Below are 72,089 nucleotides of genomic sequence, written 5' to 3'. Positions count from 1 at the left end.
ATCAATAGCGACAATGATTTATTTGACTAAATTTGAGATCTCTCTGAAGTATCTATTAACCTAGAAGTCAGAGGTATTTCAAACAGAACAACGTATAATCTAGGAAAAAAAAAGGGGGAAAAAAAAAAAAGCTGGAAGGGACCTCTGGAGGTCTTGTAGTTCAACCTGCTGCTTCAAGTAGGGCAAACCTCAGTGCTAGATCAGGGAGCTCAAGGCTTGAGCTTTGGCAACATATTCCAATGCTCAATCACTGTCACAGTGAAGAGTTTTTTCTTACGTCCCTAGCTACCTGCTCAATAGCTCTCTGCAATTGAGGTAGCATGGACTTTCTGAGCAAAGATCTCAGGAAGAGGCCAAATACTCAGAGCAGCGTTCTTAAGGGTGAGCTACGCAAGATTCTGTTTTACATCTTTATGTTTTGGTCCAGATACTTGAATGTATTGGTCTTTTTTTTTCTAGGACCTTCAGGCACAGACAATATTTGCAATTGTCTCTTTCTTGACAAAAATGAAAATGCATAATAAAAAAACCACTCTAAATATATGGGCCTAATGTTCACTCAGATCATTTTGAGAGCTAGTAGCTTTTCTGTAAATAATATCATCTTTAGTGGAACAGATAAATGACAAGCCTAAAATTTCAGTCTCAAAGTGGTGTTCATACCTGCAAAGTCTGACCAGTAGCTCCAGTTACAAGAAACTATTTGACTAGGAGGTGATTGTGGTCCAAGAGAGCACTGTTTAAAAGCTTTCATTTCATAGAAAGAATCTACCAAGGCAGGAACAAAACTAAGATCAAAGCATAGGAGGTAAGGCTCTGCAGGAAACCCCATCATTCTGTCAGGCTAGCCAGACAACAAGCAAGGAGACCCTCGCAAGCATGTGGAATGGAGCTAGGTGTACAAGGCAGCATCACATATCAAAGCAGTCAAAGTATAATTTCCATATTACCAAGAAGAAAAACCCTCCAAAATGTAATGAAATCATTCTGGATTCAAAACCCTCACCCAAAAAGCAAAAATGTGCTATATAAGCCAAAAGGAGGACTCCAGTTGTTAGATGCTTTGTGAATATTTGTGATGTATGTGAAGAATGCTCCAAAACTAAGAAAAAACAATCCAGTTTCTGAAAGGGAAACATCCACTGACACAAAAACTTTGGAAGGAGCTAAGTGTCTCACTTGATATCAAAATGTACCGGCGTTACATGTGTCGTGAGTAGAAAGTGCAGCGAGTAAAAGGGAAGACAATATTCCAGACGGAAAACTGACTGCTGCTGACACGTGTGAGTCCTCCCAAACTGCAACCCAGCGCCTCCCTCAGAATTTAATTATTTTTTGTGTTGCATACTTAGAAAGAAACTGCGTATGTGGAGCAAAAACATATTCACATAATGTCACAGAGTAAGGGCATATATTCATCTCAAGCCACTAATATAACCACCCGCTATAGCCACATAACAAAAGCGTGGGTAAAGCAATGAATATGTAAACAGTTTAGAGCGTGCATATAGAAAGTCTTTACATAAATCATTAATGTGGTACAAGGTAAAAGACAGTCTCCACAGGAGATTTAATGTGACATCTGAGAACATAAAGAATTTGTGGTTGCTCCATTTCAAAACCCAGTATTCCAAACCTGTTGGACTTTTAGCTGTCTTCCAAACAGAAAAATATTTTGAAATGTCAGGATATTTTATAGAACTGCTCTAGGAAGCAATACTTAAATTTTTATACAGAGACTAGCTGTTTCTTCCTGTTTATGAGTTTTAAATATTCAGCTGTTTGTCAAACTACTGGGCTTACAACTGCATCTACTTTTTTTTTTTTTTAACCGCAGGGATATTTACTGCAGTAGGCTCCTAGAGCTGAATTTTTGTATAATCCTGGAAAGACTGAACATTAAACAGGGTCATAGGATAATTCAGCTTGGAAGGGACTCAAGGAGGACATTTAGTCCAAACTCTTGCTTAGAATAATTAGTGTACACATTTTCTTCTAAGTCTAAATATTAGTGAGAAAATTCAGATACTTCTGGTTTATATTTTTTCCAAACTCAACATTGTACTACACAAACAGTTCTGAAATAACAACAGTGAGTGGTAAACCCCCCCTGAGCTTACTTTTGTGTTAATACATTTAATATATGTAATACTTTTTGCGACAGTGAAACTTGAAATGATGAAAAGTTGGAAGTTTATCATTAATTTAAATACAATGAAGTAAACACACAGTGTGTAATCATAGGAGCTAGTTTTTTTCTGGGTAAACTGAAGTATAACTCCAGTGTTCTTAGAACATCAACAAAATCAGGAAATGATTGCAACTGGCATTTATAATAAGCACTAGATATGGTTGATGTATGAGATAATTATAATGCTTTGCAGGAAAATCTAATAAATCCCAGAACAGTTACTCTGTAAAATCTATTTTTATGGAAATAAGGGTATGAATATGTCATCTATTACAGCAAGAGGGCTATACAGAAAATTCCAACAGCCTCAATCAAAAGCAGTGTCCACTCCTGAAAGGTAATTGTTTCTGAAGTTTTGAGCACACAAAATAACAGGTGTTCCATTTTCAGAAACGAATGGTTTAATATTAAAATATTAAAATCTTCAGAATTTGCACAGCTTGATGAACTTCTACAAGAGACATGCACCTGTTTTGACACAGAGGTTAAAAGACTGAATTAATTGTGGTAGATGTAGTTTAATATTTTGGGAATCAATAATGTACAAAGAGTTCTAGTTTGAGTTAAACTTCTGATACATGTAGCATCCCAAGACCAGCTGAGGATTTGGATGCATATGGTTCTATTAGATATGAGTTTTAATGAGAAACACCCTAATTTTAATTCTACAGTTAAATTGAAAAATCCCTGTTATTGTTTTTAGAAGAGCTTAGTAAACTGGAGTTAATTCTGATTTACACAGCCCAAGGATGGAAAGCTCATTCTCAATCTTCCATTTACAATTCTTTAACTTCTATGGATATGAAAAACAAAAGACAGACTATCCCCTAGAGAGCTGACAGATGATCGCGAGAATAATCTGTCATTCCTAATCTTGGTTTTAAAGCATTTCTTGAATGCTTCAGGTCCTTTTTGCCTGGGAATGCTCTTGAAGTTTTCATCTCTAAAAGATGATAGAAAGCTATTAATATGACTTTATGCTTGTCTGAGTTCCCCAAGGGCAAGCTTTCAGTATTAGATATCTAAGATAGGCATCTATAATCCATTTTGCATCAACTAGGATGGCATTTGCACATTTGCAAGCTTTATAACTAGTAGGTAACTTGATGCAGATGCCTAATTTTAAGTACTGTAGCAAACGGTTCTGGAAAACATCCCAGTTCTCAAAAAGTCACATAAACACATGCTTAACCTTGGACATAATCTTCCTCTGAAAGCCATGCAACTAGTGAATTGCTCGCGTATTTTCTGGAGTCAGAGTTGATTTAGAAACTTAGAAGCAGATCATGTGAATTAGATAAATCTCAGTCTTGAGAACTGTCAATAATCTGCCATTTTAGCTACTAGTACTTCAGTCATAATTTTTTATCACTGATACGTTAGGACTTCTTAAAGTAGAGTGAAGATGAGTAGAAAATACCCAGCAAGAAAGAACACTAGCAGACAGAACAACTCCTTTGGCAATCTGCTTGCTGTTGTGTTAGTAGATGTGCCACTAGAAACCAGCTTCACCTACACTTTGAACTAATATTTCTGGTTGATCCCAGCTGCTCAGCTTACAACACATTTTCTTCCTCTTTAAAAATTTTTCAATTCAGCCCTTGCACTGAAAACATTTCTTATTCACTAGGTTGACTCAGGTGTCCTAGTCTCCTTAACATGATAGCAACTTTTTTGTCCTATCAAAGAAAGAAGTAGAAACATAAAACATAATGTGGAACTTAAATAAATCTTTGCATAAGATCTTCAGGTTTTGATTCAGAGAAGCTGACACACTCTCTTCACTCAGGTCTTGAAGGTATTAATTCCCTTTGAGTCAATTCTCTAAGCCTTTTGTTAGCGTTCCTCTTCTGTACCTGCTTCTTTGAGAAAAGCCATTTCCCCATAGAATAAGAAATTTCCAAATGAGAAGTGATATGAATCTTTGAGGAGCCAAGTGACTACCACATGAAAAGAAGATAATGGGATATATTTTATCTGGATTGAGAAGCATCTGCCAAGTACATCTCAGAGGAGCTGCCTGTTAAGAAGGGTTTAAAATAGATTGTTTACCCCATTAAATATCAGCAGAAACTCTACTTTTGCATTGATTTCCTCCATCTATATTCTCAGCTGGGAAAGCACAAAAAGATTTGAGAGAGAAAAAAGAAAATATTGTGGAGTGATGCAGCAACTGGAGAAAAAAATAGGCTTGTATTTGTAAGAGTATCACATTCTTTGCTCTCCTGTTTTTATACTCTCCTCGTATTTTTCCTACACAGTGTTTATAATTAAGGAGAAGGATTAGGGTCTAGACACAAAGCCTGTTGCTACTACTGGGAATTCTTTTCTCAACAGGGTTGAAATCCAGCCCATGAATATAGCTTTACCCAAGGAGGGAAATGAAGACCCAGACTGTGTTTGGGTTTTGGGTGGGGTTTTTAATTTCTTTGTTAGGGATCTTTTTAAATTTTTTTTTTTTTGGCTAACACCATAAATTCCCAGTTCCTGAAAAATTTGAACATCTATTAAGTTCCCAGATCAATTAAATTAGGCACATGCTTAACCATCTTGATAAACTGAGGCCTTAGTTGATAGTAGGAACTCCTGAGGGCATGTGAGAAGAAATTAAAGCTGGGGCATTCCAAAGAGCAAGATCCTGGTATGAGCATAATGTCTACATGGAAAATATTGATGAGAGCCTGGTAAAAGAAACTGGGTTTCTTACATTTTAATTTCTTCATTAGGTTTTTAATTTATTTCAATTCAAAGGGTTTAACTCTTTTTTTCTTCAAGAACCTTTTGAAAAGTTCATAGAGCCACTACAGAATTAAAACAGTTTGGTGGGTGCTATAGCATACATTATCTCAAAGATATTATTTTAGCATGAACAGCTTTTAAAACTTAATCACCTAACCAGCACGCATTCCTAATTGATCTCTCCCTCTAGGACTGCTACATTTTCTTGACCTTTTAATAACTGATGGCTTTAGAGAAAAGATTGTTCAGATAGCTTCTTAAAAGTCAGAAGAAGATCTGAGATGTATTTGCAGGATCTGAAGAAGACATCCCTAAAGCAAGTCGGGGCCTTGTGAAGTTCTGATTTTCTTGTTCTTCCCACATGCTGCAGGAACTCTTCCAGGGACAGAAGTTGGAGACTGGGGTGGGCTGAACGGGTCTGCGTTTGAGGAAGCTCATCTGGGAGATGTCAGTCACCTACTGCTCCCTCTATGTGTGAGCGTGGGTTATTTACTTTATTAAAGAGAAAATAAAGTCTGTGTCTATTTCAAGTTCAGGTATCTACGGCTGCTAAACACACACGCAGGAACAAGTAGACGGTAAAGTCTTTTACCATCCCTTTTACAAAGGGAGGTCTCTTGTCCTCCCTATCAAACTGTTAAGTTTCAGATCCTTTCTACAAAGGTTTGTAAATTATGGTTGTTTTTTCTTCAGTTTCTTCTTTTGGTTTTCTTGAATCAACTTCATTCTTTAAATAGCTTCATTCTCACACCCTGCATGTGTATTCTATATAATAGTTGGGTTTAACTCTAAATTTACACTGTATGGGTAATGCTTTTTTAAAAAAAATTATTTAAGACTTAGAAATGACTTTAGCAAAGTTGCTGTTGCTTCTGCCAGCAGTGATGTGGCCCCATGAGTGGAGGTTAGGGTTGGATAACATCTGCACTGCCTACTTTATTCTTGCTTACGTACCCAAGGAGAGCTGTCTCTTCTAGCAGCCAGTCATGCGTGTCATTGTAGTTCCAACTGGTTGAAGCCTCTTGCTTAGAGGGTTGTAGTATTGACAAGTTTGTGTCCTGCTGGGTGGCAGACAGAATTTTTCCACCTTTCTGAGAAATATGAGAGCTCATATTCTACACTTTACTGTTTGAACTTTATACTGATGTGATGCTACCATCTTCAGTAGCATTATCTTAATGTGAAAGCGAACTGACGTGATGAAAATCTGGGCTGTTTTCAACTAGGAAAAGATTTTCTGATGAGCTCAGTGATAGATCTGCTGCTTCACTTTTGAATGTTTGATCTGTCCCTTCTGTATGTTACATCTGCTTTCTGTGTTGCAGAAACCACAATTTGTTAATAATTGCACTTGTTTTTTGCCTGGCATATGTTTGGGTAAGTGCACGTGCCAGAAAAACTGTATGAAATATTCTTCTTTGTAACAAATGTAAACAAGTTTCAGAGGTGCGTAGTCTCTCTGATAGCAAATACCATTTTTTATAGTTGCAAGGCTGTGCATGTGATGTAGAAGCTCAGTACTCTTGAGGCGAAGACCTGTTTACCAGATCTTCCTCGGATGCCTGTTGTCCCAGATCTACCACTCTTGGCTGATCTCTGACAACTGATAAAAGCTGAGCGAACGAGCGTATGCTATCGGCTGAGCAGGCAACACTTTGTACTGCACTAATCTCCTGAAGCCTGGTGAGAAATTGTGTGAGTGAAGCAGTGAAGTGGCCTCAAAGAGATTTATTGATTTGTTTCCTATTGAACATAACAAACCCCCAAAGATTTTATTAGTAGTTTTAGCCAACGATTATAATAGAAAGGTGTTCATTGGTTTCAGATGGGTTTTGATTAGACACAGGAAAGATTGAATTAAAATATACAGAATATATATAAGCATATATATGTATAAGCATCCTGAGGATGTTGAATAATACAAATATAATTTCTTATAATTAAAAAAAAATCTAGAGAGTCACAGCACATCATATTTTGCAAACTGATTTTTTTTGTTATTTCTTTTTTTTAATGTTCCTATTATAAGCTAAAATGGATTTTACCTGGAACATAGAATAAAATGTTTAAGGATGGAGACATGTCCATTCTGTCCTGTTTGATAGTAGTTCATACTGCACAGCTTCCTATGTTTTATACTTCACTCTTAACTCCTTAAGCTTCCTATGACCACTGTCAGTGCATCCACTCTGAAAAGTGAGCTTAAAGAAATCCTATTTGCATAATGTTTATGTTCAATTTTGAAAATGTATCCTGGAGAGTGAATGGAAACATTATAGTCCAGAAAAGAAGATAAATATAAAACAGTATTATAAATGTTCATTGACCTCAAGAAGTCATCGCTTAAAGGACCATGTCAGTCAAGAGAAAAACTAACTAATGTTAATTATGTGCTTCCTCTTAGAAGATTGTGGGTTTGTTTGTTTAACTGTGATATTAGTACAATTTTGCACAAACTGGAGGTCAATAGTTATTCAGTTTGAACTAGAAGACAGATCTGTGGCAGAGTAATTTAACTGGAAAGAACTAAAGATATGAGAAGTCTTTCAAGCAAATGAAAGTTTGATAATGAAAGGTCATGGGCTTAGTATTGATTCATGAAAAAACCAAAACAAATTTTGCAATAGCTTAGAGCTGATGGTAAATGTTAATAATGAGCAGGGCCAATTTATTTCAACAACAACTAATAGGGGGGTGGGGGGGAAGAGGTTCAAAACCTTCCCTATCCACTGCAGAATTGGAAGGAATAACAGTTATATGCTTTGCTTCAGTTTGCTTGCCTGACAACTCAGTCACCAGCTTGGAATTGAAATCTATTATTGTGACTAATCTGAGCCAGAAGCAGCATTCAGAAGTTCAACAGTAACAACAAGCCCCAGTTTTACATTCCAGAAAATCTAAGCATCACGGAAGAAAGGCAGAAGTTACCCGTGGATGTATAGAAGGGATGACTGAAACCATTCTGAACTGTCAAACAGGCAAGCAAAAAGTCACTTAAGAGAAAGTAAACTCAGCTGCTTTAAAAATCACCAGAAAGTCAAGCAAAATCTAAGTAAAAGTGAAAGCTCACTAAGTAAGCATATAGCTACTGTTTGAAATGGCTTGTGGATAACACTGAATACAGAAACATAGGTTTACATTTCTAGCAAGGGGGCATATTGTCTTCATGGCATATAGAAATGCAGCAGTTAGTGCGCTTAGCTACTACCGGTGATGTTATTTGTCTAAAGTTTTAATTAATTCTGAAAACATATTGAAAATGCTAACAAACGTTTGATTGTAGGTTTTCCATTGTTTTCCTGCCTGCGCAAACACAGTGAGCAAACCTCTACCGCCGTGTGCCAGTTCGGTGCCGTCCAGCAAATTCATCCTGAATACATCTGCTGAGCCATAAGCAGAACATACAAGGTATGTTCAGATTCATTATTCTTCTCTTGGCTGTAGGCATACTGCACACAAGAACAAATTTAACTGCACTTTAAAGAAATGGTACTGGAATGAAATTGAACTGACTTCTTAAAATGATGTCCTGCCTAACCAGGAAACAGCTACACGTGCGCTCACACTTCTTCCATATATTTCCCATGAAGATTTCACATCGCTGTGACGCTAGCTGTACACAATGAATTTATTCCATGTTTGAAATACATTCACAACACTGTAGTCATTTATTTTGACAACATAGTCATCACAAAGCAACAGGGCGTGATGCTCCAAGTTCTTTGCTCCAAGGGCGCTGGGGATTGAATGTTTGACTTCCCCTCTGAAAATGAAGCCAAATAAAACACCCAAAAGGTGACAGTTTTATCAGCTTAAGTGAAGAAGCAGTTCTTGGAGTGCTGAGAACTTCATGAGATGTTGGAAACTGATGAATACATTAAGTCAATAAACTTACTTCATTATTAAACTGTTTGGTATACCCTTGCTTAAACACATTAAATATATTGATTTTTTCATACTTGAAAACCAGTTGGAAATACTATTCCATTTTTGTATCTCCACAAGTCACTTTTTCACTGAATTACGGAACACTTCAAGGTGATTTAGAGAAATCTGTAGTTGATTTGACTAACTACTTAAAAGTTGGTTGTCTAACTATCCCAAACCTTTTCAGGTTCCTGGAGAAGTTTAATAACTGCAAACCATCCTGCCTGTGACAAAAATAAGGTAAAATAGGGACAGCATTAGCCCTAGTCTGGCCTGATATTTGGCTCATCAGGCCAGTTAAACAGGAGCACAACACTTCTTTCCCCAGTATGCAGTCCATTGGTGTACATAATCACCTGGGATGGGGTTGGATTAAGAGATGTGATTCAAATTCAGACCCATGATGCAGAGAAAAATTCTAATCTCTTAGGGATGCACTAGATCTTTGGGGGATTTGCTCTATTGAGGAAAAACTGAGAGACCCCCATCCAAAAATCTTGCCCACTCAGGTCCCACCCAGGTTGTAAGTGGTTTGTCCATGAAACTCCCACAGAAATTCTTCTACTTTTACATGACTGCTTTCAGCCCCATTCAGTCTGCAAAGTTTCTGATAGTTCTCTTAAGAAAGAGGTAGATTCATCAATTATTTTGCTTGAAAAAAATCTGTTAAGTTGATGAGTGGCTTTCAAAAATGAAGTTCAATAACTGCACAAGTTTTAAAAGCCAAATTTTTCCAAACCCATGTGTATAAAAGGCCTTAGGCATTAAAGAAATGGCAATGGTTACACCAAAGCAGAGTTGTGTTTTCTCGTACATCAAATAGCATCACTAATTATTTCATTTGAAAAGTACTTTCTTTTGATGAGATTTTTCAGAACAAAAGTTTTCTTAAGTATAATAATTTGTATACATAATACATCTTAGGAGGAATGGCAGATCACAAACTGATGGAGGCAACTTAAGCTTCATCAACTCATTATGCAGGAACAGAGAGTGGGAGATGCTGAGATATGAAACGGAATGGGAAATTACACCAGAAGAACAGTGGCCTATATTTTGCTCTTTACAATACATAATTACTTTCTAGTACATCTGTGTATTGTGTGGTGTCCACTTTGATACTCCTCCTTCTATAAAGACACGAAATCTCATCTTCCTTCCATTGAAGTCCAGGGCAAAACTCCTGCTAGTTCAGTGGGGGCAGAACAGAGCCTGTGCTTCCCTCTTCCCCACGGAAAATGCACTGGGATTATTTGCCATATCCACAGTTCAAAAGCATTGTTCAGAAGGTAGACTATTCACGTTTTGTCAAATGAAAAGTTTTCAAGAGAGTTCAGTGATGAATTATATAACTGAGGAAACTGTCTATGGAAAGCTGATTTTGAATCACTGAAGCATTTTAATTCTTTTTTGAAGATGGCCAAATGTTCATGTCTTTGTGTGAATTTATTTTTAGCTCTGTTTTCTCTTCTGACCTGACTGACCACTGGTCTGGTTAAGATTTGCAGCATTTTTCATATCACAAAAAAAAAAATACTATGTCCCCTCAAATTTACATGGTGGTAATGAGGAAATGCTTATAGTGTTTTCAGATTTGTCACTAAGTTCTCGTGTGAAGTTTTGTGGAAATCTGTGCTCTGGTTTGCATCTTTCAAAACCAGACCTCCTTCATTTGACTATTTAAAATCAAATATCTGTGTGTATAATCTCTTTCCTCTGAAATTTATGTCCATCACAAACAGTCAGAGTTGGGTTGTGAGGAGAACAGTAAGTTGATTAGGTGTTACTGATTTAAGTACAAGTCATGTCATACATCAGCCCACTGAAAAAGAAAAAAGATGGAATTTCATCTAGAGTTAACAACTTCATTGATATCATATGTATTACTCTTACCCACTTCATTTTTTTTATTCAGAAGTTTCACATTTACATCTGATCTTTATACTTGATCAAATTCTTAACATCATAGACAGTAACATACACTTTAATGTGTAGATATGAACTGTCTCTCTTCCTTCAAACACTCTGTCTATGATCTTTTATGATTCGTCATCATTAAAAATATATTTTAGGGTTGCAGAGTAAATAATTTGCAAAGATAAAAAAAAAATAATTGCTTTCAGTAATCTTGCCTTTAATCAAAAAATCTATTTTAGTAGAAGTAGTGCTGATTAAATTCACTTAAAACGAAAGGCTAGATGCTCAAAGGAGCTTAATAGTGTTCACACAGAAACCACTCAAATATTGCAAGTAATAATTGGATAAAGAAACTTTATATGTTCTACACTTCTGAAAGGTCATTAAGAGATAAGTAATGCACAGGTAATAGGCAGAACCAGTTGACATATCACATCTTGACTCCTGAGGGGAATCAACACAAGGGGCCCTAGAAACAACAGGCTATTTAATTTGCATGACCACGGGACATAAATTCACAAAATGAGTAGGACAAATTCCCATCTCTGGGCTACCAAAGTAAAGCTGGAATATCTTAGCTGCCTGCAGAGGAACGGCTCTGAAGTGACAGCACAGGAATGAAGAAGAGATTTTTGGTTGGGTGCTGGGAGTTTTTAGGCATACTGAAGGGCTTAGGGAGAAAAGGCATCTGACAGAGGAAGGTGAAGAGGGTCTGGTCCTCGCTTTCACCGGCTCGTCCAACCATTGAGGGGTCAGGATCATCACCCCTGAAAGAGATTCCAGCAGGACCAGCGTCCTGTAAAACTGATTGTAACAAAAAGAAATACATGTATATGTAGCATGAAAATTTGGCTATCTATAGGTTAATGGAGTTTAGCTATTGGCCTCCATGAGAACAGATTACAAGCACTTTTTTTTTTCATGGTATCTACCTACCTCTTATTGATTGTGTCAGGGTAGTATGAGGAGAGCAAATGGGAAATTTCATCTCGTGAGCAGCACTGAAACAACCTGAACGGTGTGACCGCTCTGTATCCCCACGGGACAAACTGCACACTGGCTTTGGAGAAAGAGGACGTCGGGGAGCAGATCCAGAACTGCTCCAGGGATCCTCCCTCTCCTCAGCCCCACTCGGAAACAGAAGCAAACTTCAGCTGAGATAAAAACTATTTCCTTTCAGGTGTGTTTATACAATCTAAGCAGAAAACTGACTTCAAGATGTCTAGGATTGCAAATTATGCAGGGACCACAGTTAGTCTACACTGATGTAGAGGATCCCCCTTAGGGCTGGAGATTGTCCCGTCTCTCTGACCAGCTCTCAAGTCTCAAAGTTAGAGCTAGAAAAAGTCATATCCCAGTTTGTTTTAAATCTGGTCAGATGATAAAGGCAAGGAACGCCCGTTGCAGTGGGAAGAAGAGCCGCCATCGTACTCTGAGTGTACCTCAGCATCCTTGTTGGGATGTACTGTCAGACTGGGCAAGAACCAGCAGGGAAGTGGAACATAAAACAATCTCTGGCCCCGGGAACTGGGAATCTGTCAAGAGCAGCCTATGGACACTTTGCAGGAATGGCCACCTGGAAGCTGAGCACCTTAACTTGCAGCAGTGCCTGTGTCCTTAAGCATGTAAGTATTGTTAGTGCAGGTAGTGAACAGAAGTGTTATTGCAAATGGTAATTACATAGTCTGAAGTACACATAGATCTTCTTGTGTTCCTGCACTCTATCTCTGCTCACCAATAAATATGACTAACAACTACAGCAATAATAATAATTGGGGGAAAAAGAAAACCCACAGCACAACCTCTAAATGAAAAAATAACATATATTCTTTTATTTAGTCCTCTTAAACTCCAGTTGGAATGGCTGGCAGTAAATGAAGACAGAATAACACCCACAGTCCCTGTAGGAGATTGCTTCCCACACTGACATGTATGCTTGGGTACTCAGAAGAAATTATATGCAGTGAAAATACAACTTGTTGTGTCAAAAGAACCTGGTAATTTTAAATAAAAAAATTAAAACTGTTAAGAGCCAAGTTATACCCTAGACCAGTAAGTATAGTTCCTGTTGACATCTTATTCATCCTTAGCAGCAGGAACTTACAGTATTATGTTCCATAGCTGTGTTTCGCTAATGATTTTTATTAAAATGGTATTTGCAAAGAACTGCATATTTCATAACATGCAGTCTACCTAGGACTCTTACCAATGTACTGTATTCTACTTGTCTTAAGACTTGAAAAATTCTTTGGACATTTTCAAACATTTTACCTGGCTGTTTTCTTTAGAATTTGTTTCCCCGTGCCCCAAGTTTTACATGGGGTGACATGCATGGCAAGGACTGGGAACAGTGATGCTGGTCATGATGAAGAATCTCAGCAGCATTGGTTTTTTTCTTCCCTTTTACCCCCCCCTTTCTATTACGCATGGTGCAATTTTTGCCTACTGATCTCTGCCTCAGTGTTTGTACACTTCGACAAAACAAAGACTTTCAACTTGCGGGGTCTCAGGGGGTGAATCTGGAAATCATCCTAAATCCCTGCTGCGTAGTTTGGGGCTGGAAGATGCATGCTGCACATAGTGTTCCTTGGCACTTTCAATCTCCTCTTTTATGACAGCTGGGAAGGAGGAAAAAAAAAAAATTAAGTGAATGTGACAGTAAAGAGTGGAGAGGCACAGAACTGCAACACTCGAGAGGAGACTGGGAAGGACTGGGCTTTCCTGGTTCAGGCAGCTGTACCATGCTTTGGATTTCCATCCAAGACAGAAATTATAGATTTCAATAAGGAAAGAAGACACATAAGGCATTTGCAGAAGTAAAGACTGCCATGTTGTAACAGACCACTGTAGAGGATAATTCACGCAACGGTAAATTATCAGTGATATGTGAAGTTATTGGTCGCAAGTGATTTTTGGGCTCATTGGCTTTCCTCAATCTATAAATGAAAGTTGCTCATATAGAATTGCCTTTAGGAGGCAGATGCGAGATCTGTTCTTCATCTGGGTCTCATCCATGACGAATATGTGGTTATTGTCTGAAGTCCTACAGCAAGATAATAACTTTTTTTGAAAATGATGGTGCTACTAATTATGCCACTTTTGCACTGCAGTATCAGAGCCCACTGTCCATCTGTGTTGTGTGAGCTTTGACACAGTAAAAATAGCTGAAAACATTTCAAACATTGGTAGGTGGATTCTTATGCAGAAGTAAAAAGAGAAAATAGTTTCTAACTCCCTCCTTCAAAATTGAACACCTTTCAGTTTTTCATTTACTATCAAAGGCCTAAATTCTTTTATGAAACATTCATATTTTGCCAGATATATCTTAGTTTAACAAAAGTAGAAAGAAAAAATGTGCTTCCAGTAGGGTTTGGTTTAAGAGAAAAAGGATTTTTTTTTTTTTCATTTTTAATTCAGTTCCGTTGCTTTATTCTTTTTATTCCTTTTCCCTGCTAAGATTTATCTCATTAAAGAAATTAAAGACCTACCTTTCTTTTGATTATGATAAAGGAATAGAATATCTGAACAGTCAGATTATGGAAAAAAATAAGTTTGCTGATGTAAAGTTGTGTGATTCAGATCAGGTATTAGTTTGGTTTTTTTTTAATTTACTTCCTTTATGGCAACTATGTAGTCAGAAAATGATACAAAGTTTATAAACAGTAATCTAAATTTTAAAGTTTCATTTTGAATGAAAATCACAAATGTAGAAATCTCAGAAATAATCTGAAAGCAACTCACTAAATGTGGAAAGATACAAACAAGAAATGCCAATCTGCTCCCCGGGGGCTGATGACTTTTGTATAGCTCCATTGCAGTGTAAGACCTGCCCATGAAAGATTTCCTATGGTCAGAAAATACATATAGAAGTAATAGTGGATGAGAAGGGAAGATATGGAAATCGAAGGCCTTCTTTGCCTCTGATGGACATTCTGCAGTCTATAGTGGATATTTTCTCAGATGCATGGGGTAATTTAATATCACCCAGCAACCACAGAGCAAGAAACCCCTTGCCTGTACTTCTGCAAACCCTCGGTACTAAATTACTTCCCGTTGTGTTTTGCTCACGTAAGTTTTTTCTAAGATAACTGCTTGGGTTCATAAATGGCCTGATTTTCTTTTTTTTTCTTTTTTTCCCCAACTATCTTTATATGTGGGGTACATTGACTCTGAGAAACTGATTTCATTTTAAGTGAAGAAAAATTAGAAACTAGTTAGCTTCAGCCTGTTAACAGACAGCGTGAAGGGCTCAACCAGATGAAGGAAGAATGACTATCAATTCAAACCAGTAGGCACACATTTTCTTGATAATTAATAAAAGATCTTTTTCTAATGGAGCATCTGGCTTCTCCAAAGAAAAGTGTCAGATGAAGAAAGTGATGGAGAAGAGTGAGTGTGATCCTTGTCACTTCACCACACAGAGCAGGTGCTCAGGCACTGTCACGTTATTCTGGGTTTTTACTCCTACCAGCAGATTTTGTCAGGTGTTGTGTTGTGTATATTTGGGGTATTTCCCATCGTTCCTAGTCTTCTCCTCATGGCTAGAAGTATGTTTCTGGTAGGAACAGCTTGTAAGAAAGAAAGAGCAGCCTAAGAGCTCTTTAAAACGTCAATGGGTCTTCAAGATAACAGCCTGGGTGTCAGCAGAGCCGGCTCGTGACGGCGATTTTCACAGAGGAAAGGGGAAAAGGCCACTGCGCCTTCGTGACAGGTGTCACACATATCAGTGATGGCTAAATAGTGCTGTCTGATAACAGGAATGAGACAAGGCTTAGCAGATTACCTGCAATATCTTTATTTCCCATAGCTTTATGGCAGTTTTATTTTCGCAATGCAGGGACGGGTGTAACTCTGAAGGAGAGGAAAAAAAAAAAGTCAAGCCGATTTCCCATTTGCAGCTGAAAGCTAATCAACAGGCAGGCAGCAACAGCAGCGGCGTTTGTTAATATGAATCATGTGTTGGTGTGACACTGGGTTAAATTTATTGTAATGGAGTTAGAAATGTTTTACTGAACAGAATTTTAAAAATGTAATTGCATGACAGGAAACAAAGTTAATCGTGAGTGAAGCACCTCAAGAACCCTTTGCAGTTCCAAACGGAGAAACTAGATAGAAGAGGCTGTCAATTTGATCTTTATTACGATAAGGATTTATAATAGAACTAGCACTCCTGAGTGTTTCCTTGAGTTAGCCAGATTTTCCAATGCATTCAATACCAGGCTGATATAAAACTAGGTTCTGCAAAGAACTTTAAAATAAAATGTTGAAATGTCTTTTCAACAACAAAAAGGAGATGTTTTAGTGCATGCTTCCCTTTGTCCCCCCCAACAAATAGAGTACCTGTGTTTGTGGGACAGAGAAGTAGATTCAGCCCTTCCTTAATTTACAGAGAAATCCTGCTTTCCTTTTTCTTGCCGAGCAACATAACTCTGTTTGCATTTTCAGTATTATGGAGACTAGACGTCTTTAGTACACAATGAAGGACATAAAGCTATTTTGTGTGGGTGTCAGATATCTAGCAGATTTTGAGAAGTGCTGCTGCCTTAAGCCAGACTACCCGGTACTGCTCGGCTCCTGTGACCTGAACAGGCAAAACAGCATCTCATTATTTTCCCTTAATTGCTCAATTAAGTCTATAGTCACTTTGAACCTTCAGAGCAGCAGGAAGAAGCCAGAATGTAAAGCCAGACCTATACCTTGACACTGTGAAGTATGCAATACCTTTTCTTATCCAGCTAAGTCCTATTTACACGACTCAGTTCACTGCTTAGATATATTTGAAAGCTGCAAAACCGAGGTATTTTTTCAGTTCCATTCTTCCCAAACATGATAATCTTGTTTACATAAGCACCATTTGAATTCACAGACAAATAAACCTTGAAAGAAGATTCATAAGACTCTGTGTATGTTGCAAGTTCCAGTGATGCCAAACTCTAATGATAAAATTTGGAATAACATTAAATGTAGAATGAATGCTAGTATTCTAATGCAAATTTGAAGCTGATTAGCATTTCTAGTTTTAATAATATTAATAGCAACAATGTCAGATGAAATAAAGTGATATTGTTATCTGTGTTCTATGCAAAAGTTCCTTTTTTATTTTTTGATTGTAATTTTGTATAAATTCAGAATGTCTTCAGATTCCCCCTTAGCAGAACACTTGGTCAGATCCTTTCCTTACTCTTGCATTATTTTTCAGCACAATTTCTGAGCTAGTTTGAGAAAGTGTAATAGAACTACATAAATGCCTACACGGAAGAGATTGTGTATAAAAGCTGTATAAGTTAAAGGTAAGAATTTTATAATTAATTTCATTCTTGCTTTTTCTTAAACTTCTTGTTTGAAGTAAATGTTTCAAAGTGCTAAGGAGCAAGATGCATGATTTATCTATGTTTCTGATAGATTCAGTATGAGCTTTTAAGAGACAACATTTTTTACTAGTTAAGTGCAACTTTAAGACATCTGCAGTTTTATCACCTTTTATCACCTTTATCAATTTTCTCATTAGGCACCAAACTTTATAAGAATGAACTTGATTTCACATTCTGACATATGAAAATGATCAATGACTGACATGACTGCCTTAATGTATTAATTGTAAAATAAATATTCTAGGCTATTTATAGTTTTATTGCATTTAGGAAGAAATTCATCACTGCATGAAGCAACAGAAAAAGTCTGGGCTTCACCCTTTAGCTCTGAGTAACAAATTGTTTTAACTAGATTGCTAATAATTATGAGTCATGACATAAGCCTAAGAGTTTAATGTTACTATTTAATCACATGTGGACTGTATCCACTAACCACCATTATGACTCAGTTTATCAGTTTCATTATTTAACCTGCAAGGATAATACTAACCAAAAAGAGCAATGAAATACAATAGATAAATTCAGCTCATTTATGCTTTTTCCTATCTTCCAGCCCCCACTGAAACTGCACTTTTTAATAGCAAGAGTCTTCTACTTTCTTCAAAGACAAAAAATGTCTATGTTCAAAATACAGTCAGTCAATATTAGCCTAAATGGCTAAAACTACATAAGAGTAGCTTAGTTAAATATTCTAAATTAAATATATTTGGGAGTCTGGAAAATGGTAAAGGCAATAATCAGATTTATATTTGTATAAACGAAAAATGACAAAAAGTATTAAACAGTGTATATGTAAAACAAATGAAGTAATTAGTCAACTAGGTGAATGAGAGACGATAGGTAGTGGAGTACCTAGTAGGTAACCCACTGAGACAAAACTTTATTAATTCAAATTTCTAAGTATCTAAATTGCTTTGTTAAGCAGAATGGAAAATTAATTAAAAAATGAAAACAGTCACGACATTTAACTCTATTCAACCTGCAAATGAGGTGACTGAATCAGACATTCTGGGAAAAAAAAAGAAGAGGAAGAAGTTCAATACTAAACAGGCAAAAATGAAGTACAGAATTAATGGTTTTCAGCCTCTTGAGTACTTCCAGAGTGACACATCTCATCAGAGGTCCACCTTTAGTAGCTTGTCTTGGTCTCTATCTAATGGCTTAATCACAGAAAAAATAACCTCTTTTCTTAGTTTTCTGCTTCATTTACTGACCATCTTCAACAAGGAAGGGTTGTGAAAAAAAATTATCATAGAACTATAAATGTGAACATTCTGGGGAAAATTTTCAGAGCGGGAATAGTACATTTCTTCTTGAAATTAAAATTCTCCCTTCACCATAGGCCCATAAGCACTTTTGTCTTAGTTTTAACAGGGTCTCTGATTTTCTTTCTTCTGCTGTCTTAAAATACTTCATGTATTTAATGCAGACTGTCTAAATAGAGAGTCTTTAAGATAAAAGGCTTCCAGAGTTACTGAAGAATGTTTGTGTGGCAGACTGTTAATTCACATATAACCAGAATTTTATATACTTTTATATATATATATGTAAATATATAGATATAATTTATTATATTATAAAATATATGCTTGTTATAAAATATTTAGCTTCTATTGTATCCAATGTTGCATTATATTCTGTTTACTATAATGTAAAATTATAACATATTTTATTTATATAAAAAACATAGTATATAATACTAAACATACAATGAAATTGGACTATCTATATGAACAGTTCCCACGTCCCGAATCATAGTTGCAGTGCTGCTTCCCACGTTCTGGGAAGGCATGGGAGTCCTTTTATCCCCTATAGTCCATGCTGAAGCCAAAGAAGGGTGAGACATGATCCTCGCTGTACCTATGGAAGTATCTATTTCCTTTTATCTCCTGATACTTAACACGGACAATTGGCTTATAGATGCAGTTTCTGGTACATCAGGCTGCTCCCAGCTGTTTTCCTTCTCAGGACTGGTCTTTGGCATCCAACCACACTGAACTCTAATTCTAGGAATGGACTGTCCCAAACTGGGTTTGAACCACTTTATTTAATTCTAGGAAGGAAAGAAAAGCTGTTCTGGAAAGCCAAATTGCCTGGGAAGGCAGTTCTGAGTACCTCAAAAAATTCCAGAGTAGGGAGATCAAGATTACTTTACAATCTCAGTGTTAAGCACATACTTTTGTGTGAGGCTGATGGGAAACACTAATGGTCTAATCTTGCTCCCTTGTTCACTCTCACTACTATTCTGAGAAGTCAACCCATTACAGCCAGTAGGACTATTCTACATGAGCAAATAAATACTTACTGGGAGTAAGTAGGACAGAAAAGGCCCTTAGTGGCTGTGCTAAGAAACCTATTTAAAAAGTAGTTAGCGAGGGGCAAGGAGGAGTGTGCCAGAAAAATCCCATACTTCTAGCTAGAAATGTGCCAGACCCTGGGCTCAAAGGGCTGGAAATACTCTCATCACGCATACTTAAAAAAACATCCTGCATTTTTCACGAAACCTTAATTTATTTATAACTAAGCTCAAGACTAGATTCTCTTTCCCCGAGTTTGTTTTACCATACAGTCATATGCAGGTATAGAAACAACAATTATGGGGTAAATATTGAAACATGTTGGGTTTAGTTACTTATTAAGAATATTTTATATGTTTGTATTTAATGGTGTTCTTTTAGAAGAAATAACTGAGAGAAAATGGAGTAACACTGCCATGTGTGCTTGATGAAGTAGGCAGTGGAAATGAAAATAATTTGAGAAAACCATATATAAGATCAGAACTTTTTTTTTTGTTCAAAAGTTACAAATAAACAAACAGGAGGAGGTACTGAAAAGATATTTCACGTGTATGTATTTCGATGCCTTTGAGTTTGACCAGTGAGGGCGAGTGTGGGTTTTAGGGGTTTTTGAGTTGTTTTTTTTTTTAAATTGGACTAGCTTTTGATCCCAAGCCATGTCTGTGAATAATCAGAGACAATAATAGCTTCCATCATACGAGTGACATTAACCTAGTTTTCCTCTGGGAATAAGGAAAGCAACCATTTAAGCCTTAGTGGAAATGGCTGGGCATTACACTCTTTTTCAGAAAGCTGCTTCTACGCTGCACTCACGCCAGCCTCGCCTCCTGAAAAAAGGAGAATGGGACCTACTAGAGAAAAAGTGCTTCTGCTCTATGTATTTTGTGAGCTCCCTGGTGCTCCTTAGCGTTTTGTAGATTAAAACCCAGAAGGCATATAGATTGTGTTTATAATTGAGCGGCATGTTATATATCATTAATAAATAGAGGGTATTTATTTCACTGTGCCATGTATTTTTGTCATATAACATACACATGAGATATATGGTTAGAAACCTTTCTTTACATCCTGCCTAAAACAGCAGCACTGCACCTGATAGAAATTCTTAGCTGGTGGAAAACAGTACCAGAAAGTGAGATTTCCTCCAAATACCCTGAATACTGTTCCTTGAGATTGTCAACATATTTAGAAACTACTCCAACCCTCAAGAAGTTTTGGTTCAGAAGGATTTTTTTTCTGAACTTAAAACCACAGGATAGAGTCTATTTTTTTTTGAAAACAAGCCTTATTTCTTTAGAGGTGTTGTTGGGTTTCCTAAAGAGGTACTAAGTCCTATTAAGCTTAATATTGATAGATAGTTTTCTAGGAATTCAATATCAAGCTGACCGTTCAAAGTCTGAGAGGAAAAACCAGGTAACATCGTACATCCTTTTGGTCACGGGGAAACCTTCTGGGAAAGTCTGAGAAATGAAAAACCATTGATCCTATTTCTCTGTGATTAATAGGTCAGTGAAGAGCTGCAGTTTTGAGCTGCATTTCTGACCATTCGGGCAATCTTTTTCATTGAAGATGAACATTTAGCCACAGGCTGAAGTTTCACTGTACTTTTTCTGATGTTAGCCTGTCGACAAGCGGTTTATTTTTAAGTCACTGTGATCAATTCCACTTTAATGACAATGACAGCTAATTCTGATCTCATTTTTGCAACTGCATTTGCATTTGCATTTGCTAGGAAATGCAATTGCATTTCTTTCAGTGACCTGCCAGGAAAAATACATAACTGCTGTAGCACTTGCAAACGGTCCACAACGAATAATTCTCTCGGTGAGTTCAGAGTCTGTTTCTTAACATGGAATCATCATGAGTAGATTACAATTTCCTTGAATGTATTCATGATTAGACTGAACTCTGGTGAGCTGTTTTCCTTTGTGGATTAACTGTCAGCAATTAACTGCATGCCTGATTCTTGATATTTAGCGTTTGAGGTGTGTTAATTTGTGGTGATAGGCTTTTACTGAATGCTGCTTTTTCCACATGTCTCCAAAGGGATTGGTTGGAAGACAGCATGGAGAAAAGTTTATTAAACAAATATGGGACTTTCTGAACAAGGAAGATGTTTTTTTTCAGAAGAACATATTTCCCTCTTAACTAGAGCAGAACTAGATATCTGTTATGCAAAATAAAGAAGATTGTTTTCTATTAGAAACAAGGCCATGTTGACTGAATGCTGAGGAGCCATCAGGGCAAATAATCTGCCAGGAACTGCAGACACGCAAGGACAGGTACACTTCAGCTGGACAGACTTAATCTCAGGCAACAAAAGATGGTGGTATCTTACTTCTGCTTATGCAAAACATTTTAAACATGACATAAATTAACACAAATAACTGAAATGTCTGTAAACTAAGGTGGGCTGCACTTCCATACCCATTTTTTTTCTTATCAAAGCCAGCACTGGCTCTGACTTTAATGAGAATTAACTCAATCCTCACACTAACATTTCCATTACTGTTTTAGAAAAGCAAAAGTAAAGTTCTGCTGTCACAATATTTACTTTATACTAGTGTGTTTATGTTTAAATCATGCATCTTCCTTTGCATCTCCTTCTATGGTCAAGCTTTCTTCAATCCTAACAGAAATAGTTATTAGAGTCATTACGTTATGTTTTATTTACAGTACTAACATTTTGAAATTGTGTGCCAAAAATAATTTGGTCTTATCTTTCACTTGGGATTCAGCTGAATTCTCTTCAACCCATATCCTGCTGAGTTCTATCCTGATAATACAGCTTATGTTTATCAGATACTATGACATGAATGTTGCCTTTTAAAAAGCATGCTGCTGTTGTCTATATAATTTCTTTTCATTCGCTGAAGATCACATGTATTTTCCTTCGTCTCTGTAAACTACTTCCTCTGGTTCTACTCTGTTATTACTTTCCTTGTGTGTGAAAAACTCAGTCAAATTGCTGAAACATTTCAGAAACAGAAAAACTGGGGAGCAAGAGAGTCACAGTTTCTGAAGTGCCAGCTCCATTGCAGAACAGTCGTGATCTCTGTCATGATCTGCTCCACAATTTTGCTGCGTGGGTGTGTGTGATTTTTTTTTTTCCCTTTGTGTTCCCTGACTCACAGAGCATTTGATAAAGTGTGTGGAGAAAGAAAAGCGAGGGCGCAGACTAGCCATTAAAGCTGTACTCGTACTGCGATGAAATGCAAGTTCTTTCATAAGAAATATGTCCCGAGCAAAGCAGAAGGGTCAAGACCCAGCCATCCACAAAACCCCATGCCTGTACGTCGGATTGTGAAAATCTCTTTGTGAGAAATGTGTTGTGGGCAGCGGCCAGCAGTGCTGGGGGGTCCACGGGGAGAACGCTGTGTTTAACATCCTCTGGCAGATATATCACCTCTTTTCTTAGCTCTTTCTTACCTCATTTAAACAATTTATATTATGGCTTATCATACTCCAATAGCAGCATAATGATGCGATTATGTGAGATGGACCACTACCAGTACGATTTGTTTGCCTGAAGAAACGTCAAACTCCCAGAAAATGCAATACAATAATCTAATACTGTAATATAAGGATAATATATAAGAGTGTATAATAAATAATACATGATTCTGTATAAAAATCATGTAAGGTGGGTTTTTTTGCTAAATCTACCACTTTAAAAATATATACTTATAATATTATTTTATATATATATATATCTACAAAGAGGAAGAAAATACAGAGGAATTTCATTAAAACTAAAAAGCCAAAAGAAAAAGTATGTAAGAATTAAGCTCTATTATCCTGATTTAAGAAAAAAAGATAGGATGGAATATTTATAAATTCTTTCTGGGCTCTAGATAACGGAGTTATTCTGCACAGAATAAGGGCTAAATGGAGAAAAGTGAAATGAGATGGAAGACAGTTTAATTGAATATATGTCTGTCAAAATACTTCCTCAAAAGATTGATGAAAAATGACTGGCTAAACCTCTTAATTAATCAATTCTGTAACAAAAAATAGTGTGTCAGGCACAATTTCCGTTTTTATAGTACTTGATGGGTTTGCTTTAATTGTAAATTTATTACCAAAATACACCTGAAAGGTAGATGAACTGGAAATAATCCCTGTATAGCAAACTAGAGGTTATGACTAAAGTACCTCTAATGAACTTCTCTCTTTCTTGGGTATGTACAATACCCATCGAAGCAATGAGAGTCACAGGAGGAAAATATAATCCACAAAATACCTTCAGGTTGTATTAGCAGTATGCAGTGGATCAAACAGATTCTTGAAGAAAATTCATCGCCTTTGATGGAGTTACACCATAGACAAGTTCAGTTCAGTGTATTTAATTTCCACTGCGAGTATTGAACCAGGGAAGGGTGTTTAAGCTCATAATTGGCACACCAATGTATGGAAAAGAAGTAAATATGCTATTAATTAGGAGCTAAATATTGACACACAGAGAGATTAAATTATATCAAAAAATTAAATGTAACTTGTTTAATGCACTATTAAGTGTCCAAATATTGTGTATATGGAATTGTAATTACATGCTTGGATTCTGAACTAATTATATGGCAATAGAAAATAAGATTTCTCCAAATGCTTGGGACTGACCTGTCTTCACCCTGACAGAAGTCAATGACAAAATAGAATTAACCAGCATTGTGTTTTGTCCCAACAATTACAACTCGTCACAAGGCAATGTTGCGTTGTTGCTTACATCTACGAACATGGGCTTTCCATTAGGATATGTGCTGCTGTATAAAGCTGTCACATTAAGAAAATCCTTAATTTACTTTTAAGTGTTGTACTTCATTACAGGAGAAAGCAGTGTCACTGAGCCTTATCTGCTATGGATTTAGCATTTGTCTTTTGCTTACTTTATGTCAGGCATGCAATATCAAATTCTTGGCAACAAAAGCACAACAAATTCGGTAAGAGTGACTTTTTATAGCACATACAGATGTTCCTCAAAATGTAAGCGCAGGAAAAGAAACCTCTGAGAAAGGTAGAAAGGCAGACTGTAATTTTTCACACAAGATTCAGACCTTCACAAGAAGTGACATTAGAATTTGTAGCACCATAAGGGCTTTAGAAATGCTCAGAAGCTTTGGTAGCACAGAAAACAGAAGGGAATATGAATTATTAGTGCATATCATTGGTTATCCTGTTTCACATCATGCTTCCAGAATTCTTCCTACTTCAGAGACATCAGCTCTAACAGAATGTATTGATTTCAATCCCTATCTCAGTTCGATAAGATTCATTAAAAGCTAGAAAATGGGCAGGCTGGTTGCCTTAGAACCAAGAGATGGAAATAAGTTAATACCTGTGGATATAAGTGGGAGAAAGAACAGTTTTTAAATGAAAATACTTTAATATATAGAAAAACAATTATATAGTTTTTGACATGTGGCTTATTTTTTTGTGTTTTTTTTTTTTGGGGGGGGGGTTGGTTGGTTGGGGTTTTTTTGTTGTTTTTGTTGTTGTTTTTTTTCCCTTGGGAACATTACTGAGATACTTTAAAGGATTTTTTCACAGGAGGTAAAGGGTCTCGTACTTTGGCTCTTGTTCAGGTTATATTCTATTCACAGTAGCTGAAAAGGTATGCCATTAGGGCATAAATATGTATAGGTTGTTAGTATAATCACATTAATAGCTTAAGTTCTGCCCATGTAGCTGAGGTAACAAAAAACCTTGTAATTTAAATATGTTTTCATAGTGGTAACTGTTATATTGGATATCAAAGTAATACTATGTTAAAAACCTATATATAGGCGATTATCATACTCACTCACAGGTCTGTGTAAATATATGTGTTGAAATACCTTTAATAACTACTTTAAAATACCTCTACTTACAGATGATGATTATGCATGTAAAATAAATAAATATGCACGCATGCATGTGAAGATGAAAATAATTAGGATAAATAAAATAACTTACACAACAAGGGTAGACATAAGATTATGGCTGGTCCATTAAAGTCTATGAATATCTGCCCATTGACTTCAATTAGCTTTGAATTAGGCACTTAAACAGCAGGAAGCAAATGGAATATTCTATTTGATTATCCTGGTCAATGAGCAATGAATGCATAAAAATAACCATCCGCAGGCCTCTCTAAACTAAGCTAAAGAACGGCAACTTTTCATTATGTTATTCTTACTTATTTTTTTTCAGCCCAAAGCATTCTGGGTGTTTCAGAGGTAAAGAAGAACCAACTTCTGTGTCTACAACGAATCGAGGCGCAGTTTCAAGGTTGCAGAAGAACGGGGGTCCACAAGAACACATTCAGGTGATTGAAAATTTACTTTAAGGGGGTATTTTTTGATGGTATCGAACCACTTTTCACTACAAAACCCAGCAGATGTGCTATATGCTCACGAACACGGCCAGCAGCCAGTTCAAAGGGAAAGGGAGACGTAGTGACTTTAAGCCAAACCCTGCAGGGTGTCACCGGCACCTTCTGCAGTGGTCGACTGAAATGGTGGGCGAGTGACCACAGTGCTGCGGATGAGAGGAGACCCAAACAAAACCCGGGACAAATAACGTTTAATGGGCTGAGATAGACAGCGTTTGGGTAATGAATGTATCAATTTCCCAAACTTACTAAAAGTAGGTCAGTGGTTAATTGGGGAATTCAGAGGCCTGCCAAGTCTTGCAGTCCTGCCGTGAATCTCTTCCACTCTCTCCAGTGCCAACCACAGCCAGGGTGGTATCTCATACAGTTTCCTTGACCGGCCACTTTGTCGTGTTCAGGGCCAGTGGCCGATGCCAAGAGGTTAATTCACCCAGATGCCTCCCTCCCGCTGCTGCCCAGAACAGCCGTCCACAATAAAACAGGAGCCTTCAGGCTGATGGAGAGGACCTTCCTCTGTCCTCTGGGCTTCTTATTCTGTGTTTCTTCTCAGACTAATTCATTGCTTATTTCTCTGCCTCTTACCCTCCTCTGAAGTGGTTTTGTATTTATCCCTAACTTTACCAAGCAGTTTGGACGTCTCTGGATCTGAAAAATATGACCAATTACTTTGTGCCAATTGCTGTAGGTCTCTAGCAGGAGGGAAGATATTAATTACTGCAAGCAAACCATATTTTTTGGCCTTTCTTAATCCAAACCACACAATTTTGGTCTTGGTTGAGAGATATATGGTTCTGATGCCAGCTGGAAGGAGCAATATTGGAGGACCTCTCTGTTTTACACTGCTGAATATATCAGAAATGGCAAGCACTCCCAAGGAACATTTAAAACTAAATAAAATAGAAAAGAACCTTGGCTATCAGTCACAAAAAAATCAGTGTTATATCTAATTTCACCAAAGGGAAAGTGTACAAAACAGGGATTGAAATGCAAAAGAAACACGCTTACTAAAATTGAAGATATCGTACACTATTTTGACACAGTTGCAAGAACAAATGAGACACAGCATCTTGCTACATCTGAAATATTAATTACAAAACACTGGGAATGGGAAACTTTTAAATTAGATTATGCCTTAAAGACTGTAGTATAGGAAACTACAAGATAATAAGTTTGGGTTTTTATTAGTACTATTTTTTATTCTTGAGGTAACAAGTACATTGAAAATAAAAAGTGAATACAAAGTCAGATGGCTGCTGGGGTAGAGGAGCCAAAAAACTCTTCAAAAGCTTAGAACTATAAAACTAGCGGTCTACCTTTGGGAGACAGCGTCAACGGAAGGGGAGCAAGCAGGAGTTGTGACGGGCTGTGATTAACCCGAGCGTTAACGATTGGGATTCTCCAGCTGCAGAAGTTGGAGGGGTTTTGAATCTTGCTGGTTTCAGCTATGGTGGCCTGAGCAGCTATGCAGAGTAAGAGAACCTCTAAGCAGAGAATGTGCAGGGGAATAAAGTGTAGTGTCAGCTTAGAACCAGGCCATCAAGATGAAGAATAGTGACTAACATCCAGACCTGAACTAACACCTGCGGTATTTGAGGAAGGATGGGCCAGCTGGAGTAAAATATCATTGATGTATTTTAGAATAAGAGTTTGCATATTGATTAAACCCCATAATTTAGATTGCCTCAGGTTTGCTCTAAGCTCTTATACTGATACCTGGCAGCCTCTTAACTGTGGATGGAGGAAAATTACTTGTACTGTCAATAGCTGTTTACCTATGTGAAAATAATTAGCAATCAGAGTGTACTCCACTGCCTTGCGTGCAGGGAGTCTCATTAACTTTCTCCTTTGGATTTATACATCTACTAACAAATAAACGGAAAGCCATCCCATGTCCTCCATCATGGGAATGTGTCTGTCTTTATTTTGGAAAGGCAAATACCAGTTCAAACAAGGACACGCTTTATGTCAGAGATTTGTCATTGTAGCTTTTCAGTGCATCGTACCATTATGCTGCCTTGGTCAACACAGAGCATTATTCAACACGTTACACTGAGTGATGCACTGCAATGACAAAGTGTTAATCTCCATTAAAAATGTAAAAGACATACAGCTATTTTCATCTGGGGAAGCTGCTGCTGATTCATCTGCGGCCCTTCCCAGCTGAGGCAAAGTGGCAGCCGTATCTCCCAAGCTATTACAAATTACCAGAGAACCATCTTTCAGTTCAACTCCCAGCAGCAGAAGCTGGAAAGTAAAATTGCTTCCTAAAAAGATGAAGTCCAGTGCTCTTTTTTGCTACTTAATATATTACTAAAATGAAGTAGCATGACTTTCCTATTATCTGCAGATGATTGTCAGAGGTTTAAGTACGCTGGCCACCATTACCATCTCAGACGTTATTTTACTCTGAAAATACTTCAACGTGCTTACACCTTTCTGCGGTGGGAGGCTTCCAACTAATTCTGTAGTAGTTTGTGCTCATCTGCTTGGGGGTTTGGGGAAGGCAGTGTCCTGCAGAGAGCAGAGCCAGGGTTACAAATGGGCGTTGAATGCTGAGAATAAGAAAATGTCATCTGTGGCAACGATCATCTACCTTCGCGCTACCTCTTAGGAAGATATAGAAGGAAGAGGTGCCCCTAGTAACATAATTTAAACAAAGCTTTATTTTGGACGGCCATGGAGACCAGGCATAGCCTGTTAATGATGTCACGTAGTGCTGCAAAGGCATCACAAGCTGGTAGGCTTAGGTGGGTTGCAAAGAAATGTTGGTTTCATCTGCCCCCAAAGTGTTGATTTCATTGCCTGGCACCTTTTCCCTCACACGGTTACTGAAACTTTTCTGATGACGTTGAATTCATACTCATATAGCCTTCCATAATGGCACTTTTCACTGAGAAATTGAATCCACTCTTTATATATTAATCTTAATAATGGCAACATGAATAAAAGGAAGAGAGGGAAGAGGATGATGAGAGAAAGCTCAAGGAGGATGGTGTAGGTGCTCATGACTAGACTCATAGAGCAACGTCTACATCTTTTATTGTTTGTTTTTAAGAAAGATGCAATTTGACTTTAGAAATGCAGACTCTTCTCATGCTTTTACGTTGGGCACGGCACATTAAACATGGTGACCACAGCCAGATCACAAGATCCATGCCAAGTTGGGAACTGTAGGGTAAGGCAAAAAAAGTAGCGGCTAAACCAGGTAGCCTGAAGGTACCTAGTCCACGAGGAATTATGGATTCCCTGACACAAAAAAAGCCAAGACCATGGACAAATATAGAAAAAGGGAGGGTAAAAATCAAGTCTGGAAACAAAAAAAAAACCCATAGAAAATAAAAATGGAAAAGGTTTTATTATCCTAATTGGGGAAGCTTATGAGAAAAGATGAAAAAAGTTACCATGAGTAATGTCTGAAAACCACATAAATTGGTAAAAATGTGTGATGGATGACACCAATTATATTGAACAGATACCATTTTCTTAATCAGAAACAGAAGAAACAAAGCAAAACAGTGAATTTATGTTACAGATCTGAGCACTCAGACATTCTCATGGAGTTATAAATAGGCTGTTTAAATAGGGTACTTTGTGGGACACGTAATTCCAGCTGACATGAGGAATTGTTGAAAAGCGAGAGGAAACCTGTCTGTGCTGCTTGTTAGAGTAACAGCTTATGACTGCATGCAGAAAGAATTCTCCTAAAGATCCAGTCTCCTGTTACAAAGAGCACAAGAATGGATTTTTTACTATGATGGGGAGTGCTATAGGTGATTACAAATAATGGTAAGCAAATATTAATCCACTGTCACAGTAAATTTAAGTGTAAAGAATCTGAGTATGAAATAATACCTAATGCAGATGAAGCATGGTAAATATTTTTTCAAACATAATTTTAAGAAGTATGCAAAAATAAATAAAAAAAATCCCCAAGAGCATCCTAATTTTTTTTTATAAAGCTTGTCCTTAAAAATCATAGAAATCGTGTATTTTAACTTCCTCTCATGAGAAGATAAAGATCCTGTTCTGGGCTGTGCCAGCACTGAACTGAGCGAATACTCCATGACTCCGTTAGCACAATGAAAAGCCAAACTAATAATTAGTTCGGGCATAATACTAGCATAGCTATGTGATTTGTGGTTGGCTTGATGCATGGGCTGAGTCCTGTGAGAATACACCATACATCTAAATACAACATATAAACATTCCCAGGGACAACTAGCGCTTTGTACCATTGTTTAATACGTTAGTGAAGGTGTAACATCCTTCAGCACCTACAACTTATATTTATAGTTAGATATCTGGATTTTACACCCCTTTACAGAAATGAAATGCATGTCACCTCCTTCCTAAATTTTGTCAGAGTTTACACGCTGCCTAGCAATGCAGCTTGCAGGTGCTGCTGTAATATACAAATTGAATAAATAGGAGAATAATGGTATTAAGAATCAAAGACTTTTACTTTTGATTCACATAATATTTTAATTGTAATTGTTTTTCTATGCAAATGCTACTGCTGGGAAGACAGTTGTGGGAAAGCCCAGAAAAATCTATGTTATAATTTTAACTCTATATGCACTCTCAGCCATGAAAGTAATAAATGAATGTATTTTATTTATAAACTAATAACTATATGTGTACTTCTGCATACATTTCTAAAAATTTCAGGAAAATGCAAAAGTTACTATTATTTAGAAATGTGGAAGAGCAAACACAGGAGTTTTGCCTCAGGGACAAGGAAAGCTGAGATTGTAAACTAGAATTGATGCCCTGGTGCTTAGCAAGCTGGCTGGTACATCAGCTCTGGGATCAGCTGTGGGACCAGGTGTGCTCGTCACTGCGGAGACTACAGAAGTGGGCTGTGGGACACTCATCAAGAGATTTGGTGGAGCTGATCAGGCAGATGCCCTGGAGAAAAGCTGGAGGATGAGGGTAAGAAAATGTTGCTGAGGGCTGGGGTAAGGTTAGAGCATCCTCTGCTCTGAGGGCTTAGAATATGGGGTTAAAGTTTGATGCTGAGAGAAAGGGCTATGAGGGAAGGCATGGCTTCTTCTTATGGCTCTGAAAAGTTACTAGTGAATGAAAACATCATTTCACTTCTTTCTTCAAGGCCTCTGCTTCATATCTTTTCATACCTATTACAAAGCCTGCTTCAAACTTCTGTTTTCTTTCTCTGTAACAATTATAAGCAGTCTGTATGACTAAGCTGATCCTTCTATTTTACTTTACCGTGTCATTAATTTTCAGGGAAAGGGAAACCAGAAACCAACAAATAAGTTCTTAATAATAATAATAAGCTTGACCTTATGAGGAGTGGAGTTTTTAAGATGAAGTCAGCTGAATTATCTGACCGAGTTATGAGTGGGCAGAGTTACAAGTGGGTATAACTTATCAGAGTTTAACCAGCACTTGATACATCCCATGAAAATTTACTGGACCATGTAAGCTAAATTAGCACAGGGCTAACCTGTCTCCTGAAAACAGGCTAAATATAAGCAGCAGGTAGCATTGGATCTTGTGCTGGGAGATGTCACGTGAGGCACAGCAGGCTTGAATTTAAACTAGCGCATCTCATCCCTCTTCTAGGAGTAAATGTCAGCTTGTTGAATTTCTAGCCTGATATTAAACTAAAGAACTCCTGCCCCAAACCAGGGACTTAATATAAGAGAGCCAGGGAGATCAGACATAGGGGAATAAACCACAAAATTACACCCTTCTGATATAAACAATTTACAACACACTCTGAACGGGCGGTAGAAACCTGAGGAAGAATAGTGCTGGAAGTGTGTCTCAGAGAAACTTAATCTGCAGTGCAAAGTGGTTTAAAAAAATAATCCCAATACTACCCCCACAGCCCTTGTTTACAAAGGACAATAGAGCAGCGAACAGAGAGAAAAACATTTTCTCTCTAGACCATCAGCCTCAGCTGCATCTTGATCTGGTGGCATTTTCTCAGTGTAACAAGATAAAAAAGGAGTTGTTCTGAGAGTGTCCAGAGAACGCAGAGTTCAGAAGAAAAGAGAGCTTGAATAGCCTCTCAGAAAAGATGAAAGAAGATAAGCTGCTTCCTCTGCTTTTCTTCTTTGTATACAAGTCCAGAGATAAGGTGGAAACCCAGATTCCTGGCACTGACCATGCCCAACCCTTGCCCAGTTATGTACCACCTCCCCCAGCTGCCAAATAAAAGCAAGCAAGTCACCTTTGTGCTTCTCTTTTTAACTACATTAATTGCCAATTGCGCGTGTGATCATGTATAGGAAGTGCTTGAAGGAGAAAAGAAATAGAAGAGATTTTATGGGTCTTTCCCAACTATACACTCGGTCTTTTCTAACTGCTGAAAGCCACTTTTATTTTCCTTATGGACAAGGTTGGTCCCGACTGTAATGACAGCAAGAGAAATAGAAGCAGCTTATAAAAACTCTTGGAAAGTTGCTTGCTGATTCATGTGACAACAACTGGTGTCTGAAATGGAGCTAATTAATATTCTCATTATGATAATAATCTTCAACATTTCCCTTTATTTTTCCAGGCTCTTTTCCTTAGCTATCTGTCTCTGAGATAAGAAAATTATTATCAGTGTATCAGCCCAGATACATTTCAGGGGAAGAATGGCAAGAATTAATTCTAGTCTATCTGAGGAGAGTACAATTAGGAAGCCTTCATGATGAGACTAAATCTCCAGATTATTGAATCAGATATCCTCAATTCAGACTGCTCTGAAAACCTAATACTCCATTCACTTTCCAAAATGCACTTAGAAATAATCCCCACTGTAAGGGGGAGGGGAAGCTACCTGTAAATGGTCTGAGATAAAGCAATCATTTCATAATCGTAGAAGCTTGTTTACAAAGTTAAAGCTAAAATATATTTTATTGCCTTTTTGTAAATATTAATTTTATTGGTACAGTGCAATACTTCTGACATCTTATTTAAAAATTGGTATCTTTGGGAAGTTATCTTTGACCCCTCATTTTTCACACTTATTGTGTGCTGCTTGGACCTATGATCAACACAATAATAGCTCTGAGAGAATAATTATAATAGATGATGCTGCCTGATTTTGTTTCACTGGAAACTCATCTGGGTAGCATTATCCAAGCTTTGACACATCAATGGCTTGTCATCTATTTTGCAAAGAATTCAGGGGGAAGAAAAAAAAAAAGGCAACTTCAGATTTGATTAATGCTTTCCACAAATATAAATGAATGTTACTCTGACTTCCAACTTGTCTTTGATTCTCCAGAACTGAAAGAATTTTGTGTTCCCTGTCTTCTGGAGATCATGAATGTAATGAATACAAAGCATTAAAACATCCTGTTATCCAAAATTTAGGAAGGAGGTGGGGGGGGAAAGAAATAAACAAAATCCCCCCCAGGCAGACTTTTCACCTGTGTCAAAGAATGGGAGTGCAACTTAAAAGGAGGTAGGCATATCTTGGTGTCCTTTTCCTCCCTAGTCACTTTTTAACTTACCTCTGGAAAAAATGGTCATCGAATAATTCCATCTATGGTGCTTGGAGTGGTCTCTAGGACCTTTTGAACACAAGGTCTTAATTTCTGGAGCCATGCTTAATAGATAACTCTAAACCTGATGGTTTCGTAGGCTTGAAATTAACCTGGGAGCAACAGAAAGAGTTGACGCTCTTAGCAGATGAGTGATTATATTCACTTTGCATAGATTTGCTTGAAGTCTAATCCTCTGAACTGAAGTTGGAGCATTTCAGTAAGATCTGTCAGATGAGGGCTTGCTGGAATAAGATAACATCAGAGCTATCTGAAAATCTGCCGAAAGAAGTCCCAAGCCTGATGTATATTAAAAGAAAAACAACCCCCCCCTTCTTTTGACTTAATAGACTCCGCTGAAAACACATCACTGTACCACAGCCTTTCTCTTCTCCAAGTGTCAGCCAACTTTGTGGTTCACGTTTCTTATGTTGTTTCATGCTTTACGTCCTCTTTTTTAGCTTCAAGTTCCAGATTCAGGCAACCCCCAAAACACAACAAGCAGCTCACGAGGCAGGTGAGCTCTACTGGCCTTCCTCTGCTGGTTCCACTAAAGCTGAAATATTTTTCTGGCTTTCAAGCAACAAACCAGCAAACGCACTCATTAGTTTCTGGTGAAATTATCAGCTCCAAAGCAGGCAGGTAAAAGAAGGCATTCACACAGCAAAGGTTATGGCAAAACTTTCATATGTGCTTTCCACACTTTATGTCTGGAGGCGCAATTAAAGTTTTAGTGTTACAAGACTGTCTAGCCTATCTTCATCTTTACAATTGGGATGTCCTTTCAATTAATCTCTTTGCCTGTTAAAACCTTCAAGTTCATACCAGAATTTAAAATGTTTCAAGGCATAAATAACCTTTTCTGCAACTGACAAGCTACAGAAAAATTGCTAGAATGGCACTTTTATGTAACCTAGTGCAGAATTTATATCTGTAATCAAATATGCCCATATAAAGTTTACTTTCATTTCCCAACCCAAATTCCTAGTGTTTGGGTTACTTTAGCTGAAAAAGTTACCTCTTAAACTATGTAAACAAGAGAATTCTCCTTAAATAATGGGATGTAGAGACTTTCTGATGATGCTATACTGCATGACAAAGATTTTTCTATCATTTCATGAAACTGGTCACTGTTTTGCAGTTCAAGGAAGAAAATGTATGAACCAGGTACTCAAGAGGAGTGGAAGAAAGCTTTATTGCAAACTGACTAGTTTTTAATGGCATGAGCTTTTAATTATCTTTCTTTTTTTTTCTGTGTTTTTTTTAGTGAAAGATTTGCATGAAATGAACTTCAGGAATTTATTTTTTTAACCTATATAGGTTAAATCTAGTACTAATTTTAGCTCTAATCTACCAATAATCTTAACAATACATGTATTTAAAAATAAAATTGTTAAAATAATGTGCAAACACTTAAAAAGTTATATAAATGTATTAACTGTAGGATTTTCAAGAAAAAGGGGCAGAGGGAGTGGCTGGACAAGCTCACATAGCCTGTTAAGTCCAAATACAAATCTCACACTTTATCTTGGGTAAATGCTGCTTAAGGCAAATGTATCATCCAAAGTGAAACTCCCTAGGGTATGACCCAATGATTAGATCATTAAGGATGTCACTAACTAGCTGGGTTTGCTCCTGCCTGGAATAACCACCCACCTAGATCTGCTTTGTGGTGTAGGTGGGAAAACTGCCAGGATGCTCAGTGGTAAGAAAGTAATGAATGGGGAATAGAAGTGCTACATGTACAATCAACCTAATCCACAGGGAATAGAAAGAATAGAGAAAAGAAGAAAAGAAAAAAAGAACAAAAAACAAAACCAAACAACTTCTGAGATGCTTTGAAACAGAATAATGAAGTTGTTAGATGACAAATTTCCTGGAGATGTTTCTGTACAATTGAGTCATAGCCTTCTACTCTGAACATGACTTTAATTCTTTAAATTTACTGAGAATGCACACTGGTCTAAGGAGTTATTTATATCCTTGGTAAAAGGAATTCCTTTTCTCTTTTTATTCTATGGATTATTTATCTGCTGTCTAATAATTGATCAAAGCTGGAAACTACTGGTGTTGATGGCAAATAGTCTAGTTTTTAAGACTTTTTTTAATGCCTATTTTTAATTCAACATTCTCAAAGAAATTTAAAATCTAATTCTTCTGGGCCTGTATCAGGTAAAACACCCTATACTCTTCTTTACCCTATAATCTTTCTTTTTGCTTCCTCCCTGATATACACCTTACCCCCAAGGGTAACTTGAACATACTTTTATCTATTTTTATCAAACTGGTCCATGGCTGAGCACTCTGACCACAATATTTGATTCTAGATAAAATTAACTTTAAGTCAAGTACTCGGAATAGCAATTTTCCCAATATTACTTATAGTAGTTGGTAGAAGCTTTGTGCAGTAACAGGTGACTATTGTAAGTGACATGTGGTGACTATTAGGAAAAAAACAAAAAACTATTTTGAGATATTTTTTTCTTTGTGGGCTGGCTTTCCCCCAGGCATTTGTATGATGAAACCTGTTCTCTGAGAAAAACTTATGATAAAACTGAATTTGTCCAAAAAGCCTGGTTACAACTGAGCATTTGTGGAACTTTCATGGTGTACAGTCTAGCTAAGAAACTCACTAAATACAAAAAGATTTAACCCAGAATGAATTTAAGCTCATAAGAACAGAACAAAATATGTTTTGACAGTTAGTGCATAGTTTATCCCAGAAAGAGGGCAGATCCTAAGATCCCTAGCTATACAATTAAAACAAGTGGAAAAGATCTGCCTCCATTCTTCATACCTCAGCACATGCACTTATATGGCCATGGAAAAAAGAAATTAAATTCAAATTCTGTAACCAGCCAATAAATCTTGCATTAGCCCGGTGGGAACTGCGACTCTGTTGAGACCTCAGTGAGCCAGAAAGAAAAAGCTTTAACGTTTTCCATCATTTCCTAACCCACTTATCTTCCAACCCTCTCTGAGTGTTTCAAAGCCCTTGAGACAACATCAAGAACTTCTCCTGGTTTAGAGAATCATATTCATCCAATCGAGGAAGAGAAATTACATGAATGCAATTCTGTGATTAATCACAGCTGACCAGCAAAGATCCCATGCAGATCCAGAGTGCTGAACACTGTGATGATCAACAAGCAAAACACATTGGAGGGAGCAAATATCACAGAAGCCCAAAAAACAAATTTAAAGGACTCCAGATCTGCTCATGAATATTTCATGAACTGAAGATGAAACTAAGTTTGACAAATTATTATTTTTCCTTTTCTGATAATAAGCATTTTCATTTTCCTGAGATTTTTATCCCTGAACTGTAATAAAGTATTTCTTTATTAAGAAATTTTGGGGAATTAATTCATTCATAATACATGAGGAAGGGAAATAATTACTTGCCTTTGAGTTTGAAAAATAATTTCTGATTTCTTTTAGTAGACAATTCCTTAAAAATACCTCTCCATGTCACTGTATCCCTGTGTGGAAATGAAATCTAATTATTACATTGTTGTAAATACATGATTATAGTGTTGAAGAGAAACATCCTAGACTTCTGTATTTTAAAAAATTTCTTTTAAATATACCTGATTTCAGTGTTGTCTTCTGTGCTGCTCGGAGTTCACAGAGCAGTGCTAAGATCTCGCTCTGTTCCTACTTATTGAAACATGTTAAATTAAGTACTGCTGCCCTTTTTGACCTTAACAGTTTACAAATATTTGAATTCTGTCAGGATTGATCTCTGCCGAAAACATGTTTGTTGAGAAATTGATGACAGGTTAGTGATGTAACAGTCCTTATATATAAATTAGTTTTCAGAAATTCCTGTTTCCTGAGCCTAACGGGAGCCAGAATACTCTGGACCTGGTAAGCCATGGATGGTGGCGTTCCATTGCCCTGTCACCCAAGGTTGCACTGCAATTCTTTTTCTACTTTCTGTAACCTCCTCCTGATTCCCTAACCCCCGAGGGGGGAAACCCTTTCCACGTGTCCTTGTTCCATGCTGTTCTCCCCAAGCCAAGGCTTTTCCTGGTGAACGTAGAAGAGCGTTCCTATTGCACTCGCAGGCTGTAACGCAGCAGAGTCCGTGGCAGCAAATATTGTTCTTGCTGCATATATGCAATTTAAGGTATTCCTTCCCCTCCTTTCTTCTGCAAACTCTACCAATTGCATGTTTTTCTTTTCAAATCTCAAGGTGTGGGGTTTTTTTTTTCTGCTGCTTTTATTATGGAGACAATCTTCCTTTCTTTCCTTCCCCCCAAAAAACCCCAAAAGGGAATATTGGCTCCACCTGGCTATCTGTAACTTGAGAGGAAAGTAAGTTAAAACTGGTCTGTGAGGCGTATGCTTCCACCAACGGACTTGTTCACGCTGTCACAGAAAAGATTACAGAGCAATGATTTGTGTAAAGAGAGAAATACCTTCTACAGTGCTGCTTATGAGTGTCTTAAAACAAAAGGTATACACTTGAGGGCAATGAATAGTTGTTTTCATCTCAATTTTGTTTTATGCTGTTCTTTGATCTAACATGAAAATCATTACAATTTATGAGATAAGGCAGCAGACAAGACCCCGGGGAGTTCTTCGTTATGTAACGCTACATCCAATTCATTATTTTGTGACTCTCTTCCTCAAATAGCTTTCTGAAAGATCAAGTTAGTCAAAGCTACCATGGGTTTTTAGCTTTGCTAAAATCTACCGTATTACATGCTCAGTGAATTTCCACAGCTTTTGTTCGAGTCACTGACAGCACCTGTCATTTGCCTTTTTATGTCTTGAAAGCTGCTGGTGGCAGCATAATCAAAGATGCTGAGTAAAAATATATATCCCAGAGCAGTGGCCCATAAAAGAAGGCTGCTTATATTTTAGCATAGACTGTATGTGTAATAACCTGTAGGTTTGTGGTTTGTTTTTTTTCTCTTGTATGTATCCACACTTTATTGCACAATCAGGTATCTGGGCGAATTAGTAACAAAGGTGTGCTGTTAAGAAACTAAAACTTTATCATTTCTTTTTATAGAAAGGAGGGAAAAATGTTTCCTTCACCAGTTGAGTATTATAGACAAAACAAATGAGTCAACCCTCTCTTTTAAGATGCTAGCAAAATGCTAATGTTCAAGGGCTTATTACTTAGATCTAAGTTCTCAATAGTTATAAAAGTGCCAAGATTAAGGGCCCAGTGTTTCCACTACAGCAGAAAAATGCAGATCTCCCATCTACTTACATTTTAATGGAGGAAAACCATTTTTTCCCCTCTGCCCCATAAAGAAAAACAAGTAGCATTATTTTTTGATTTTTCAAAGGAGAAAGCTTGATATTTCATTCCTAAACTTTTACTTTTATTATATAGTTTATCTTTGTATAATGAAACAGTCACAGAATAGAGACATCTGCAGATGATAAGAGACTTCTATTTCATTCATTCTCGCTTCAACCATGGCAAAATTATCCAGTACAGCGCTCACAGCGCATGACCTGCAAAAGATGGGGCAGGCGGGGTGGTCCTCTCCTGCCCGTCCGTCCCGCAGATGTGGAGAACAGCAAAGCAGAGGCAACTTGTGCCTATGCCCACACTAAAAGGGGGAACGGCTCGTTCCTTCAGAGGGCAGATAATAACATTATCTTCAAGATTTCCTACAGAGTTACGCTCTCTGTACATCTATGAGTAGCACCTTTTGCAGGCTGGTATGGAGTAAGTCTTGCTGATGTGTATGGGGAGTACCTTGCACACCTGGGGAAGCACTGGAGGAAAACTGGAAAATTTTAGTAAAGTATAGAGTTGTGCCTTACCTACTGGTTGCCTTTTAAAAGAAATGCATGCCTTTGGAGGGGAAATATTCAGTGAATGCAATGGAAATGCTGAAGTTAATGATTTGACACATTCTGTGTGGTCGTGAGCAAGAAATGCTGTAGTTGTTAGAGCCAAAAAAGCATGTTATTTTCTGTAGTAACCCTATTAAGTCACCTGTCGTACATGGATTGTATCACAGACTACTTTAGATTTCTTTTAGCTGAAAGCAAGTAATACACTTTTAAGAAATGAATCTGTGATAATATAATAGCTTTGTGTACTGAAGCCAAGACCATGCGGTTTTCTGTACGTCTTCTGTGAACAGCAGCATCTTAATTAAATGTCGTGTACTCTGAGACTATGAATGCGGTTTTTCCACTCTCAGTTGTCACTACATCTTTGGACAGGAATAATCTTTGTTTTTATAACCAAAGTAGATTTTCTGAGCAGAATTTGCTAGCAGATTCATTCCTTCCATTCAAAGGTTTATTTTTATTCTTATGACTTGCCAGATGTAATTAGGAGAGATGCGCATGCTAAACCCCTGCAGAATTCAGTGAGAATAGTTTCCTCTTCTGTGGCTTTCATAACTCACCCAATCAAATTCCGTAATAGGGCTATAATTTTGTTGTGTTCTCCTTCAAGACTTGAAATGTATTACAGTCTGTGTTTTAATTACATACTACAAGCTTTTTTAATTCAGCTGCATTAAAAGGTGTGAATGGAGGACAGCCCTCATCCTCAGGACATTAGAAGAAGAAGCTGCCACCTCCTAGTAGCAGTAACATCATATGCTTTGAGTCAATACACTACTACGTGTGTCTGAAACCCAATCTGGATTTCCACCCACTGAGGTACTGTATGTTTTATTTATGGGCTTATTTGCTTGGCTGTTTCAGGGAAAGGGGAAAAGAAAAAAAAAAAGAAAAAGAAAAGAAAAAAAAAAAAAAGTAGTATCCAGGGAATTCCTACACTCTGTCATTTGGGAAACATAGTACTTCAGGGATGCAGAGCTTAATAATCTTAATGGGGTCTAAAGCAGTATTTTCCAGTCTATACCAACATGTTTTGATCCATGGGAGAACAGGTAACTTCACAGAAAATTCATAATTTGCATTATTTTTTCCTATAGGTTTTGAGAGGCTTAAAAATTCCTTTTAAAGCCTGTCCCATCAAAGTCTAGCTTACTGGGCGGGGGAGGGGGGGAAATGTCTGCACATCTCAATGACATTCTTGGAGATGTTAATTTTTGCCGCTTTATGCAGCAGTTAGAATTTGTGAATCCTTTGCAACATTCATAAGGGACCATAGAATATTTCTAGGAAAAAAAAAAAGGGAAGAAAAAGTAGGTTAGACTTGAAAGTTGTATGGTATTCACAAAGGCTCTGAAAGATGCAAGCACCTGCATATTTCTAAACTGGCAAGAGATATAAGGTTTTGTCCTGTTTAACAGAACTAGTTGAAAAATAACTTAGCTTACACTAAAGCTGAGTAAAAATGAGTAAGGATGAAAACGCTTTAAAAAAGTTCATCAGTGTCTCATTAAAAACAAAACTAACAATATCCTTTATTCATAATCTCCTTAGACCTTTACTTTTTTTTGGTTAGTGTTAGTTTTTAATGATTATATTTTCTGTAAAAGGTGCATGTAGGAATCTCAATAGGATAAGCTATGCTTATAAGGACCATTTCCAGGTTTTTGTTGTTGTTGGGTTTGTTTCCTTTTCCTGAGGATATAGAAAGAAGCAAAGAGAAAGAGGAAAAAATCTGATTTTTTTAAAATTAAGAAACATAGGACTATTCAAATTTTTCTGCGCCTTGCTGTTCTTATTTCATGGCAAATACTTTCAAAGATAAACAGTAGGATCACAGCATTGGTTAGGATTATCAGAAAAGCTTAAAGTTAGCCTAATTCTTCTTTTGACATAGTGAAAGGCTTATCAGTGGTGATGTTAGGAAAAATTATCGTAGGAGGGCTGAGAGATTTTGAAAAATGCAACTCACTGCATGTTAATGAATACATTATTTTCTGTGCCAAATTCAAGTAATTTACCTCATCTAATATAGGAATATTTAATTTGAAAACAAAATCACGTGACAACTTTTTAAATGTCATTGGTTTAACAGTTGCTATCAAGATGATGTAGGTGGAGGGAAAACCAAGGGAAAAGAAATGAAAAGTGTGCATTTAAAAAAAAAAAAATTGAGTTCATTGTTATCCCTACATTTCTGTTTTGGAGGTAGGAACCCTCTATGGAGAAGGGTTGAATATGACTAAGAATGAAAAAAGTTGGTGAAGTTAATACAAAATAATTTTGATGGTTCTACTCGAAAAATGTCAGTGTCTTTAAACGTTCCTATTTATAAGTCTGGAATACTGTTGAGCTGGAGGTCCTCATTCAAATATGCAATGAAAGCATGCTGGAGGTGGTTTTTTTCTTTCACCTAAAAGTGAGCGTGGCTTCCATGTGCTCTCTGCTGAGGTGCACATGTTTTCCAACATCTACTTCTGAGGAGTGAGAAGAAACACAAATTTGCCCCGAGATAGTTTTTATGTCTTCAGAACAGTGAATAATTGATGAAAAACCTATTCTCAACTCACATCGGGAGTACAACTGTTTGAAGGGTAGAAACTCTTAGGTTTAAAACACTGGTCATATAAATGCAGAGAGACAGAGAATTAAATTAATAGCTACGAGTCCCCCTGTAAAGGGCAGGGTAGCCTGCAGGAAACAGACTGACAGCCAGCCTCAGATTTCCCGTGCCGAAAAGCAGTCCTGACCCGGTGCAAGGCATGAGACAGATGTGAACGTCTGGATTAGGGACGGCAACGTGCTGCCAAGACTTCTTTTCTATGAGGAGGAATTCTCTCATCAGCCTTTGCAACTTGGTTGCAGATATTTCTTTGAATGACTAAGCACTCCCTTAGATTACAGACTCCTTATTTAATCAAGTAATGCTCAAGTCAAAATTAACCCTAGAATAGGTCTCAGGACCCTATGATTCTCTTCTTGCTGCTGTTCAATTTAGAAATAGCAGTGCTCTATTCCAGGTTCATTTCATTCTTCTTTTATTCTGTTGCAGTGGTGAAGATAAATCAGTCCTACTGAAGCACGTGTGGTTTATATACAAGGGATTATAAACCAAGTCTGAGAGGGAGAAAGTAAAATGTCATCCCTACAACTGCCAGGACGAGGACCGTGGCTCGAGGAAAGGGGCACTCGGATTGCCAGGGCTGGCTGAGAGTCCACGCTGGTACTTTCTTTTCAAGCAGAATGAAAAGGGCAAATGATATCCCCTTGCAAGGAGAGACTACAGTTATTGCCACTGTTTGGTGGAAGCTTCTATGTATTGATCAGTATTGCCAGGTGCCTACACCAGGTAGCAAGTACTCTTCTTGATAGAGTAATCCTTTCCTTCCACCGTATGTTCCCCTGGGGGGGTGGGGTGGGAGAATCTTTAAAACATAATGCTTAAAAATAAGATCTTCACTCCTTAATTTGGCAGTTTGCAAAACATGGCATTTCTGAGAATCTGGCACACCAATTGTCAGAGCATCTCTATCAACACAAGAATGGAAAACAAACTCCCTGGCAGCAGCATGCACAGCTGTGTGTGCCCACTCCCTCCCGCTTCTTCCTACCATGTAGTGCTTTTTTTAGTCTAAACTGTTTGTGTGATTAGAGGGGGTGTGTGATGTGACATTAGAAATGTCTTATAAAAAAAGAAAAGACCTTTAAATGCAGTTAATGCTTCTGCAAAATAATTCTTCACAAACTTGGCAGTTGCTGATTTTTTTAAATTTTTTTTTCTAAGCAACCCGCCATCTGGAAATAACATACAATAATGTGCTACATAGGCATGGGTAGAAAGGCTAATACCAGTTAACGTGTCTCTTCTGTGCTTCTTGTCAGTCTCTCCTTGGTTGCAGCTGGGATAGCATGCAGAACTTGCAGGTAATTTTTTTTTTATTGCGGACAGCCTACCATGAAACGTATCTTGTGTTCTAGGTAATAGGGAGAGTCTGCCTATTAGCATAGGAAGATATTTCATTTTTTTTAAAAATATTTTTTAATAGCACTGTTTAGGAAGCTCAGACCCACCTGCTGGGAGCAGGGTTAAATTCAGAAAAACATCAGTAAATGCAGAAGATAAGCTGTAACAGAGCTGAATGCGCCTTGTCCTGCTCATGTGAGACAGAACATTTCCAGCAGGGAAAGACTCAAGGCATAGAATAAAACAATTTCATCCACTCTGTCCTGGGTAGTGATGGGGATACAATTTCAGCTACTGCCATCTCATTCCTAGTGCTGTGTGTGAAGGACAAAGGAATGAAATGTTTAAAAAATAGTTGTTTCTGCATGATAAATTATTAAGCCTTGATCTTTCTACAGAAGAACTCCAAGGAGTCTAAACAAGCCCCTGGGACGGGTCCAGTCAGCCTCAGCCTGCGATCATCCACGATGGAAAACAGAGTGAGGGCAGGGGATTGTATGGCTTTTCTTTACGAGCAAAGCTAGAAACACAAAATTCACCGGCAGGGATTGGAGATACCTATCTGGTAGACTATAGTTTTGCCTTTGTTGGTTTTATGCTCTAAAAATGATTCCTCTTCTTGCTCGACTTCTTTTTTTTTCCCTGCTCTACTTCATCTGAGACTTCTGCCTGTGCATTTAATGATCTTACCTTTTAAAAGGCATCAGGAACTTTTAAAATGTTCGTCAGGACATAAAGCTGCCTGCCTTTGGGATTTGGCTGGATTGATTCTTCTCCTGGGTTTGGCCCACGCTTTCTGTCAGTCTTCTGCTATGCTGTCACCAGCGAGCTTGCACGTCCTGCCTTTTATTTTTAAAATTCGGTGTTTAAAAGAGAGGTGAGCTGTAGGGGGGCTGCCCATCATAACCCTTGGTAGGCAGAAAAACCGGAGCCTTGGTTCATTTGCTTGGGTGGCCGTCGAATAACGGAGCGAGCATTCGGCATCTTGGTCTGCGTTTGAGCTGCAGGACTTTAGGTAGGAGCAGCAGGTTGAAGAATTATGTCGAAAACCAGCAAATGCCTTCCAGGGGCCAGACAGCAAGGGATCTGTAAATGGCACCAGGTTATTGCTCACACCAGGGCTGAGTTTTTTTGCTTTAAGCAATTCTACTTTGCCAAGGGGGCTGCTCACAGCCTGGCCCCCCCCAGAGGGATTTTAATGCCACTCAGCCCCGTTTTTGAGTGTCTGGAGAAGAACAATAAATATCGTGACTGTACCACCGGCATGTTAATCTTCTTTTATTGTTCTTGCAAATTGTGGTCAGTTTGCAGAGGGTCTCAGCTACTGAATGAGAAGGTTTTATTCTGCTTAACAATTTATCCATTCTCAGAGTGGGTTCACCTGGGCTTCTAAGAATATCATTACTGTGTTGCAGGTCTTTAAAAGAGAATAAATTAAAAGAAACACAACTGAAATAAGATTAGGTTGCTTATGGCTGCACAAGCAGTTTATATACATTCCAATGCTAATTATAATATTTCTTTTAATGTCATGTATTTGCATATCTTTTGGTGTAGTATACAGCTTGCAAATTCTTAGCAGGCATTTGGAAACTATTATACATTATTACTTCTTTAAAATCACAACACTTAAATCAGGTCACCCAGCTGTTTAGTATCTGATAACAAGATTAGAGGGATTGATTGTACTCTCTGTAAGACTGCAAATACCTATTAATCTAGGAGACTTTGGAAGTTAATCAAAATGATATTTTTCTTCTGAGAAAGATATATAAACAGTTGAAAATACATTCCTAATTTGCAATGGGTATTTTAGGCTCGAAGGTACATTGTTCTTTTTGAATACTAATCTTTTTAGTTCTTACTGTAATTATTATAACTTTGCATAGTAGATAGTTAATACTCCAAGTTTCTGCTATTTAGTATGTTGGAACTGTCCACGTTTTCATTAATTCCATCAATCAAACTTAACTCTCCTCCACCTCTAAGAAGTAATTATAATTATTTTTATGACCATATATATGCTAATGAAAGAACTATTTCATGACATTTTAATTAATTCTCAGAATGCTTATGGACTCAACACTGACATTGTCTCAGAACGACTACTGCAAAGAAAAAACAGTCAAATTATAAAGTTATGGCTAATTGGAATAAAGCAGGCAAACACAATCAGAGCCATCTTATTTTGGTAATTCATTTAGCTTCAAATTCTCCTTTGTGTAATTATAGACTCAAATGTTTTGCTTTCAAGGTAGCTTAAATCTACATTCTTTTTTTGGAAACTTTGACACATGGGTGCTTTAAAATAATTACTTTTCTACATCTTTTCTCTCCTTTTTCATTTGTTTGTTTCTTAAATTTGTTGGTGCAATCTGGCTCCCATCCCCTCCCTTCACTGCAAGAAAACAAGTGAGGAAGATCTGAAAATGGCAAACCACTTACCTAAATGGAAACAATATGTATTCAGTGTTACAACTGTGATTTTCAAAGGTGTCTTACGCCATTTCATTGCCGAGAGCAGAAATTGCCAAAGTAATTTAGGAGCATGCTGTACGTCAATAAACATGTGTTTGAAAATGAATTGGATATTTTTGAAAATAAAATGAGTGGCAGAAAATCTTCCAAATTTTTGATTTGGCTTTAAAATTCTGCCTTGTTTAATTTCTGAAAATGTCAGCCATAGGCATACATTAAAACAAATGTTTGATATTTTAGACTTGACCATCTGGTAATATGGGAGTAATTTATGATGGTGTTGTACAAGGTGATTTCTTGAAGAACTGGGCTTTCAGAGAACTGCAGAGAGGTGTTAGGGGAGGGCACACCATGATACTTGCAGATCAGTGGCTGGATAGAAATGCCTATACAGAAATTAGTGAATAGGCTGCACTTTTTAATCACTTTTTAATTGACCTCCCAAGTGGACTGATTGGACCACCCTGGTAAGTATCTCAAAACCTCCGTGTCCCTCCCTTTGATCACACCATGTGATGGCAATGGACCTGGTGACCTGACCCAGGTTAGGTTCAAACTCTTCGGATCTTTTTCCTTTTCCACCTAGGCCTGACCTCCCATTTTCTGCTCTGAATTCCTGCAGTCTCCCTCTGACACAGAGGTGGCTAAGGCAGCAGAGAAATTTCTGCCGTAAGCCCAGGGAAACTTCAGAGAGTACAGGGATTTGACAAATATTTGCTTTATAATGGCAAACAAGGTTGAACATTAAAGATATGAAATATGTGCCAGTATTGGCACAGGCAGTTTTAAAGTGAAGAATCTTGCAGAACTAACAATGTCATTTTTCCTTCTACTCATCATTAGCAATTCCTTTGTCAGCGTATGTTGCGTTTGTTGGCCCTTTCCTGTCAAAACGGCGTTAAGGGCAAATGCATCGAGTTCAGCCATTTCAGGAGTGCTGTAGTTCTTGCTCTTAGGCATGAGAAACACCTAAAAAACATCACAAATTGTTATGGTTTGGAGGAGCCTAGGAGAAATTCATAAACCTATGCGGGGCTTTGCAGATGCTTATTCCCGCAGGGCAGTAGCGGGGGTCGGATTCTGTTTTTGCGGTGGTGGTACACATGGCAGACCCCGTCGGGGACGGGGACTTCGTGATGGTGCTGGGGTTGGGTCCCCAACGCACAAGTCTCGTTCCTTTCCGCGCGAGTGTCGGCGTGTTCAAGCAGCTTTGTCGCACCTTTTCGGCACGGGTCACCCCTTCTGCGATTGCTTTGACAGAAATAAAAAATCTCGTCGTTCCGACTGTCTCGGAGCCGGTGACTGCCAGGCCAAAGGACATACAGTAGCAGCTTTATAGGATGAAACATCTTTATATCTCTAGGAGACTCAGATTTGATGTGCTTGTTTGCTTTGCTCATGTGTGTAATATGAGGTTTACATGAGCTATTTTTGGTGTCGCCTCAATACGAGGAATATCAAGAGCTTTGCTTGTTTTCCTGAGGATGACAGGCAGAAGTGCTGCGGGTTGGAGCACTGCTTGGTTGCTTATGTCTTTCCCTTTCCTGCTTAAATTAATTTCTACTTCCCCCCGCCTACACAGAATTTTTAACGGAAAGCAGCCGTAGAGCTTTTTCTATGTGCAGCTTCTTGGGTCAATGAGAGGATATGAGCGTCTCTTTGGAAATGCTGCTCACTTCTCTGAAGAGTGAAATGAGTTTTGTGGTGCTGGATCTTGATCTTGGGTTTTTGTCAGTAATTATTTCTAACCTAATGAAATTCCTATAGGGATAGTTCTTTTAGAAGTCCTAAAGTCTGTGCCCAAATACATACCGTTATACCATATCCTAGGTCTTTCTCTGAGGTAGACAATATATGTTGCTTCAGCTAAATTCTGAAAAAAGTAAAATAAATAAAAATTTATTGGTGGAAGTTTACACATTCTATGCACCAGAACTTATGTTTTTGAATTTAGCCATGTTAAAGTATTGAGGCACTAATAAGGTATATTTATTTTTTGTGCTTTTTATGTACTTCCTAACTTTTCTAAAATTATCTCCAAAAGCATGTAAGAAACGCAGTTGGAAAGCAATTGGTTTTGAACCAGATATGTTAAAGAAGGAGTAGCAGATATGAATTTTTTTTTTTTTTTTTTTTGGTTCAGGGCTTTGGGAAGTATTGTGGACTTTCAAATTAGACTGTAGAAGAGTGTCCAGGGCTGTTCTATGTCAGCTTCACCATAGGACCTGGATGAAGATCTCTTGTACACATGCCTCTGCTCTCCTTTCCTGCTGAGGCTGCGGACACAGAACAAGTTTTCTTTGATCCTGACGGCTTAAAGCCATCCAAAACGTGAGGTGAAGGGTGCTGGAAGTCTTTCACGGTGTATGGATCATCCAGGGATTTGTCTTGGTGGCACCACAAAGAAAAGCAGTGTCAGCAGGGTAGTTTAGCTATGCTGCCCCTAACCAAACTATCTTAAATGGTAATATCAATAATAATTTCATCTGGTTTGTACAGTGGCTTGTTTTGGTCTTTACTTTCTACTCCTAAAACTTTTCCTTTTTGTTTTCCAAGGACGATTAATCCTGTGAAGTTGAATATTTTTCTTTTTGAATCACAGTGGGTATAAACACTGTTTTTTCTCTAGTTCTCAATAGCTGCTGCTTTTATTAAAAAGAAAAAAAAAAACTTTTTTTTTTTATTGACTGATACTTGAGTTTTTTATGATGGGAGTAGAGAAAAAAAATCAACAGCAGTTTTTCAGGTGAACATTTTGCGTGGGACTACCTTTCATCACAGTTTGTGTTTAAGCAGAAGACAAATTTCCAGTGGTTTGATCCAGAGCTGTGTCAAAACTGCTCAGCACCGTGAGCTCCCCGTCAGACGCAGAGGCCGGATGAGTACTATTTAAGTATGGGAAGGGGAAGTTGGGGGAAAAGAAGTGTTCTGAGAAGTAGGTTTTGCTGTATCTCTGTTGCAGGGATAATAGATTCGTGACTGTTGCACCTCCTCCTAAACCCTGTATCTTGTCCACCTTCACGTCCTGCCTGCCCTCTCTGGGACAGTGGCACGGTGATTCTGGCGATGCAGCGCAGACATCTGGAAATTTTGACATCAGGTAAGAAACGAATGGTCATACACAACAGTTGTGTATAAATAACATCACAAGCAACCTGTGTTCCTTTTTTAACCATACGGAACTAAAATATGTTATATTTGAAATGCATTCTTTTCTGGAAAATCTGTGGTATTAAAAACCAAAGTGAATGTTTTAATGGAAGGAAACAAATTACTTCTAATGTGTTATATGAACTTCTGCTTCCTGAAAACTGAATTGCATATAGATGTGATTGAGACTTTGAAAAAAGATGGTGATATACAGATAGATGATATTTAATGGCTTCAAATGGAAAATAAGTTTATACCTTGGAGAATTATGTAAATTTCTGCCTGAATTTTATACCGCTGTGTAGTATACAAAGCAGTGTATGTAAAACCAGTTTGAAAACCTATTAGCAAATACAAAGGTTAAACAGGTATAATAAATAATATTAATGTGATAGGAGAGTAATTGATGCCAAAACTGCAGGGATATGTGCATGGTATTATAATTAAATTTCTGAGAATTGCAATGCAGGTAGCAAATGCTGTCATTGGACTCAGCATGCTACAGAAAGCTGCTAAGATTCATACACATACACAACTGTTTATAATTAGAAAAATCTGCCCATCTAAAACTAATTGTGTGTTCAAAAGTTTGGGCAGTAAGCGTGTAAGTAAATTGGTATTTTTCTGTCATATTTTGATTCCTGAGGCTGTTAAATGGTAAAACTGAAGTGTTGCTCTACAAGGTGTCTCACAGCTTAATTTCCTTTGACCCGGCCCTCACTGTGCTGTGCTGTTCTGGAGATGGGGTTTTAAGCTTAAGTTAAGTTTCGTGTTCTAGTGGAAGCACTTATAGGTATATGTATCTATACATCCCTTCACCCTTCATCACCCACCCCATCCCACGGTTTTACAACAGTAATCCCATGCAAGAGATTAAGTCAAATTAATAATTGTTTCCAGAGCTGAATTTTAGGGTGGAATGAAGTTACTCTTGATTTCATTCCTGTGACCTGATCCTGCAGTCCCAATGCATGATGCAACATTTATGTTTGAACTTGTGCCAGGCCTCATTACTAAAATGTTTTTGTTTCTGCCTGCCTTCTCCTTTTCCCCGAAACATTGCAGGGAAAAAAGAAAACATTTTTTGTGACCATATTTTCTAGGTAGCTGCTTCTGTGTTGTTTTCCCCCTTTTAATAAAGGAAAAACTTTGTCACTGAAATTATTTCAAGAGGGAGGGACTGTTTATATTCAGAAGGCAAGCTTTTTAAAAATAGCTTTTCTTGGCTGCTTATAAATCTTTATCATCACTAAACCCCAGCAATCAAATAAGAACAGTTAAAACAGTTCAAGAAAAAAAATTGGCTCTCCAGCAACCTCAGTAGCTTTAATGATCTGGTAAAAGACCAAACAAATAGACATAATTATCATAAAAAAGCCATTACATAGCTCATCCCATCTGAATTGTTTATGGGATAAAAATTAAAGTACTTAAAATCATCAGAGGTTTCCTTTGCTTTCAGATACTATCCTTTCCCACTGAGCTCATTGCAGCCATTAAGACTCTTACCCTGAGAAGGCCTCGGATAATGAAATCCATACTTCTCTCTTACTAGAGCAAAGTGGTTTAGTTCACTGATTTACTGTCTCCGCTTCAGTACCTGATGACACCAATACTTGAGAGCACATATCTGAGTTGTAGGTGTACATCTGTCCATCTCCAGCTATTCCTCATCATCACGCCTGAGTCTCTGAAAGTCTGCGGTAATAAAGTAGTTTGGACTTTATATGGGAATAACGTAGTCTCTGGCACTTCCCCGTTTTCAACGTAAAAGATAGGTGAAAAAAAACCACTTTATGAATTTTTGGGCTTTGATAATGTCATCTTTGTTTTATTTCAGCTTCATCTGTTTCAGAGGACTAAATTAGGTCTGGATTTTTCAGTTGGGCATGGCGATCTGGGTTAAAGGAGGCGTCACAGTTATGAGGGTCACTGATGCATGAAGACCTCTTCAAACAAGACCAAAGTCATTGGGCTGTAGGTCTGTGCTACCGTCTGGATCCCACCCTATGGCTCATGGGGCAGGCAAGGTACGTGTACGCCCACTGCAAAGGGCTCGGCTTGTCCACTAGCAAGTGTTACTGGGACACGTTTCTTTCAATTCAACGGTCTACTTGAAGTAAGGTTTTGCTGTTGCAATCTGTGCCCCAACGTGGAGCGTAGTTAAGGCTTTTCCCCTAACTGTGCCCTGTAAGTATTTCTGTACTACTGATAAGGAGCAAAATGCCTCTTAAAATATCTACTTGTGCACTAGCATACTTCTACCCGTTTTTCCTTTCTCCAGTACTTGCATGTTAAGTATGTACCAAACTGTATTTGTAGGGCAGAGGTGACTTACAGTGACTAGATATTTTTTCTTTTTTAATCGTTTTGGCAAATGTTTTAAGGTTTGTTTCTTTTGTTTGTGTTTTGGGTGTTGGGTTTTTTTATATCAACCTTTGGCAAGCCTCTAAAGCAAAGAACTTTGTACTTGATCTTTATTCATGATGCATGTACACTGTCACAGACAGATGCTTTCACATAGTTTTAAGGACAGGTTTCTTTCTGCTAGAGTGATTGATTTGCCCTATAAATCAGTTCCCACATAAAATTCACAAGGAACAAGTGATAGGTCATGAAGCAATGAACTGATGTTGAGAATTTGCTTCCTTGCTTGCATTTCTCACCCCTCTGATTCCAGTTTTAACCATTCTCATGCCCACCCCTCTAAAGACTGCACTTCATTTTAATCTCTAAGTGTACTTGGACTAGAGGTGAATGAGCTTAACAAACCAAAGGGACAATGAAGGCCAGGCAATCCTTGTACGCTTGAAGGGCCTGGTGCTTTTTATTGCCCCTGGGTGGAACCCTAGTATAAATAAAAGTACCGTACTGTGTGTATTCTGGCTGCAGTCTTTATGCAGAATTTATTGTGAAGAAAACCCTAGGCAGATGCACTAATGAAGTAACATTTGCTGCTACTAAATTTAGGAAAAAAAAAATCAACAATTGCTGCATTACATCAGTGAATTAAAGACAGACTACTCAAAAATATGAACTGCTCCTGTAAGTAAGAATATATGGCATGTATATTGGTTTAATGTATATAAAAAGATATAAGTAAATAGAATATGCCATTGTCAGGTTTTTTTAGCACAAATAGATGGACTCAGTTTACCTGGGATCATACACACCTGCCCAAGGACACTGATACCTACTGGTTCAAAGACTTTGTAGAATATTACAGCTGTGAGGAAGCTGTAACTTCCTCTATGCCGTTTTGTAGGAAACACTGAATCTTGGAGAGCTGATGGAGAGAAACCTTAATTTTGATAATGATGTCAACTAATGGTTGTAAAACACAGAGAAATTATTGTTTCACATAAGAAAATGGAAACTGCTTTTGATAGTCTGGTAAAAACACATTATCTTCTTGGTGGGATTAAATGTTCCTTTTTCTTAATGATGTATTTGTTAGAAATGAGTTTGAAATTTGCCACAAACAACCGTAATTTGATAGCCTGAGACATGGGCACCTAACCTGTTGTAAAACCGAGGACTGGGCTGTTGTCTCACACAGGCGAGATGCACTGCCAGGTTTCCACCTTCCAGCACCCAGCTGTCTGCTGCTTTCATTGCTACTGATGATGGTGCAGGGATGATGGGTTTTGAGGGTCCGTCTTCTCTTTCTCTGTCCCTCTTCCTTTGTGTGTCTCCTGTCCTGAGAAGTTTTGCATCCTTTCCTCTTATTTAAGTCTAAAAAGTGCAGAAGAATGAGGAAAGGGTATCTGGGGGAGGAGACACAAGGAACGAAGGTGCTGGATTATTATTAGCAAAAGACCTGCAGAGAGAACTCCTGTTAGAGGATGATCGGTGAGATTATGAACAGACATCGCATGACAAATCAGTTGAAGGCTGAGAGCAATGAATCAAAAGATCTTTCATATCTCACAAGGATGGCACCAACTCCCAGGCACGCATAAGCAGATTTTCCTTTTTTCAGTCTTGCCAAAAGGCTGGTTGGGAACAGGTTTCTTGTTCCACCAGGTGCTGTGCAAATGGATAATCTCTCCACTGAAGAATCTGCAGTATAGACAGACAAGATAATATCTGATGGTTTCCAGATCACAAGTGGCAGAAAATTTTGCTGCCATGGTTCGAGGGACTGCAGTTTGTCAGATTCTTTGGGTGAATTGAGCAGGGTGTTAGCTAGACAGAAGCAAAAAGGTAAGAAAGGGCACAAACAGTGTGACAGGGTGAGAGAAGAGGGAGAAAAGGCGTTAGATAAGGTGAGGATGTATTTTCTTGCTTCTGGTAGAATGGCTTTTAGAATAAGTATGAGGGGAAATAGGGAGCTGAGAGAGATACCCATGTAATCTGTTACCATCACAGTAATGTAAAAGTGGGTTGGCAGCAGTAGCCATAGATACCTGGAAGAAGAGGAGATATATTTTACTGAAACTTGGTGAAAACAGAAGAGAAAGGAACAGTAACATTAGAAAACTGACATTTTACTTTGATATTTGTGAATCTACCCACATCAATGCATTTTATCATTAGATCCTTATCTCACATGTGAGTTTCACTACCTTGACAAGCACAATTTAAGATTTTTTTCTTGTTTCTTTGTTTTAAAGAGTTTCAGCTGTAAGACCAGATGCTACTTTGAGTTCAAACTTTAAGTGACTTCTTGTTTTGGCTTTCACAGTGGGGAGCTGAAAAGAACTGGGAGGACGAAGTGCTGCAAATCGAGATGGAAAGCATCTACCACAGCAGATCTTTAGCCTCTCTGAATTGATTACAAAGCGTATGTTGGTTTTTTTTGTTTGATTAAGTGTGGGGACAAGTTATTAACTTCAATTCTTCTTCTGTGATTCACTCCAATAATAATGCCATGTGTTGTATTATTATGTAGGATACACTTCTATACATATCCTGTAAATACATGGAACAGACATGCTTGAACAGGTAGAAAATGGAAAAGGTTGAATGAAGAAACAGGCACAGAAAATTTAGGAATTAAATTGGGCCACTTACATCAGGTTTGGTACATCAGGTTTGGTTCTAGGAGGAGTTGCATAGCATAGTCATGAAGTACAAAACTACAGAAGACCTCTTAAATGCAGGCATACTAGACAAATCTAAAACAATTCATTTTTTTCCTCTCCTTCCTTTTTAAAAGAAGAAACCAAAAGACCTCATTTTGGTAAAAATGTTTTATCTGTGGTCTGAAATAGTTTGCTCTGTTAGTCTTCAAGGTTGTTCACAGAGCAAAATAATTTCTTTGAGCTCAAGTTGGAATTTAGTGGTGCACTTGATCTATAGGAGGTGAGAATTTTGTGTTAGCTGAGATTTATGTGCATTTGTATTTATCTTTGGCTTTGTTTCTTAGTTGTGTGAGATATACCTAAAGTGCCAGGTCAGAAAACTTCTAATTGCCTCACAGAACCAAAAAATTAGGTTATAACCACCATTATCCTCTGCAGATCAGTGAAGGAATAGGAAAAAGGAAGAATGGACGTGAGAGGTTTGAACTGGTATAAAGATAAAATCAAAACAATGTCAAGTAGTCCCTTAAAACATGAACTGTGGTCCTGGACTTTGGGCAAATATCCTAGAAGATAAGAGCACTGTAACTCACTCTTAGGTGAGTTATGCTGATGTGCTTAGCTGAGCATCTGGCTGATAACATTTTGTATCAGCCAAACCATGATTTTCTTGAAGTTAAGGGAGTTTTGCAATAATGTTCTATGGGGTTGGTATTCTCCATCTTTTCACCTCAGAGATTTGCATAATGTCTGACAGCAACTTTCCCTCCTTCAAGATGTGGAGAAAAGAAGGTTAGTGATTATGGAAGATAAATATAGGCAGTAACGATTAGTGAAAATGATTGATAAATGGGGTGGGGAATGGGAACAAATCTGAGACACAAAAAGGCAGAAACAAATGTTTAAATCTAGAGTTCTGTCCTCAAAAAGTCCCTGCCTGTCAAATATGCGGAAATAAATTATGAAAATCTTGGCATCTGATATTTCACAACGACAGCTATGACATTCATGAGATGTATGCTGCTAAGTCATTGCCCATGGCAGGTTTATACGGCATGTACGGCTTCTCCGGGAAACGGGCAGCGCTCTTGAATATATTTTGGAGACTACAGAATACACCTACAGTCCAGTCTGTTTCCTAGCACAGTCTGAAATCTTGGCTGGTCACATCGTGGAGCACAGAGGTACCCTTTTGTAATGTCTGAGTGCCAGCTCTGTGACTCTGGTACAGCTGGACAAAATAGTTTTAGGTAGTTGAACATTTATCTCAGGAGGTCAATGGTTTAAAGTCAACAATTTACGTAGGGCACTCTCAAAAATTGGATCTACCTCTCTTGCCATCAGTGACAAAAATCCTGTTGATTTCAGTGGAGCTGCATTTCATCCACATGTTCCTGGTACCTTACCATTCCTTTCTATGCTTGAGCTATCAGAAAATGCATATTGCTTTTTTATTTTAATGTTTTCCTTTTCAAAATTTACTATAAAAGCAATATGAAAAGAAGTTGGCCACTGATGGACTCACACCCCAACTGGTGATGCTAATAGTTTTCATTCATTATTTCCTGTACTTATTTGTCTGTCTACACCTGCCTGTTATTTTTTTCTGTAGACTGAAAGCTTTGTTTATTCTGTTTGTACAGCACCTGGCACAATTGATTCCTTTCCCTAGAGAAGAGCTTCTAGAAGCTGTGATATGTAAAAAAAAAAAATAAATCTTAGTCACCTTTTGAGAACAGAAGTAGGGAATAATATAATAATTCCTTTAACAAGATTAACATTTATATGTATGTGTATGATTTTTTATTTCCAAATTCAAAAGTCTTAATAACTAATGAGCTAAAATAGTATAATCCTTTATTATAAGGATTCTTTTTCTCTCATTATTTTACAGAAGAAAATAACTAAAAGGTCAGAAAAATTTCAAATGTCCTGAGATATTAGATGGATCCTGTATTTATTTTTTGTTACAATATTTAAGTTGTAACAGGAGAAATAAATTATTCATTATAATTAGAAAATGTAATTTTTAAAAAAATCATTTATTGGTGACTAAACAGCATATTCAGCGAGAATGTTTCTTCTTTTGTATAATAGCTGTGTACTTTGAGATAATGTTCTAATTAACCTAATTGTAGCTACTGTATTGAACTGTAGGTTGATCCAAAGTGTCATGGCAACTAGCAGAAAAGCTCTGCAAGCCTCTGCTTTCTCAGTATAGTTTCAAAACTAGCTCTTTATTATAAGAAATAAGGAGGTAAATCTTCTTAACAAGATAAAGCTTGAACCAAGAAAGAATATTCCCCTTTGCACTTGATGGTAAAGCATAAATTAAGCATTTCTGCTTCAATTTAATTAGCATAAGCCATCATAATAATGTACCCTATAAGTGTTTGCTTTTCCTGTCTAGAGCAAACCTCCTGTGCTCAGGAGATTTACTGTAAATCATTGAATATTAATTTCTTGGATTTTATTGAAGAACATTTTACACAGTCAGCTTAGGAGAGAGAACAATCATTTTCTTTCCCTTGCAGGAAAGATCTTATTTAATAATGTGATATTAACTAAAAGGAACTCCATGAAATGCTGCTCCAGTTTTATGATCTTGCTAAACTCTGGAGACTGCTGGAAGTAGGAATTTCAGAAAACAGGAAGTGTATATTTTAAACATGTCTGACTTGAATGCCTGATAGTATTATGTCTCTCTGTTCACTGCAATGCATGCAATATTTCATTAACAATTGTAATGCTAATTAGAAAATTGCTGCTTTGTTTAATTCATAGAAAAATACGATTCCATACAGGCTGAGTAATGATTGCAAAACTGCTTTAAATTCAGAAGAGAGCTTAGCATGAATAAAGATCACAGTTCAAGTCTGATAAATTATATAAGTGTACAACATAATGGATTGGAGTCTACTTTACTTACACACTGGTGCTCTGGTAATATCAACAAACAAAGCAAAGGTTTTTACTGTATATGCTGTTTCCCATAAATTAGCTATTTTGTCTAATATATACAGCTTTTCCTCCACAATTTTTTTCTTCCCCCTCCCCGAGAAGTAAAGGTCATGTATCTTGGACTTCAGTTGAACTGCCTACTTATGGCTGTGCTTCCTGGAGATCTCAAAATACTGTTCCATCAAATTATAATTTCATGAGCTTTTTATACTCTCTGTCATTAACTAACTGATTTTGGAAACAAATATTTACAAGTTCCATTTGTTTTTCATACACTTGCCTGGGAAGTAGGGCAGCTGGGAGCAGCCTGCTGCCAGGACCACTCGTGCTGTCCAGGAAGGGATCCCTTCTGCTCTCCACCACAGCTCTGATGGGACATAACTGGAATTTTCTGCTTCCAAACATCGCTTACCCGTGCATTCCACTTCCCAAGGCATCTAACAGTCTTCTCTTCACAGAGGAAAAGCCTTCATAAAAGTGTCTTGACCCATGAGTTTGCATTGAATAGCTGGAAAGTATAGAAGACCTGAAAAAGAAAGGTCAAAATCTAGAATCTCTTCTTCCTGCCCCTAAAATCCAGCCCAAATAGCAATTTAGGAGGAAAGGAAACCCACAATCTATACTTAACATTGACATTGGCTTCCTAGGAAACACAAGATGGGATAAACAATAAGTGATTGTCTCTTGAATTCTGGAAATATTGATAGGTCCATAACAAAAAGGAGGTCATGCCTGTTATTGTGGTAGACTTTGGTAAAGTAAGGGCTAAATATTTATCCTGGTGTTCAAATAGTTATTTACAAAATACATATTTGCAAGGCTTTTGATAATGGCATTTCATATATAACCATTTGATATGCAGAAACAAGTACTTGCATAAAAGGAGACTTGAATTTCCAACTCTGCCATCAGTACACACTAATGTAACTTGTCTGCAGAATTTTGTAGTCATAAACATTTATATTTGCAAATTAAAGCTGGTCAGGAAGTAAATCCAACTGAAATACAAATGCAGAAGTAGTGACCAGTGCAACACACTATTTGGTTGACTGCACTTAATTTCCTTTGTGAGACTTTAGGCAGGTAAAGCAAATCCCAAACTGAAAAGTCACTACTGCTCTCTGACTGTTGGAAAGCTGGAATGCTAGTTCCAGCTTCTATGAGGTCTGATATAAATCTCAACAAATCCTCCATGAATGAAATGAATTGCAGCCTCCAACGTTCTCTCATTTTGCTTTAAATTAAACCAGTACATATTTCTAAACTTTTATCCTTAGTTATAAGAGAAAATGTTTTCTCTAAAGAGTTTTAAGTACTTAAAAGAATATGTGATTTTATACTTCCTAAACCCCTTTCTGTAAGGAAAAGAATGTAAAAGGTCTACTGAGATTAAGGACTCTATCTAAAAGTAACCAAATACTCATTTTTTCCATGAATATTTAGATTAGCGACTTGTCAGAAGTCACACCTCAGTCTGACAAATTCAGGGCTTTTTTTGCTTCACTCAAGGACCATACTTTTCTCCTGTCTGTGCTCCTGCATTGGATTTTTATTTTCATGCTCTGACTGCCCAGTATCATCCAGAAACATGTCTGCTACAGCTGCTCTGAGCACGAGCAGAAACAAAAGTCTCAGATTCAAGAGCAGCAAGAGAACTGATCACACCATTGTACTTAATCTGCACTGTAGAATCACAGAATGGTTTGGGTTGGAAGGGACCTTAAAGATCACCTAGTCCCAACCCCCCCTGCCATGGGCAGGGACACCTTCCACCAGACCAGGTTGCTCCAAGCCCCATCCAACCTGGCCTGGAACACTGCCAGGGATGGATGGGGCATCCACAACTCCTCCGGGCAACCTGTGCCAGTGCCTCACCAACTTCACTGTGAAGAACTTCTTCCTTCCATCTAATCTAAATCAACCCACTTTCAGTTTAGAGCCATTACCCCTTGTCCTATCCCTACCTGGTCTTGTAAAAAGCTCCTCTCCAGCTTTCTTGTAGATCTCTTTTAGGTACTGGCAGGCTGCTGTAAAGTCTCCCCAGCATCTTCTCTTCTCCAGGCCAAACAACCCCAACTCTCTCAGCCTGTCTTCATAGGAGAGGTGCTCCAGCCCTCTGATCATCTTCGTGGCCCTCCTCTGGACTCGCTCCAACAGGTCCATGTCCTTCTGATGTTGGGGCCTCAGAGCTGAACACAGTACTGCAGGTGGGGTCTCATGAGAACAAAGTAGAGGGGGAGAATCCCCTGCCGGTCACGCTTCTTTTGAGGCGGTCCAAGATATGATTGGTTTTCCAAGCTGCAAACACACATTGCTGGGTCATGTTGAGCTTCTCGTCTACCAACAAACAGCCCCAAGACCTCCTCTCTACTTGGACATCACGCCGTTGACTGCAACTCTTTGAGTGTGACCATCCAGCCAATTTCTTATTCACCAGGCGGTCCATCCGTCAAATCCACATCTCTCCAAATCCAATCACTCTGCAGTCCTGAAAAGCAAACATGAATTCAGGGAGAGGGATTCACAGAAACAGCATCTTATATCTAGCAAAAGGTTGTAGAGTTTTGAAACTAAGTCATATTGCAAAGCTGATTTTGCAATTTGTCAAATACAATGTCCTTAAGCTATATTCAGCTTGTTCTGTTTTACAACTGGAGGCTTTCCTTCTTTTTATCCTAAGAAGACACAGTTTTAAGTAACAACAAATTGCACAATGTAGCTGGGTGAAATTTGAATATTTTTTTTTTTTAACTCCCCATCTTCTTTGCCAGTGGGGTTTATTAGATCTTCAGTTTCTGTGGTGTTCCTACACATGATAAGTATTGCATTGTCTCCAGCTGCTGGTAGCTCTTTTCTTCCTAAGAAATGTCAAGAGCTGTTTTGCTAATTCGTCTCCTACATGTCATCCTTCCTCATTTATTCTCCCACTGACAATGACATCTTTTCCAGAGACACTTCCCCCCAAGCTGTCACCTTATTTATTTCTTCCTTTGTCTTGCCTTGAGGAACAAGATAAGCATGAGGAGAGTGCAGAACATTTCTCACATTTGTTTAGATTTGTTTAATCTGCTTGGGAGAGTTGTGTAGGTCTGGCCAAAGCAGGTATAAATCTCTCACTTCCCCCCCCAAAAGAAAGCTATTTTTCTTAAATATACATGTAACACTATAAGGATTGAATAAAATTATTTTGTGACTTTCCAGTCTGACCTTTAAATAGCGGAGCCAAAAGTTTTCACCAGCTCCACCACTGTGTCCATCACACTGTTGAGCTACACCTGATCTTTCACGAAAGCTTCTTGTAGAGCTTTGTAGAAATATTGGCTTAGATTTTTCCACAAAGTTTGTGTTAAGGTGAACAATTTTTCTCTTTCTAGATTTCTTCCTGTAATAATTTCTACTGTTATGAGTTTCTGCTGCTGATGTTTTTAATCTTTTCTGTTCCTGTGCTCTCTCTCAGGAGGAAACTTGCTTGTTCTCTGGCCTGTTGCTCCCTTGCTCAGTCACCTTTCTTTAAATAAACATTTGCTTATCACATCTTCTTTCATTGGTGTCCGAGATGGCTATTTTAAGAGTAATACACACTCTAAATGCAAGAAAATAAAAATTCATGTATGCTAAATTTTCTTCAAAGGTCATGAAGGATCCAAGGAAAGTTGATGGGAGCTGGGTGTGTAATTTACCCATCTTGAAAATCCTGGCCACAGGCAATATTATTATCTATTAAGAAGCAGTAGCATGAGTCAGACTCCACCACACAGGAAGATTTCTTTTGCTAACCCAAAGACCACAGTAAAAAAAAAAAAAAAAAGCAATCAGTAACAGAAAAAAAAACACAGAGGAAAGGATCTCAAATCTTATCTTGGTGTATATGAGCTCAGAGACAAGAAAAGCTCTGAAGATACAGTGATTTGTACTAGATGAGAAATAACTCATGTTAACAAACCATCAAAAAAAGGAGGGAGATATGGACTTCACAATATTCAAATAGAAGATACTTTTAAAAGAAATAAAATTTATCTAGTACAAGGAAAGGATATGAATACAATTAGGAGACGACAGCAGTTGGAAGAACAGCAAGAGAATGGCAAGAGGAAAATGTGAGAAAGAATGAGAATAAATACCTAGAAGATGTATTCTACGCTGATAAGAACATATGATAAATCTGTGTACATCTCCTCCATTAGTACTAGAAATATTTCCAAATCTCCAGAAATGTAATTAAATAATTCTTCTATTAAAAAGTTATCTTCTAAAAAGATGTTGTTTTACATGTGCATTTAAATCAGTTTGCAATATTGTTGGAAGCAGGTTTTTTCCATTAAGTTTTTTAATATTTCACATGCAAAATTATTTTTAAGAGGTGTTTGCCACTGTGTCAAAGATCAACCCAGGTGAGAAAGTATTCTGAAGACACTACAAAATCCCTTCATTTATGTTGCTGCCTCAAGAAGTCTCATGACAGTAGAATGTCTTGAAGTTGCATATTATCTAAACTCATTCCTCTGAAGCATTAATTCATAGTTGACAGGTGGACTCTATGATCTTAAAGGTCTTTTCCAACCTAAATGATTCTATGGTTCTATGATTGTGGTTCTCACAGAGGTGCTGAACAAGTGTTTTTTCTCCCTGTAAAATAAATAGTGTGTCATGAAAATGTATTTTCACACTGCATGGAAAAATAGTCTGTTGTAGAGTGCTACTGCAAGGACTGGGAAGACGCTACAAAGTCTATCTCACTTGTGAAAGTGTAAGGAAAATCAAACTGCTGAGTATTACAGATCAACTTTAAAAAGGGAACTCATGATCCTTCTGCTGACAGACCAAGTTGTCCTAAACAGAGATCCAAGATTCAAAACCTGTTCCCCGGTGTGGCATCCTACCCACACATGCTCTCTTAAGTATCAAATGGAGTTCTGGCTTATGGAAAAAAATCTAGATGTTTTCTGTTTGTTTGAAAAACATTTTCCGTAGTGGCTGTGAAAAATATACATTCCTAAATATAATGGGTTTACCTTTCTTATACACAGCTAGTTTTATTTCTTTTATTCAAGGAAGCACAATCTGTTTCAGTTCCGAGAGCCCAACTGCTTGTATTCATCTAGCAAAAACTTAAAAGATCACTATTTTCATAATTCTCCCCAAAATAGTACCCGAGTCCTGACTAACCACTCTAGAAGATGGGTTTCAAAGTCAAGGACCCTGCAAGGACATCCAGAAACTAACTTCATGTGATTAAAAGGGTTTGCTTGGTTTCCCAGCTGACTCAGAATCACTGTAATTCAAAGACATGAAGGTTCAGCAATAAAAGATTTCCCTCTCTAGGACTCCAAAATATTTTGTTCTGGTGCATTCCAAGAGAGACTGTGGAGATCTGAGCTTTTTCTTAAAGAAAAAGAAAAAATCCAACCACAAAACCACATACACACAAAACCAAGCCACTTTTTTTTTTAGTAAAAAAAAAAAATCCATTTTTCTTTTATAGTTATGTTGAAAACAGTCAGCTACCTCTATTCAGGAAGATAATTCAATCAGATTTTGGATTCTGCATCTATTTCACTTATCTATCCATTTACAAATGTTTAAAAATTGACATCTATTTAAAAAGAAAATAAGCGCCTTGAAATTGGGATGGTCTACAAGTACTTCAGCAGAGCAGTCAGGTACATCATTATAACAAAGTTTGAAATGTGCCCTTATCCGTATTGGAATTTCCCCAAAACAGCATTGTATGGGGAAATTTCAAGAAACTTCTGCAATTTTCCAGCAACGGGTGAATTACCCTGTCCCTCAGATTCATGAGTAAGGTTTGCATCGTGCAGGCTTGTCAACCTGCAGATTCTGTGAGTGCAATTCTACTGTTACGTTTACAAAATAGTCAATGCAATCTTCACATTTTGAGGTAAGGAGAGATATTTTACTGCCTTTTAAACCACTGGGGAAGGTGAGAAACAGCAGCAATCACAGGAGTATGAAGTGCTGAAATATACAATTAGAAGAGGTGTCTAAAAACTTAATTGAACAATGACATGCTGTCACCAGCAGCTTAAATGCAATCCCGTAATGACATTTGCTATAAACCATGTCAAAATGAAAAATAGGTGTAAGCTGACGTGTGGAGTGTCTGAGACTTCTGTGCTGCTGATGGATATTCCTACAGAAGAAAAACAACTGACAGGAACATGAACTTCAGCAGTGATTACCCTGTAATTAAATGGAAGCAATAAAGGATCAAGGTAACAAAACGTGGAACAGGACCTATGAAATATGAACAAATGTTGACTCAGTAATTCTGCTGAAAGAGTCCAAGATTTAGGCATAACAATAATAGTCGGCTGGTTGTCTCTGGTGCCAGATTTGTGTGCCTCCTGTAAAACAAAGCAGTCAATTCCTATTTCGCCCACATTTTTCTCTTTACTGTGTCACATCACATAGAGGTTTATAGCCTCTTGGTAATTGTGAAAGACCTTGGTAGTGCTTTTCCTAACATAACACAACAGATCCCACAATTCCCACTGCAAGTTCACCTCTGGGAGTGCTTTCCTGGACTTTCTCTGATTGTCACTAGGAATGGATAAGCCCTTTTCCCCTGGCTGTCAGAATCCAGCCTAATTTTCGGTTTAATGGACCGCACATTATTTTAGGAGAGAGCTCTCTGGCTTATTTTAGAACAGTCAACACTGTCAACCAAGTGCTGAGTTCTCAGCTGAGGAGCCCAAGACAAAAAGTCTTGTCTCCCACACCCTTTGTCTTGCATAAGTTTTATTTCAAAGAAATCTCAATAGAGATATAAAAAAAAAGATTAATGATGAACCCCAAAATATGATCCACCTGCTTCCAATGCTTCAAGGTTTGAACATGAGCTATTAAATGTTTCTTACTGTTTATTAATTGATAATAGTAAATGGAATTTGTTAAATACCTTCAAGTAACATTCTTAGAAAAAAATTAGCATTATTTTCATCAAACACAGTTTCTATTATTTACCTACTCATAGAGTTAATTTTAATAAGCTGAAAGCAAGTAATACTAACAGTAAATAATTCACCCTAAATTCTGTATTGAATGCAGCAGACCCTTACTAATCCACATTTTGCTAATCCTCACACTTTATAACTCACACAAAAGAGTCTCTCCCTTCACCTCCTGTCTCTTTGCAAAGATTTAATATCATAATGTTTCAGCGGCTTCTCAGATTGTTGGAATCTCATTATTTATACAGTATAAATAATTAAACTAGACCCTCTTTTTAAAATTAAATGGGCCATGTATTTCTGAACTAGTTACCTTAGTTATAAATTGTGCCAAAAGCTGATCATCTCTTACATGCAATTAAAGCATTCACTGACCTCTTGCACTGAGGCTTCAAAATTAGGAAACTCACCCAGGCAAGGACAGACTGTATGGGATGCAATATGGACAGCTTACCTGTCAGCAGTATGGTGCTTATATTTTTTTTTTCCCCACTTGCTTGGAAGCCAAAAGTCACTGGTTTTGGTGAATATGTGCCCAGGTGGTTCTGATGCTCACTCGGTCATTCACCATCACACACACTGGGACCACTGTCACATGGGGTGGTACTTGTGAAAACCTCAAATTTATCAGTAAGCAAACATTTTTCCCCTTGTTCTCACTTCCCAGCTGCTAGTCCATCACTGAGTGGAGCAGACAGCCAAGGCTGATGTGGTGATTAGTTCCAAGTAGCCGTACGGTGCTTGAGTGGCCCAGGAGACACCAAACCCTTTTCAAGGGCTGACTGCTATGAAGGCATCTCGGAAAGGGGGGGGTCTCCCTGTGATTACCGGTGTTCTAGGTGCTCAGCTAAAATAATATTTCTAATTTCTCCGTAACACCATTTCCGTGCAATTTTTAAAAAGATTAAAAAATATGAATGTTCAATATAACAAAGTCCTTTGGCCAAAAGGGCAGTACGTATGGCAGTACACAAGCAGGGGTGTTTTGTTATGCAGGGAAAGTTCAATAATTTAGATGCATGACTTGTTTTAAACCTCATAGAGTAATATTTGTTCTGACTTACCTGAATAAATCTCTGTTTAATCCCTTGGTGATGACAGTCAGAATTTCTCAGCTCTGAGCTTTATGTGTTAACACTTAGCATTTGGAAATCCTGATTAGCAACACAGACAGTTGGAGGGGCAGAACCAAACAATAGACAAGGCTTGTGGAAAGCTGTTTGTAGCGAAGACAGCTAAATAAATAAAACATGCTTCCTTCACCACTCTTGCTGCAGCCACTTGGGCTGAGTATTTGGTACTGAAAAATGCTTATGAAATAAAAATAACTGTCCTAAAGGTGTTTAGCATCTCACAGCCAACACTCATCAGTATACAGGATTGGTATTAGCCGAGAACATTGAAGGTATGAATATGCTTTACTTGTGCAGACAAGACTCCAAATGAATTCAGTTTGGTTTACATGCTGTCACATCCCAATTTCTTAGGATGATGACTCGGGTTTGCCAATTCCCAGGTCAGGATTAAGGCAAAACAACACCAGGGATTCTTTAACTCACAAAACTCATTTTTTTTACTTGTTCACAATAAGAATTGGCATAGTCACCACTAAAATTAGTATGCTCACAACAAAGATTGACATAAAACCACATCAGTAAACTGTGTAATACGTGCTAACCACGCATCACTAAACATATACTACAAGCCTTGCTTACCTGGGAATCAGTTCAGGAAAAACAGGAGACTCCTCCTGTTGAGTCCCGAGGTTCGGAGCAGACCCCCTTGCTTTCTAGAGTCCTTCTCAGAGAGGAGCCCAGGGGCAGCTGGATCTGCTCCTAGTCCCAGACTTAGTCACCGGTTTATGTCTAAAGGGATAGAGTGTGGGGATTATGGAAAAGGGAGCAAAGAGAAGAGAAATATTTCACCAGTCCTGGGTCCAGCATTGGTTCAGTCAGCCAAGGGGTCTAGCTCCAGTGGGCTCACACTCCTAGGGCTTCAGGTTGTGTCCTTTTATCACCCTGGCCCCTCCTTCAGGTGGGCACTCAAACTCATTAGGCTAATTAGGTAGCCTTTGGGCCGAGGGTCTGGGGGTCATTTGGGGAGTAACTTCCCCTTCCCTGCAGATGTGATCTTTGGCCGTCCACGGTGAGCTGCCCTGCTCAGCACACCAGACCAGCATTACCATCAGAGCAGGGAGCTGCCCACCCTCCCCTCCTGGTGCTGGTGGGTGCTGGTGGGCTGCTCCTCACCTGGGGCTCCTTGCTTGGCAGAGTTCCTTCTTATGCAGAGTTAGTCCGTAAGCAGAACTTGCCCCACCACAACATCTGAGACATTAACTCCTTCACTCTCTCACACATGAATGTAATTAAAATGGATTGCTCTCTTTGTGTATGAGTTAACCGAAAACAAATGAGATTTGTTTGATGTTTCACGTTGCACCATGGATGAAAGATCTGTAGCAAATAGCAAACCTATTGCTTTGATCCTATGTTGAAACACAGGAATGTAGACTAAGGTCTCAATCCAATTCTCAGACACTAGAAAACATTTCTGATCATAGCACTAGCTGAAGGAAGGGTATATATCTAGTTATTTAATTAAAAAAAAAAAGACTGAGAAGAATCCATTTTTTCTTCTCTTAAGTAAATACTTTCTTGCATCACGATCAGCAATGCACATTCTTCTGTCGAGAAAGTGACTGTAAAAACAGCCACACAAAACTCAAACTCAGAATGATGTAACACAGTGGCTGCTGCATGTAGAGGCTAGGAAAAAAAACCCACCCTCTCCTGTCCTCTATTGCAGATAGAGTATTGAAATTAATTGCAGTAGTGTATTGCAGTTAATCAGATAAACACTGATATGTTTAAAATTCAACAGAACAAAAATACAGATTGAGGTTTTATTAACCATTTGGATGGAATTCTTGGTCTTTACAGTAATAGCTGCACACCTTAGAAAGCAGAGTCTGTAACAAAAATCAGTTTATAAAAAGTGTAGAAACTTCAGCAGGATAATATCATACAAATGAAAATTACATTTATTCAAAAGTTTATTTCACGTGTAATGGCAGAGGAAAGTGTTTATACATGAGCATCACACAATGCTGAACCAGATGCTGAATTTTCTTTGGGAAGGTCTGGGACTGTGGTTGCAAATTCATACTAAAATGAGCAAAACCTTCAGTTCACTCAGATGGGACCTGGGGAAGCTCTTCAGCTTCCCTTCTCCTTTTGCACTCTTGTGCACCTCCAGTTTTCTGAAAAGGGCTTCACTCTGTTATTCTCTACCTCAGTGTACGGCCAATGAATGGGAAGCAAAAAGAGTGGGCGAAAGTTAGGCTCTGATTGTCTTTCAAAATGAGCACAATTATTTTTATATCAGTGTTGTCTTCAGAGTCGCACATCCAGCTGTCCCATAAGACTAAGAAATAAATTCACGTGAGCAAATACTTCCTGATCTATCATAAATGAGAGTCACTGAGTACGAAATTATAGAGAACAATACAAACAATATAGACAAGAAAATACATGAGCACTTATATGAGCACATTGCAGCATTTTAGGATCTTCGGTACACCGCATTTTCCTTTTCCTAGATAACTCTCTGTGCAGTGTTTCAACAGGTCCATTCTCTAAAGGAATGGGCCAAGTCATCAGGCGGTGTGAATAAGTACGACTGCCAATTTTGCTGAAATGGAAATGCAACATACACCATATGCAAAGACTACTTTAGGATTGAGTGTGTTGAGAGCAGAAACATTTGTTCAGGCTTCTCCAGGAATACTTTATAACAGCAAAGGATCAACTTGTTCTTTATGACAGAAGTTACTCAGCTGTTCCATCGGTCATTTATAGCCCCATTTTTTTCAAATTTTTGGTCACTGAAAACATAGAAATATTTTGTCTTTGCAGTGCCATGTCAGTTCCTGTTTATTCCTTCTGATATTTTATTTTCAAAAAAACCTGCAAATCTCTAATTAAAAAGTCAAAATGCATGATTAATTACAAATCAAGAGTATTTTGAAAGCAGGAAAGAAAATAAACAACTCTGGTAAAATGAACAGATGGGATTACAAACTAAATTGCCGTCATTAGCATTATGAGTCCTATAATTAGTTATTAGAATAACAATGCATATCTAATATTAATATGAGATAACACAGGCGTTATTATAGGGACAGAAGAAGAAAAGAAACTTGGAAATGTTGTAGTTAAGGATAATTGAAGTCTGACTTCCTGCTAATATCTAGGTTTGACTTGCAAGACTCTTGTGAAGATAAATTCTGATTTTGTAGACAGAATTCTGATTTACCATGTTTTAAAGCAGAAACTGGCCTCAGTGAGGTCTCCATATTACAGCGGTCTGTATTATGAAATGGATCTCCTACTTCCATAGTTACCTTTCGTACAGTCTTAAAAGCGTTGCTAATACTGAAGTATTCTGGGCTTGATCTCACTTCCATTGAAACCAATAGAAGGGTTATGAGGTTTATTTGCTTATTTTGCTTTAATTAACTGAAATTAATGAGGATGAATCATCTGTATCTTGCTACCTATGACAACTGATAGCTTCTGCATGCCATTTTCCACATCCCTGTGCTGGCAGGGCTGTAGAGAGCCACTAATGTCAGATCTTTGAACAGGGTCCTGCCACCAAAACTCAGTCCTAACTCATCAGCACATCTAGTGCTACCACAAAATAGGTGTAGAGCAATCCTCAAGTGAAAGTTTGGATGAATTGAAGGCTTCTAATGCAGCTGACCCCGTACAATTTCAGATACCTTGTGTTTTCTGTCCAGCGACACATGATTTTCTGGTTTATTTGATGAGTATAAACCTGGCTTTATAGCAGGATTTGGGCTCTAAAAATGTACTGCATATATAGAGAAGATTTTTAGAATGATGTGTATATTAAAGACTGGCACAACTGGCTCTGAATAAGACTATGAGCAAGTGGAATGGCCTTTTGTTATTGAAAAGGACATTGATCTCCTCAATTACCAGTAAGTACAACGCAGGTGAGGGTGTTTGAATGGTAAATAAAAACTGTATATGAGGTAAAACCGTGCTTTTCCACAGTTCTTCTAATAGGTTGTGGTTTATATGGGTGTGAGATCTGGTGCCACATGTATGCTACATAGGTTTAAGTCAAATCAGGAAATTAGGATGAGTTGTCAGGTTATAGGAAGTAAAAACTAATCCTGAGCAATAAACACTGATATTATTAATAGAAAACTAAAGTGAATAATAAGATGTGTTATTTTTTTCTCTTCAGTTTGAGTGGTTTTGCTTGGATTAGGGAACTAGAAAATCCAATCGAAACAATTGTATGGTTAGTTCCATTTAATGGCTGTTATACAGTCAAATATACATTAAGAAGAAAAATGTTAATTGCTGATGTGCTGAATATACTGTACGGGTAGCATTTAATTGCAAAAAGTTATCATTTTGAATGACTGCTATTTTCCTATCTTCCTAAAATGAATCTACCGACGAAACAGTACACAGTGTAAGTAAAACTGAAGTTCAAAGATCTAATTTCTAATCCAGAGAGGCATTAAGCATATGCTTAACTTTGACCAAATGCGTAAAGCTATTAACTTCTAGGAACATAAAGAAGTGCTTAAAGTTAAATGGGTGCTTAGGTTATTGTTCACACAGGGTTGCCTTCTTGAATCTTACTTCCCTATCAGTATTAGCACTCTTTAGCAGCCGGTCCCATTGAGATCAGTGGTACTGATTGCCAAAAAAACCCCAACAAAAAAACTGTTATTGACCATGAAAAGGAGGCAGAACCTGATTCTGATCTGTACATATGGGTTTATTATTGCAGTGAACTATTTTTTTTAACCACTATTAAATGTGAGCAGAGAAAACCAGGTGTTGGATATCTATTTACTGTGCTTGATCATTAAAAGCAGGCAGGTAGCTAGCTGAGTATTTGTACTTGTAGTTAATTGTGAATGCAAATGACAAGCTGCCTTTAAAAATCAGTACTCATGTTTTTAGGCACTCCAAGAAAGTAATAATCCTGGGTAGGAAGCTGACGTAACAGAGTCCAGAGTAAAATTGCTTTATTTTTTTCACAAGAGTAAGCATAAGAGAAATTTGGCCTTAAAAGAATAATTTTCAGTCCTATAAACTTCTCTACTGACATGAATCAGGGAGAACACTAGCAAATCTAAATTTCATACAGAACAGACATAGCACAGCTATCATGATGGTTAAAAAATGGGCTACTGATCTAAATCAGCCTTAAAAGAGTAGAGCAGAAAATATGCTTCCTATTTGCACCTATTCATTACTAATTGAAGGAGATGGTTTATTTGTGTTAATTACGTACTCGCTAAATGTTTCAAAATCAGACCTTGAATTTGGTGTTATGTCATACTTTGATTTTCCTTATACCACAGAGTGAAGTCTTCCCATTGACTTTCACTTGTTTTGCACAAGCCTGGAATCAATTCCAGCTTATCTGTATCAGACAAACTGTCTTGTCGGGGGAATTGAAAAATCAAGATAAAGTGCAACAGTTTTAGCAAGTTTTGAGACGTAGTTATTTTAGTCAAGTACACTCTATTGGCATTAAATTATTCTTTAGCACTTAGGAATTTTAGTTAAAAATTCCCCATAAAGATATTAGTCATGTAGCGTTGCCCTTCTTTGTTTTCAAAACCAAACCATACTGCAGCCGTAAGACTTCCTAACACCAAAGCCTCCTCGGTAGAAATATGTGCCCTCCCTCCCCCACAAAATAAGGATATTGCCTGGATTTCATGGATCTCATGTTCTCTGTAATTGTTTCAGTGATTGCTTCAGTCTGTACTTGGAGAACAGGTAAAAGGTTCAAAAGATGAAAAGGACGAGTATAAATGTAAAGTGCTATCTTAAATTTCGCATTACGTACATCACCCTACTCGGATTTATTGCTAACTACCTACGTACATAACCACAAAATCTCCAACCCCATATTAAAAGTCAGCAGAGATGCGATTGCCCTGATTCTTTCCTCTCTCTCTCGAGCTCAGCCTTATTTGCCAGCTGGCCAGCCCTTCCTTCCTCCTTGTTTTTCCAATGAACAAAGTGTTTAAAAATCCCAAACCAAACAAAGGGAAGAGGCATTGACATAAAAATGACAAGCGCTCGGGATCATAGCGAGAGCGATGCGAAGGAACAGCTGTCCTGCTCAGCCTGACTCTCCCGCGTCCATCTGCAACCTCCACCATCTGCATAGGGGAAAGAAATTGCCGAAAACAAAACTGCAGAAACAAGGGCTGCGCTGCTGCTTGCAGAGGAAAAACACTCTGATTTCCCAGCACAGACAACGGGTTTTGAATGTCATCACCCGCGGAGAGGAGGAGTATTTCCCTTTCAGACCACTCTCGTGCCGTTGGGTATTTTCTAAACAGGGTGAGCAAACTTCTAGCAAGGACTGAGTCGCGTGCCTTGCACTAATCTAACCCGAGGATTATCAAAATCAGCTAAAAGATTCTATAAGGTGAAAGTCCTTTAAAACAAGTTTTCTTGAAGAGAAGAATAACTCGTCATCTGAAACCTTCAGCAAATTGGACAAGTTCTGAAACTGAACCATTAGGTGATGGCATGCAAATAATGTTCCCCTGTTCTTTGCATTTCCAAACTCCTATGAAATCTGTAGCCAAGGCTGAAACCTGATATAATATACAACTTTTTTGCAAGAATAAATATTTGCTTGGAGTCCAGGAAAATCTGCATAATCGAGCTCAGGATAATTTGCTTGGATGCCTGGCAAACCAGCCTGAATTTGTGTCTCTTACCCATTTTGGAAAGGGTTTCTGAAAAGATTAGAAAAAACACATTTTGCCTCAAACAAATCCTGGTATGGATTGTCTAGTTATCTGGAAATATACCTAGCACTTGAACCCTCCTGTGAAGTATTTGTACTATTCATTTTCACTGAAATCTTTATTATAGCAGACATTCAAGGTTTTAACAGAATTGACTTTAACTGGAATTTATTGGCCATTCTTCTCCTACTCCTCCAAACACTTTTTAATTTAAAAGAACATGTTTCTTACAGTTAGGTTTCAGCCCAGCTGCTTTTACTTAGTGAAAACCCCTTGCAATGCAGTTGTACTAGTCACTTAAGGAGAAGTTATTCCTGTGAGTAATGGCAGTAGGTCTAAGTCCATAATCCTAAATAAAAGGTTAACTCTTGCAACAAATTATAGAGTGGTTGTTTGGCTAGTTTTGCTCTTCTAAAGCAATTTCCAGAGATATATTTACTTTGAATATGCATTACTTCCCAAGATATAACTTTTCTTTTATTGGAAGTTTTATTTATATAAGAGTGAGACATGAATATTTGGAAGAAGGCACATGGTTCTGAGACATTTCTCTTGCAGGTTGCAGATGATTCA

Source organism: Buteo buteo, chromosome 7 (genome assembly GCF_964188355.1).
Source record: "Buteo buteo chromosome 7, bButBut1.hap1.1, whole genome shotgun sequence".
Lineage (NCBI taxonomy): Eukaryota > Metazoa > Chordata > Aves > Accipitriformes > Accipitridae > Buteo > Buteo buteo.
This window is presented reverse-complemented; position numbering follows the sequence as displayed.